Source organism: Amphiprion ocellaris, chromosome 8, assembly GCF_022539595.1.
Source record: "Amphiprion ocellaris isolate individual 3 ecotype Okinawa chromosome 8, ASM2253959v1, whole genome shotgun sequence".
Taxonomy (NCBI): domain Eukaryota; kingdom Metazoa; phylum Chordata; class Actinopteri; family Pomacentridae; genus Amphiprion; species Amphiprion ocellaris.
The window spans coordinates 9,842,243-9,914,331 of record NC_072773.1 but is presented as its reverse complement, the minus strand read 5'-3'; the positions used below and the strand labels follow the sequence as shown (position 1 = coordinate 9,914,331).

The window sequence follows — 72,089 nt, the reverse complement described above, 5'->3', positions numbered from 1 at the left end:
AGTGTAACAGACAATGCTACTGGTGTTACTGAACCTGTTTCAACAATATCAACTGCAACCGCGTGATACAAAAGAAATTAAGCACCACAAATGCTTCAGCCAGCAGAAGTCTCCTGGTACAGGGACCTCAGGGATGGAAAGGGTTACCTATGATGATACATTGCCCTGCTTTGGAAAAAAAAGAAAGAGACGGTAGTACATTTTATAAACAGATTCAGAGCACAATAGATATGATACTCACTAAATGGCCCTGAAAGAAATTATACCATCAGTTCAGAAGCATGTTGCCACAAGAAAAGCATTTTGTTCTGTTCGGACGAAATGGGGATTAACAGGAAGTGTCCTCAACTCCTCATATGTAAAAGGTGTGCTGTATTGTGCTGAACCAGTGTATCACTGGTAATGCAAAGCCACAACATGTTAAAGTTTACTCGAGCTTCACTTGTATTCATAAGTAGGGACAGGTAAAGTGGACTCTAAACAGACCTTACTGACTGTGTACATTGATCAGCTTCTAAGTTTCTGATAACCAGTTTACCACCTATACATGACTAGGTATTGCAGTAATTACCAAGACTGGATGGAACACCAAGACTTAACTTCATGCTGATTATGAGAACTAGGAAAACAAGCAATGGTTTCATCTGTTTTTTGTCACACAGGTTAGTTTGACACAAGGATGGGGTCTGCTCAGTTCACACTGGTAGTTTAATATTTAAAAAAAAAAAAAAAAAAAAAACAATGCTTGACCCATTTCTGTCTAAAATGACCTCACACAGCTTGCATAAAAAATATAAATAGATGACCGATCTATTTTAGTATCACATATGCACCACCTACGCACTGCTCACATACCTGGTGCCACCACTTTAATTAATTATCATGAAAGGGCAGTGTTGCAGCTTTCACTCTGCGAACGGTCTGCACAACTTACATCAACTTACATATTCAGCAACATGGGTTTTGTCATCAGCGTCTGCAACATTCAAATATATGCACTCTACATGGGCTATGATTAAAATGTGCACCATGTGCAGTCTGATAATCCACAGAAGTGCCCTTTTTTGTTTTTACTGAAAGTGAGATATGAAGATGGGTATCAAACACAATCTGTTTTAAGCACTGGAGCAAAATGAGACAAAATGAACAAAAAAACGTGCATATACAGAAACCATGAACAAATTCTCTTATACATGTCAACAGGTGCTTATTGAGGAAAAAACATGTAGTCAAAGTTACATCAGACAAACATATACACAATAGAGAGGGATGTGACAGGATAGAGACCTGTCTGTTTAGATGTAAGGGCTTTAGCTCAAATCACTAATTACCTTTCTGATAGTTGATGACAATGTTACATACATCACAGACAATGAGGCTAATATGCCAAATAAGTGATAGTAAAGGTGCTAGCCCCAGCCACACAGTTTTGCCACCCACAGCTAATTAGAATGGTTGTGTGTAATATACATATTCACTGAGTTGAGCCACCTAGTTGGTCAGTAATGAATCTACAGTTTACTTCCATTTTCCCATGCATGGCAAAGCTGCAAAGACATGAGATTGCGACACAGAAAAATGATCACAGCTGACAGCTCTAGAATATCTCCCGTGACACCACAGCCATCCTGTGCATATGCACAGAGACAAACACACTCCATGCATTATGGACACAGCTGTTTTTCTTGAGCAAACACTAGCTGGTGTAGCTGGTGTGTGACTGCAATGGCAGGATATTGTGTTACTGTCTGAGTGCCGGTGTGTGAGTATGAGGAAGGGGGTGGCAGGATTAAGCCCCATAAGATTTGCAGGGATAGGGGTATCTGGGGGTATCTATGGCAATCGGCTTCCCTGAACCTAAGCCGCTCTTCCTGGGTACACGGCTGCCACACCTGTCCCCACTGACATATGCAGTATCGTTTTCTCTGGCTCACATCAGATACAGGAGAGAGTGTGATGGTGTGTGAATTCTGTTTGAGTCTGTTTAAGTCAGGCTGTATCACGCTGGCCAAAGACAGTGTATATATATATATATATATATATATATATATATATATATATATATATATATATATATATATATATATATATATATATATATATATATAAATATATATATGTATATATATGTATATATATACATATATATATATATATACATATATATATATATATATACATATATATATATATACATATATATATATATATATATATATATATATATATATATATATATATATATATATATATATATATATATATACACTGTCTTTGGCCAGCGTGATACAGCCTGACTTAAACAGACTCAAACAGAATTCACACACCATCTTTAGTCTGCTTTTTATGCTATATATATATATATATATATATATATATATATATACACTGTCTTTGGCCAGCGTGATACAGCCTGACTTAAACAGACTCAAACAGAATTCACACACCATCTTTAGTCTGCTTTTTATGCTCTGAAAAGAGGGAAAGGAAGGAGAGAATTATTGTTGGATGATTCTGTCTGTTATTCCAGCTCACTCTGTTGAAACTGTCCCCCCCTCCCAGGTCCAGCTGGAGAGAAACATATATCTACAGTATGTGATTACACTGTCTGTTCTACCTTTAACTTGTGTGTGCTGACTTCATTTTTGTTGGAAATGAGACATTGTTCTCGAGGGTACAGAGGAATGCTGGGAGAAAAGATGGATATTATGCTTGAAGGAAATAGTACCTGGTCTCACGCTCCTGCCCTCCAGGGCCATTTTCATTGGGTTGCCAGTCAAAAGGACCCCATGCTTGGCCTGAAAAGCAAACAGCTGTAAGAGAAGAGGTGTAAGAAAGAATAAAGGAGATATGATGTGTGGAGGCAGACAGATTTTATTTTATTTTTTTAAAAAGGAGCTTTGTAATTTTTGATGAGAGGTGTGAGTCATTATGCTATACAGTATTTATGTAGCTTTTGTGTTAGTTCGTACAGGCATGGATTCAGGATGTCACAAGGCCCTTTTCTGTCCAGTCATTTTCTACATAAGTCCAGCCCACCCACTTAGCATACTTTATTATGGCTTAAGCCCGCTCCATGCTCACCACATCGCTGCTACACCAGCCTCTACGGATCCGCAAATCATTGCCGCTGTTCATCTTCTCACTGGAGAGCTCTAATGCAGGTTGGAAATTTGTTCTTACCTTCTGACTGTGATTATGTCTGGGTGGGCTGATCCTTTCTCAATGAAGGATCACAGCATTGTCACCAAAGTGGGCCAGCCTTGCAGATGTTGTTGATGACGTGTCCTAAACATCAAGCGTCGGCTGGAGCTGTTACTCAGGGAAATCCATTTCATCCTCTTTGGACAATTTTAAAATCTAGTAAGAAGAATCTAATCAGAACTTTGAGCAGTCTAATCCAACCTCCAAATGGTGTAAGTCATCACAAACCTTTGATTTGCTTTGGCTGCTTTAGTTCTTAACTTCAAATCCACATCAGAATTAGTTCAGTTTCCTCAGCACCTGTTACCTACTATATAGCTTCCGGGTTCAAGTCACTTTGTCTCCGCCCACCAGAGTGGCGCATAGCCGATGCACCAGTGCACTGTGACTCCTGCAGCTCCAGCACCCTCTGCTGGTTGTGGCTCTTTTCTTCCAGCCACAGCCATGTGCCCTCACTTCTGTAGCCACATACTGGCAGGTAATGATATTAATCTAGTTAAATTCTGTTGATTTCATCTGAATCGGGCTGCGGAGGGAAAGTGTTGGTGGTTGTGTTGAAATATCAGTTATTCTCAAATCATGTTTCAAGGCTGTCATAGGTTATTACAATGATTGTGTTTAAGGTAGCTTTCGAAGCTTGTAGATAAAACAAAATTAATCTGGCTCAGTAAAGTTGATCCTCAGCTCCTCTTGACCAGAGGCTTAAAGCAACAACAGTCCCACCCAGGGCTCCAGACTGTGGCCAAATGTTTGAGAGCATGCAAGTTAAAATTTCAAGTGGTCGTATTTGTGTGAGTACATCCTGAAGTTGTTTTGCTGTTACTCCAGCTGGTGTGGGCAGCTACTGTGTTCGATATATATTAGTAAAAAGTAGTACTTTTATAACTCCAGTGGCTCTGTCAGTCTGTCCCTGCCTGGTGTGTCAACAAAGCTGTTTGACTGATGTGTGTTCCAAAGGTAAAGGTGGCTGGTGGAGAACGACAGGTTCCTCGGTCATCTTGGACAATTCTGACATTAGAATGCACTCTTTCACTCTTTTCAAGGTAATTTCAGTCATACACCTATCTGAATAAACTGCAGCCACCAAGCAATAGCTACCACCGCCTGCACGGTGAGGCATTTTGGAAACATCAGTAAATTTAGTGTTCATCAGGAAGCAGATGTCCAGCAAGTGAGGTGTTTCGCATGTGACACAGTAGGAGTACTACCAGTGTGAAAAGTTAGTGAGGAGCCCTGCTCTGTACCGTCTTTCTTCACCTACGCTATTGCAGATCACGTCATGTGCTAATTATATTAGCAGGTACAGGTGGAACAGTGATGCAATGGTTAGCACTTTCACCTCGCAGCTCGAAGATCCTTGGGCCTTTAGAAGTCTTTCTATGTGGAGTTTGCATGTTCTCCCTGTGCCTGCGTAGGTTCTACCGAGTGCTCCGGCTTCCTCCCACACTCCAAAAACATGCAGAGGTTAATTTGTGATTCTAAAATGTCCATAGGTTTGAAAGTGGGTGTGATTGGTTGTCTGTCTCTATGTTTGCCTTTGATGGACTGGTTACCTGTTTAAGTGTATCCTACCTTCACCCAAATTCAGCTTAGATAGGCTCCAGCGCCCCGACGACCCCATAGAGGACTAAGTGGTGTATAGATGCTCAGTTAGGAAAGTGGACTTCATAGAATCTTCTTTCAAGGCTCCGGCACACTTCTATTGGAATCCGTTTGGGGGGGGGGGGGGGCAAGGACCATAAAACACACAATTTGATACATGCATGATAAGACAGTAATTATAGTTTACTGCTATGGTGTACGGCTCTGGCATTAAATATACTACATATATAGCTGGTGGTAAATTCAAAAATATGTAGATGAGCATAGTTTAATTTCCATATGTAAAATAGAACTTAATTTTCACATTTAATAATACATTGGCGATATAAACCAGGTAAATTGATGTCCATAATTAATAACACCATAGGGCCTCAGTTTTCCGATGAATTATGGTTGAGTAAAGAAGTATATGTTCAAGAGGCTTTAACCAATACTTTTGATACCAGAAATTCACACCATAATAACTCTATATGGACCTAAACACAATACTACATGTATATATAGCCTATATATATTATTATGAATGATTTTTTTTTTTTTTTACTGGAGATCGCTTTGGCGCAACAGCTCTTCTTTTAAATGTGTTTTATTATCAGTGACTTGACTTTATCTCTAGGTTACATCGAATGAGTATCTGCCCCATGACAAGTTAGATCAATTTGAGAAGTTTTGCAGATGTATATCATCTTAGTCTATGATAAAGTATGGTCATATGGTCTTTGTTAGGGCACCTTAATCATGATACATTAATTATTTCTCAACCAGCTCTTTTGTGTCCAGTCTTCTCAAACTTTATAAAGCTTAGATAAGTTACTCATCATGTTGACATGAAGACCCACAATGAAATTCACAGTCGGTGTTGTTTCACTATGAGCCTTTGGGGCAGCTCTGCTTCTTGTCAGAAGTTTGCTAAACCTCTGGAACTCACACAGTCATTTTAGCTGTTGTGAAGTTCTGAAAATTACGGCACCCAGAAATGACAGTGCATTTAAGTTTAAAACTGGTCACGTGGAAGTTGTATCATTAAGATGTAGTTCAATTGATGCTGATGCATTTTTAGTTTCTCCACCTTCATCAACCTAATAAGGTGTTTGTAGCCTGCCAACAGTCTCTGTGAAAGCTACAGATGGTATTTAAACATTGGCGTCATTACCTGAATGTCACCCATGGCTGGCTTTGGAACAGGTTTTAAGCCCAGATTCAAACCTGGAGCTTCTGATCACCACCACTGTCCACAGTGGCTCCGTCTCCAGCAGTTTTGCAGGTTGTGTTGAAGTTTTTACCTCGTAGGACATAAAGGATCTACTGTTAAAATCTTGCCACCAGATCAAGCACCTTCATAAATGGAATGCACCCGAGAGGTGCCATGCTTTAACAGGTTGGAACTGTCTCAGCAGCACGCAAAAGACCAACAGCATGTCATGCAGAGGTTGTCACAATGTTTTGACTCATCAATGTAAAGATGCTCTGATTGACCACTTGAAGTATTTGGGGTAACTGGCCATTCTATTGTCATATGTTTTTGATTTGTCTTTTGATCAGTGTATGTTGACATTGCTTATAACACTGCCACATCATATTTTAACATCACTGTTTCTTCTGTATTCCATAACTACCTCGTCTACTTTGAGAACTAACTTGACTGCCTAGCATCACTTTGCATAAAGTAAAGATACATTTGATACTTGATGTAGGTTAAATGCTGCAGTAGTTTTCAGAATGTTACCATACTTGTGAGGGAATTCTTTACATTTTGCTTCACCAGACACATAAACAAGGATGATGATTTCCATCCACACGTTATTCACTTTGTTTTAATGCCCCAGTAGCTTATAAAACATACATTGCAAAGAATTTAGAACTGGAGAGAACACTTCTGTCACATAGTAGAGATGAGTAGTAACCAACACCGTGCTCTGTCCATGGGAATCCAAACAAGTGTGATTGGCTCTTGATTTGTTGTTGCTTAGATTGCGTCAGAAGACATCTTTTCTCAGCGATGCTCTGTGGTGCCACTGGGAGCCTATGGTGTTTCTGAAGCTCAGCAGATGGTACCAGGTCCTATTCACCATCTGCCATTTCTTGGACATTCTTAGTCAACAGCTAAACCACATTACTTCTAATAAGATTATTTGATTTTCAGTTCAGGGTTTTGGTTCTGTGGAAGCATAGAATTCAGTGGTGCTCACAAAAGTAATTAACCATTTAATTATGGTACTGCTCTTAGAGTTCTGCTACACTAAAGCTATTTTGGAATGTCAAACTTTGGGCATGTGTTGCAGTGGAACAAAATGAAATACCATACAGCTTAACTGTCCACTAATAATGACAGGAAAGGTTGTCTTTGCCTCACCAAAACATAAAAGTAGCATGCAACTGGCTAATATACAATCAGCCACGACATTAAAACTACAGAGAGGTGAAGTAAGTAAATCTGATCATCTTACTGTAATTCAATGTTTTGCTGGGAAAACTTGGGTTATGGTTGTCGTACTTCAAGACATAACATCCAGCTCAACATTGTTGCAGATCAAGCACACCCCTCCATGCCACCAGCACTTGCAGATGGCAGCACTCCCCACCAGCACAGTTCATCCTTTCACAGTACTGGAAGAGCTGTTCTGGAATAAAATCATAAAGACCTACTTCAGGTTTTCATTTTATCTTTTTGGAAGCCAAGTGCTGCGTGTTTACTCAGACAAACAAAGAGACAGTAAACATGAAGCGAGAAATGTAATGGGTTAGAGACTGGCACATGTAGTTGATCCTGCAGCCACTACAAAGTTCACATCACATAAACCAAGTCACTAAATCAGTCCTGCATACTATCATCTTTTAATTGAACTTCCATATTTTATGACACTCTTTGAACACTGGCAAATGTGGCATATCCTGGATGTTTCATGTTTTGGGACTAATCAATACAAGCATGATTAAAGCTAATGCATTATATGGAAATCCGGCTTTCAGGGCATTGCAGTCTTGTTATCTCTTACTCTTCCTATACATTCATGCATATGAATTCAGACAGGGATCAAAGAAGTAGAAGACAGGATTATAGTGCCGATGTCCTTGGCAATCTTATCATTAAACTGTCTCCTAATCCTGCTGGGAGTGAAAGGAAACACCCATCCTTTTTACACAACTGTTCCTGCTATCAGATCCATGCTCCTTGTTATGCTAAAAGGAAAGTGAAATGTCTCAGCACAGATGCAGCCCAAAAGGCGTAAAATACAGTAATAAATGCTTTCCAAAGCTCAAAATTATCTCTGAAAAGCATGATCTTTGAAATTCTAACTAGTTACTGAGGAAACATGTTTTAATTCCATGAAATCATAATTACACCGTTATTCTCAGCAAACAAAACAGATAATAGTCTCAGCCAACTGGGAAGGCAGCTCAGCTTTGACCGTAATGTATTTCTAACATGCTTAGTTCTCTCAGGGTGGGACAAAAATTAAGCAATTTGTCTACTTTGTTTTTCTTGCTCAAGAAATGTGTTAAACCAAACTTGAAATGTTAAATTTTAAGGATGCATGAAAACCAACATCATCATACAAACAAATTATTTATTGGACTGAGCCATTTGCGAATCTGTCATTTGGTCCATTTGTTGTTGTTTTATTGTTGTTGTTTTCTGTAAATAGATACCTCAGAATGAAGTGTATGAGGGGCAAGTGGATATTATTGCAGACTACAGCCAGGATCCAGCACGCTGTTTGGCTCTGGGAGGTGGATTCTGGGCAGACTAAGAAAAGGCGTGGGGGAGTTAAAATCATTGCCAACACTGATGTCATCTCGTGTTCTAAAGAGCTTGCGCTGTGGAATTTCTCTGCTTTTTTATTTTTGTTTTTATCTTAAAAGGCTTAAAGGAACATTACCTGAACGTCGAGCAGAGTTTAACAAGAAACTGAAGACATTTAATTAATCATCTATTATATGTGTTATTCAAAAAGCAATTCAGCTACATACCAATTCCTTAAAAACGGAAGTAGGAACGTTACCTGTAAACTCAGCACTATCATTCCTGCCCTCAAACAATTACATCCTCACTGGCTTGTTCATCAGATATGAATGAATACGCTAGATAATTCTGCAAACTATAGTCTGGCATGAAAGCTAGATATGGTACACACTGATCCACCATCACTAACTCCACACCAACTGGACATAAATCGTGAGATGCAGAACTGTCCAATATGAATGTCAATCCATCAAGTGCCATGCTATTCAGCATAGGCGATCATTTCTCTCTATTTAATTCGATCTTTTGCTTTCTGAATTGTTGCTGTTGCCCATTCCATGTGTAGCCATGATGTAAGTCCATCTATCATTTTCAGTCTCTGTCTGCCTCGGCCTCCCTTCCCATTCATCTTTCAGTTGTGACAATATATTCCAGGGTCTCCTTCCTTATGATGTGTCCAAAAAATGTTGCTTTCCGTTTCCTAACTTTGTTCAATAGCGTATAATATGTGTTTAGTAATTTTAAAACATCTTCATTGCTAATTCTGGCCATATAAGATATACGTAGCGTGTGTCTGTAAAACCACATCTCTGCTGCAGTGATTTTGTTTGACATTTTATTATTTATGTTCCAAGATTCACATCCGTACAGCAGAACAAGTAGAATGTAACAGCTGAGAGTCCTCATACGGATACTAATTGCTATTTTCTTATTTGTCAGTATATTTTTCATTTTCATGAATGCTGTTCTTGTCATCGCTACTCTACATCTGATATCTATTTCACACCTCCCATCTGATCTCATCCATGAGACGAGATATTTGAAATGATAAACCTGCTTCAGTATTTCTTGGTCAAACTCTATGTTACAGGTTGGGATGATATTTTTCTTTGAAATTACCATTACTTCTGTTTTTGTTTTTTTTTTTTTGAAGACAGACCAATTAATATGAATGTAATTTCTTATATAATGGGTCATTTTGACTTAGCCAATCTTTTCTGGCTTGTATCTGGAGAGATACAGTTGAAGTTGCTTTGAGTTAAAACTGTTGTAGCTATTTTTATATATACCAGTACATTTCTTGGTAACAGCCACCCATACCCTTCTTTGCTTTACCTTGGCTTGTTTTACATTGACAACATGCACCACTCATTGACCACTGTCACCATACACCCTCACACACCACTGATGCTTACTCGCACACCTCATTGTCATGTTTTTCTTAATAAATCGCCTTTTGTTGCAGTAAAACCCCTCTGTGCATCTGTACCTTTGTTGCAGCCTAAGAGCCAGTCATAACAAATTGGGGGCGATATGTTAACCAGCTTCATTAGGTGGTTACCAGTTAACAGGTGATCCTATTCAACAGTTAACTGGTGGGATATCCTGCCACCAGTTGAATATCGTCAGTTGTGCTATGCCGAGGTATTGTTGTTATGTAGGAAACAGCTTCTGCATATTAAAGCAAGAAGTGCTCAGCTAAGTAAAAGGAAAACAGACAATTATTACTTCAGTACATGATGGCTATTCAGTCTTGAAAATGTCAAGAACTTAAAAGTTTCTTCAAGTGCAGTCTCAAAGACCATGATATGCTGTGATAAAACTGGCTGCCATTGTAACTTTCCTTAGGAAGGAAGACCAAGAGTTCTGTATGCTGCAGAATTACATTACCAGAAATTTGGTAGTTATTACCAGTGCCACTGGAATTCTACAATTCTTCATTGTGATGTAACAGCAACAAAATCTACTAATGAAATAAAAGTATTGAATTATTGCAGCTTTTAAACAATAAAAATTAGTTATTACTGTGTATGGTGGCATAGCATTTCTACTGCATTGCTCATGTGTCTGATATATTTATGCAGATCTGATATTACATACATACATGAAAAAAATGAAGATTACCATAAACAGTGGGCTGTAGCTGTCAAGCTTTTACAGTACATTACTGATTTGATTCAAACATGTTTCAGGCACAAATCATTGAAACATGAAAAACCCCATGTCAGAAGTAGACAGGATTGGTTTTCTTAGATGTTACGCATGAAACCTCTTAACTTATGTTTTTTTTTTTTTGAGATAGTCATCGTTACACAGCACCATCAAGGGGGTAATTGTCTGCCATGGCATTGACTACTAATTTCACTCGTGTCTTCCAGTGTATAATAAACACCATTGAGACATGTTAACAAGGTTTAAAACAAGATAATCACCAGACAGGATCTTGAAAACTGACACTATTGTGTTATGAAACTCATCCAGTTTCCTTGTGAGGACTTTTATGTGAATGTTGTCATATTCTGTGCCTCTGAAAAGCCTTAGATATATCCATAGACTGTAAATAATAGATGGATGTAGCCACTGGGACTGAAAAAATGAAGCCAGTGGTAAAGTGACTTAGGCTTGCATTCTGTCTAATGTCCAGCATGGGGGAAAATCTCTGCAGTCTGATTGTATAGAAGACAAAATGACTATTTCTTCTTTGATCTGCTATCTCAGTAAACATTTTCCTAATATATTTATGGTCTCAACCCCTAGATTCAAGATTTTTGGAGCACAGCATGATCATTTTGTAGATTATGGTCACATTTAGAGGAAAACAGACAAAGCAGGGTATGCATTAGAGCGGGCTTAACTTGTGTTTGACATTTACTGTATCATTGCTCTTGGGTTCCACTTCCGGTTTCACTTATAGCAGAGAAACACACAAACAACATGCTGAAGAAAAATAGACACCAGGAGCTTGGTGCAGCCATTAACTGCATCAGCTTTAAGTGCAGACTTTTTAAACAAGAAAGTTTCAATTCTTGAAATTTGTTCCACAGGAAGGGAGCTTGGTCATCATTGATGAGGGTGGATTTTATTTATTTATTTCATGATTTTATAGGTAGCCAGTGAAGAGAAGCCAATATGATGAAAAGAATATGGTCTCAAATGCTAGTTCCTGTCAGAACTCTGGCTGCAGCATTTTAGATCAGTTGAAGGAGAGGTATTAGGGCATCCTGATAATAAGGAGTTTCAACTGCATTACAAACTACAGCTGTCAAAAAAAATCAGAGCCTCTAAAATATTAAATAAAGATTGTATAATAATCTTAGAAACCTCAAAATATATACATATGAATTATTTTCATATTAAAACATACAGAGGCAGGACTATGTTGCCTGAACTTGCAGTCATGTCAGTCCCTGACTGGTTCTGGAGGGAGAACGATGCTCCCTCCAGAAATAATATGCAAATCATGCACTCCTTGCCCCTCCCTTCACACCCCTCCCCTTTGCGCCAAAACAGAGACAGAAAGCAGTCGTTGAAACATTGTGGAAAAAAAATGTATAAAAAAAAGACTAAAAACCACAGACATGATGTCGCAATCTTAAAATTGTAATTGAAATGATTTCAAAATACAAAAAAACTCATCAAAACAGAAAATAATTTAGAACCTCTGTTTTTTGTTTTTTTTAGAGGTTGTGTTTGGTTTTTTGTTTTTTTTTTTTAAACCTTTTTCAATGTCAAATTTTATTTGCAATGACAAACTTCATTTTCAATGACAAATAATTTTTTCTTGTTTTTTTCTTTTTCTTTGGTCCCACAAATGCCTCCAGAGCCACTGCACCCAAGGCCACTAAAATCCACTTAAATTAAGCCATGGAGCTAATGTTCTCATTTTTTTTAGAGATGCAACAGTTTCAAGAGTTTTATGCAGTGAGGCTGCAGTCCTGTCAACAAGATTATCCATTGGTGTGTGACTAATGCTAAGGGAGCAGTTATCCATTGTGTTGACATATGGCATTGAAGTAAATCTAAAGTAAAAATTTATCACAATAGTTATTGAAACAGGGCTGTTTGCCATTTACCAAAGTTTCCTCAACACAGCAAAATTGAGTATCTCAAATGCATTAAGAAGACAAGAAGTCCCACTTCTACAATTCCACTCCAGGTTTTGACAAGGTTCACCTGTTAACTGAAAACCATTCAATAAGATGACCTAACAAGCTAGTTAAAACATTGCCAACTGTGTGCAAAGCCATTATCAGTATCAAATAATTTCTGATATAACACTGCTTTAGTTCATATTTCCACGTGTTATTTCACATTTTCTTTTCTGTTTATTTAAATCCACCTACTACTTACTAACGTGTCACTCCTTTTGATGAACAATTAATCATTAAAATGCTCAAATCTTTTCTGAGCCCAGCTTTTGTGAAAAGCACAGACATGGAAAGGGTTAAGAGCTGCTTTAGAACCATGGATTACGTGGGTTATCCAAAGTGCTTGAGAGAGGCCTGCTTTTAAATTAGGGGTATCCAGGGTTGGTATGTGTGGGGGTGATTTTTATATATGTAACTGTATTTTTTTTTTTGCCTTTAAAACCCAGTCTCAGAGGCTTTGTGTGACTGTCACATAATGGGGTTTGCTGTCACAAGGCTGTCTGATGCCATTAATTTGCTTCACCCACAATGTTCTCTGGGGCTATACTGCCTATATGCCAGACGCTGAGCTTTTGAGTGCTGCTACATCTCTCTTGCTTGCAGAACCACCATCTTTTCAAAGAGCTGTGGCACGGCTGGAGAGTCTTTTAAGAAACCAAAGCAATGTGGGGGGTGGACGGTGGGTTTCAACCTGCATGATCTTTCCAAACAGACAGGGAGACAGACCCTGAGTGTGAATAAATACAACACAGCCCGAAGTGCTTTCTAAAGAAACTTAGCCCTTAGACGTGTCCTAGGGAGGAAAAGAAAAAAAAATAGAAATTGCAAAGACAAGCAAAGTGGAGCAAGAAAAAGAAAGGAGGTATTAGGAGTGCCCCCCCCCATCAGCCACCTGAAGTTTCTGCAGCCTCCCAATGCATTCCAAGGATCATGGGGGGGTAGAAGAAAGAGTTGTTTTTTGTTTTTTTTTTTTATATAAAAGGAGGAGGCCCAGGAGATACAGTTCCCCCTCCCCGTGCTGGCCCTGCTCTTTTCACTGAATACACAAGACGACAGGGACGGCCTCTCCATCTGAAACAACCCCTGGAGGGCTGTGAAGGAGCTCTCCTCTCTTCTTCACAGGTTCTATTGGACATGTAGGCCCAGAGGAGATTGGGAGGGCAGCTCTACAGACAGGAAGGAACAAAGCAGAGCTCTGACTAAAACAAGATAGGGAGAAAGAGACCAAGACAGTCAAAGAGCTGAGAGGTTTCAAATAAACAGGATATAAGAGGAAGGGGCTTTTCAGGCTGATGAGATGAGTGTGAGCAGAGGGGCAAATGTCACTCATTACACTGGCTTGACCTTTGTCTGCCCCACCATGTCACAGAAGCGCACAATACAGTATATACATACAAAACAGGGGAGTCAGACAGCTTTCACGGCTACACTGAGCAGTGTTTACTGCTCATTATGTCAGAAATAGGAACCATTCTCCAACCCACGCAACTTTGACCTCTCTTGATAGTCCAGAATTGTGGAGGTAATAAATGTAGGTACTGCAGGATGCAGGATTGTTTGACAGCATGCTTGTGAATGGATAGAGAAACACAGATACATCCTGAAATAACATGAATAAAGCAACAAAAATGGGTCAATAAAAATTTTAAAGTAAATTTACCATAGTTGCATTAGTTTGGAGTACATAGGAACTTAATGAGATGGTAAATGTGGTCAATAGCTCTTTTCTGGAGATAGTAGAAGTGTGAACTCAACATATACCAAACTTATGAAAGTACTAGTAGGAGACTTTAGTTTAATCATTTTGTGTATGTTGTCATGCCATCCCCATTCCTTTAGTCAACCAAAGGCTGAAAGAATTTTGTCCCAGTTTTCATAATGCTCTGTGTTTGCTGGGTGTGGAGCAAAAATATTAGTCATAAACTTATACACTAATATATTTCAGACATGTGTTGCTGTTAGATTGTTAGTTTGTTGTTTGTTTTGCCTTGTGGTTTCATTGCCCCCTAGTGGCAAAGCATTGCATAATGCAGCTTTAAAATGGAAACATTTTGGAGCAAAGCTCTACTGTTCCAGGGCTATTATGGAGTGCTGTCAACAGCAATAAAACATGTAAATATGAATTCAGACTGCATCAAATGACATAAAAGCCAGTTTAAGTGATTTCCTCACAGAGTGGCTCAAAAACATTAGGAGACAAGGACAAAAAATAAATAAATTCACTGTCTTTGCTTATCGTGCTTCACACACACACACACACACACACACACACACACACACACACACACACACACCATAGGTCTACAAGGGCTATATTTGTGTTGGCACATATATTCACCCACAAATCGTTTCAAGGACACTAGTGCTCATGCACTGCTGGAGGACCCTCACATGTACTCCACCAGCCTATATAAGAACACTTACTGTTGTCTGAATGGTTGCAGATTTTTACAGTCTCCTTCATATGTTTGCATGGAAGCCTCCTTCAACTGCATTGCACGTGCACGCACACACACACACACACACACACGCGCGCGCGCACACACACACACACACCCTCTTGTACATCAGAGTAGAGATATTCCAGTAGGACCTACAGGGATTAGGAAGTGGAGAAAGCTGAAACTTCTTCAGTGAAATCTCTGTACATCCCAGTTTTGTCTCCAGCTATTTTCACTCCCCTTTCTCTGCCCTGCACCTGCTTCTCTAGTTATTGTCATTCCTTCCTACCCCAAACCAACTCCCCCACCCCACCTCCCCTGTCTACCACTGGGAAGCATAGCCTAGGCTTTTCAAGCTTCCTATTCAGTAGGTGGAGCATTGGAAAAACAGCTTTCTACCACTGCAGCAATGTGAGGCTGGGAACTCATGTCATTGTGTGCTTTTATGTTCTGAGTCAGTCAGGGCTTGGCTGTGAAAGAGACAGCAGAAGCTTTGCTTACTAGTGTACCTCATGGTCTAGATATATGACCTCACTGCAAGAGTCATCTTTGCTTTTGTGAGACCACCTAGAGGAAGAATATCTTTAACTTAACCTCTGGGAATGAAAAGCGAACAACAGGCATACTCAGAATGGTGATTAATCCAACTGTTGCTGCGCTGGAGTAGCTATCAGGTCCATCCTCCTCATAGGTATGTTCAGAAAATGTTAAGTAAGAATTAATTTTTCAAACTTAAGATAAAATAAGCCTTTAATAATCCCAAATTGTGGAAATTTACAGTGCTACAGCAGCAAAGGGGATGGTGCAAAATGTAGGGAACATTAGTAGACTATAAAAATAACCCAAAAAATACACATACATATTTGTGGATATTTAGATATTACAAAAATACATTGAATGTGTAAAATAACAATATTGCACAAATTAATGCTATAGCAAAGATTCTGCCATAAATGCAGTGATGCTGCACAGATTCTTGTATATGCAGAAAGAACTGATATTGCACAGTGTTTTCAAATGTGCAAAATATTCATCATCTACAGGTTGATTGTGCTGATGTTGCACCAGAGTGAAATATATCCGTTTCTCAATGGGCAATTTACTGGGAGTAGAGCCGGTTGTAAAGTCTGACAGCAGTCTCACAATCTGCAGCTGAAGGAGCTGCCCAGTGCTGTCAGAGTGTCTTGCAGAGGGTGGGACATGTTCTCCAGCAGGGATGACAGCTCAGCTACCGACCTCCGGTCTCCCACCACCTCCACTGAGTCAAGTGGGCATCCCAGAACAGAGTTGGCCTTTTCAACCAGCTGGTTAAGTCTTCTGCTGTCTGCAGCAGAAATGCTGCTACACCAGTATATCACTGCATGGAAAATGACTGATGCCACCACTGAAAATGACCTCAGAAGCACTCTTTGCACTTCAAAAGACCTGGATTCCTCAAGAGGTAGAGTTTGCTCTGTCCTTTTTTGTAGAGTGTGTTGTACAGAGTCCACCCCGTGTGCTCCAGCTTGTTCCTCATGAGCCCAGGCTGTATGGTTTTATAAGTACTTGAGAAATCAAAAAAATAAATTATTGTAGTGTCCCCAGCTTTTTCCAGATGAAAGAGTGATCTGTTACAGAGATAGAAGACAGCGTCATCCACTCCAATGTCAGGTTGATAGGTGAACTATGGAGTGAACTTTCAATGAAGTGGGACCCTTCAATTCCATTGAAACTCAATCCTTGTCCAGAAGATGGGCAAGGATGTGGTGTGATGTGAGCTACCAGCCAGTAGCTGTTGAATCCTTGGGATAAAGGATCTTCGGCACTGATGTTTTCCACTGCTGTGGTACTTTCCTCAGCATCAAGGTCATGTTGAACATGTGCTGCTGCACAGCTGGTCACAGCTGATATCATCAGGACCTGCAGCCTTTTTTACCTTGATCCTCCTGAGTTAGCTTTTTACCTGGCCTGTGAAGAGGGACATCTTGGGGCATAGGGGCTGAGTGTTGGCAGCTGAGGGTGGTGGTGATGGGGATAGGCATGAGTCTGAAGATTCAGTAGGAGTTCAGTTTGGCTGTGAGCTGAGTGCTGTAGGAGGTGAGGTTGGGTAGTCTACAGGAGGTATCTACAGATATTTGATCAAATAATTTGAAAAGAATTCTCTTTTTCCCCAACTAGTAGTGGGGCTCTTTGTGGCCAGGGATGGTTTTCAGACCTCTCATGCCCCAGTGATGTTGTTCTGCTGCAGCTGCTCCTCCATTTTCATCTTGAAATTTTTCTTCCTCTCCCTTTCCTCTCCCTCATCTCCCTCTGTGCCTCTTTGTTTCCTAACTGAAATACCCTCTCTTCATCAAGAAGGACCTTTATGTCTGGAGTAATCAAGGGTTTGTTGTTGGAGAAATCATACAGTCCGGGGAGCATGATGTTTTCCAGGAGGTGGTGTGGTCTATAAAACAGTGACTGAGACCTTCAATGTCTTCCCCATGACTACCACAGAGCACCTCCCACACAGCTGTGTCAAGGTCACCTTTAGAGCCTCATCGGACCATTTCTTCACACTGTATAAGAGGTTTGTACACAGGCTGGAGGTGCACCAGGTTGTGGTCAGATCTTTCAATTTTTTTTAATTTTTTTTCAATTCAATTTTATTTATATAGCGCCAATTACAGTCAAATTGTCTCGAGACGCTTTACAGAACCCATATGCCTGACCCCCAGAGCAAGCCAAAAGGCGACAGTGGCAAGGAAAACACCCTTTTAACAGGGAAAAAAACCTCGAGCAGAACCCGGCTCTAATGTGGGGGGACCCATCTGCCTGCTGGCCGGGCGGGTTGAGAGGGACAGAAGAGGTAGGGAGGTAGAGATAGAGGGGTAGAGGTAGAGATAGAGGGATATAGATAGAGGGATAGAGGTAGAGGGGAAGAGGTAGAGGGGTAGAGATAGAGGTGTAGAGGTAGAGATAGAGAGGTGGGGGTGGGACACAAGGACCATAAAACACAGCCACACATCTGAAGCATCCAGCTCTGGGACCAGGGACGCTCGGAGAAAGGACACAGAAAGAAACAGAGTGAATGTAATGCAATAATGGTATATATAGTAAATACATAGGTAGTTAGAGAAGGGCTCAGTGCATCCAGAGAGGTTCCCCAGCAGCCTAGGCCTATAGCAGCATAACTAGGGGCAAACTAAAGGGACGTCAAGAGGGGAAGTCAGTTGTGCAAATGAAAACACCAGCATACCCCGTCAGGGTCCCCCAGTCAGCCCTAACTATAAGCTTTGTCAAAAAGGAAGGTTTTAAGCCTAGTCTTAAAAATAGAGAGGGTGTCCGCCTCCCGAACCCAAACTGGGAGCTGGTTCCACAGGAGAGGTGCCTGATAACTGAAGGCTCTGCCTCCCATTCTACTTTTAGAGATTCTAGGAACAACAAGAAAGCCTGCAGTCTGAGAGCGAAGAGTTCTGCTAGGATAATATGGTACTATCAGGTCTTTAAGATATGATGGAGATTGGTTGTTAAGAGCTTTATATGTCAGAAGAAGGATTTTGAATTCTATTCTAGATTTAACAGGAAGCCAATGAAGAGAAACCAATATAGGAGAAATATGATCTCTCTTGCTAACTCCCGTCAGTACTCTGGCTGCAGCGTTTTGGATCAGCTGTAGATATTTCAGAGAGCTATTGGGACAACCTGATAATAAGGAATTACAGTAGTCAAGCCTAGACGTAACAAATGCATGGACTAGTTTTTCTGCATCACTCTGAGACAGGATGTTCCTGATTTTCACAATATTTCTCAGGTGGAAAAAGGAAGTCCTACAGATTTGTTTTATGTGCGAGTTAAAGGACATGTCCTGGACAAAGATAACTCCGAGGTTCCTCACAGTAGTACTGGAGGCCAATGTAATGCCATCCAGAGTAACTATATGCTTTGAAAGCAATTCTCTAAGATGTTTGGGGCCAAATACAATGACTTCAGTCTTGTCTGAATTTAGTACTAAGAAATTATAGGTCATCCAGGTCTTTATGTCCTTAAGACAATCTTGCAGTCTAGCTAGCTGATTAGTTTCATTTGGCTTCATAGATAAATACAATTCAGTGTCGTCAGCATAACAATGGAAATTAATACAGTGCTTCCTAATAATATTGCCTAAGGGAAGCATGTATAATGTGAACAGTATTGGTCCTAAGACAGAACCCTGAGGAACTCCATGATTAACCCTAGTATGCTCAGAAGAGTCATTGTTGACATGCACAAACTGGAACCTGTCTGATAAGTAGGATTTAAACCAGTCCAGTGCTGTCCCTTTAATGCCAATAGAATGTTCTCGTCGCTGTAATAAAAGTTTGTGGTCGATTGTATCGAATGCTGCACTAAGGCCCAATAAAATAAGTATAGAGACCAGTCCATTATCTGACGCTATGAGAAGGTCATTAGTAACTTTCACCAGAGCTGTTTCTGTGCTATGATGCACTCTGAAGCCTGACTGAAACTCTTCAAACAAGCTATTCCTTTGTAAATGTTCACATAATTGATTTGCAGCTGTTCTTTCCAGAATTTTGGAGAGAAATGGGAGGTTGGAAATTGGTCTATAGTTGGCTAAAACATCTGGATCTAGAGTGGGCTTTTTAAGTAAAGGTTTGATTACAGCAACCTTAAAAGCCTGTGGTACATAACCTGTTACTAGAGAGAGATTAATCAGATCTAACATTGAGGAATTAATTAAAGGTAAAGCCTCCTTGAACAGTCTAGTTGGGATAGGATCTAAAAGACATGTCGATGGTTTGGATGTAGAAACTATTGAAATTAGTTCAGAGAGATGTATGGGAGTGAAAAATTCTAAATATCCATCTGGTCTTACAGCCAATTCTAAAGTATCTGTACTCGATGATACATCTGTGACATTTGCAGGAAGGGCCAGAGTAATTTTTTCTCTAATCGTAGTAATTTTATTTGTAAAGAAGCTCATGAAGTTGTTACTGCTCAAAGCTAAAGGAATACAAGTTTCAACAGAGCTCTGACTCTTTGTCAGCCTGGCTACAGTGCTGAAAAGAAACCTGGGGTTGTTCTTGTTTTCCTCTATTAAAGATGAATAATATGTTGTCCTGGCATTACGAAGAGCTTTTTTATAAATTACTAGACTATTTTTCCAAGCTACATAAACTTCCTCTAAATTAGTGGAATACAACTTCCTTTCCAGCTTTCGGGACGCCTGCTTTAAAGTCCGCAGCTGGGAATTATACCAAGGAGCAGGTCCTCTCTGAGATAGAACTTTCTTTTTTACAGGTGCAACACTATCAAGTGTTGTACGCAGTGAGGCTGCAGCATTATTAACAATATAATCCACTTCTGGGGGGGTAAAATTAAAATATTTCCCTTCCATTATATCAGTAAGTGATGCTGGACTAAATAGAGAGGGTATTATTTCCTTAAATTTAGTCACCGAATTGTGAGACAGACATCTACTGTAATGATATTTATTCTTAACTCCTATACAATCTATTGTTGTAAATTGAAATGTTATCATAAAATGGTCAGAAAGAAGAGGGTTCCGGGGAAATACTGTTAACTGTTTGATTTCTATGCCATAAGTCAGAACGAGGTCAAGGGTATGATTAAAACTATGAGTTGGTTTATTTACATGTTGAGAAAACCCAATTGAGTCTAATATTGAATTAAAAGCAGTCGTAAGGCTGTCACTGTCCACGTCAACATGAATGTTGAAGTCACCCACAATAATGACTTTATCTGAGCTGAGCACTAAATCAGATAAAAAGTCTGAGAATTGAGATAAAAACTCAGAGTAAGGAGCAGGAGGACGATATACAACAACAAATAAAACTGGTTTCTGAGCTTTTAAATCTGGATGAGAGAGACTGAGAGTAAGATTTTCAAATGAACTGTAACTAGGTTTAGGTCTCTGGTTCATTTTTAAGCTAGAGAGGTAAATTGCTGCCACTCCTCCTCCTCGGCCCATGATTCGAGGAACATGACAGTTAGTATGACTAGTAGGAGCTGATTCATTTAGACTAACATATTCTTCCTGCTGCAACCATGTTTCAGTCAAACAGAACAAATCAATCTGGTTATCAGTTATCAAATCATTTACTAACAGAGATTTAGACAAGAGAGATCTAATATTTAACAGACCACATTTAATTGTCCTGTTTCTTCGCTCAGTTGAAACAGTGGTATTAATTTTAATTAGATTTTTATGGTTACTATGTCTTTTGTTTATTTTTGATTTGCTCAATTTATTGAATTTTGGTGATCGGGGGACAGACACAGTCTCAATAAAGCTAACTGAATTACTGGAGGGTGACAGCTGAGAGGAAACTGCAGAGAGGTGTGGAAGACTACAACTCTGCATCCTGGTCTGAACTCTGGGTTGTCATGCTTTAGGAGTACTAATAAAATCAACCATATTTCTAGAAATGAGAGCTGCACCAGCCAAAGTGGGATGGATGCCGTCTCTCCTAATCAGACCAGGTTTTCCCCAGAAAGAGCTCCAATTGTCTATAAAGCCAACGTCGTTTGCAGTACACCACGTAGACGACCAGCGGCGAAACGATGCCATACGGCTAAACATATCATCGCTTGTCAGATCAGGCAGGGGTCCAGAGAAAACTACGGAGTCCAACATGGTTTTGGCAAAGTTACACACCGATGCCACACTAACTTTGGTGACCTCCGATTGGCGTAACCGGGTGTCATTACTAGGGCTGGGTTTAAAAAATCGATTAATCGATTTTGAATCGATTCTCCTTTTAATAGCCCAATATCGATTCATAAAACCCTTGAATCGATCTATTTAATACGTCTTTTTCCCCCATAGTGTCATGTGACACGAGATCTCGCGCGCGAGTAGCGTCCGTAGCGGCACAAAACATCATGGCGGAGGCACTGAAGGCACCAACAAAAAACTTGAAGGCAGATGTCTGGAAATATTTTGGATTTAAAAACCACAAAGACGGCAAAGAACTGGAAAAGAGCAAAGCCGTATGCAAGATTTGCAGCGTGGAGGTGAAGTATTGCAGAAACACAACGAATCTTCGAAACCATTTAACAAGGCACCACCCAGAAACTCAGACGGCCCCGAAACAAATGCAGCTCGACAAGGCATTTGAAGTTAAGTTACCAGCAAACTCTCCGCGAGCCCAGAAAATAACAAAGGCTGTCGCTACATACATCTGCAAGAGCATTCAACCATACTGCGCAGTCGAAAACGACGGTTTCCGCTGCCTTATGAAGACACTGGAGCCACGCTACGTCATACCCACACGCAAACAGTTCAGTGAAGTTACAATTCCAAACATGTATGCAGATGTGAAAAATGACATTGCAACATCACTTACATCAGCAGAGAGAGTCGCCCTTACCTGTGACTGTTGGACATCCAGAGCAACGGAATCATACTTAACCATTACTGCTCACTACATCGACAATGACTGGAATCTAATGTGGCACGTCCTACAGACTAGATCAGTTGAAACCAGCCACACCGCGAGTAATTTACGTGACATTTTGTGTGAAGCAATTAGAGAATGGGAGCTGACAAACAAAGAACCAGTCATCGTAACGGACAATGCTGCGAATATTGTCCGTGCGGTGGAAATGATGGACCTGTTGCACGTTGGCTGTTTCGCACACATACTTAATTTAGCTTCACAAGCAGCGCTCAAAATCCCAGCTGTGGCGCGCCTGCTCGGTAGAGTTCGGCGCATCGCATCTTTTTTTCATCGTAGCACTACATAAGCCACAAGCTTAAAGAGAAGCAAACGTTACTGGGCCTGCCACTACATAAGCTGGTGATTGACGTGGTCACTCGCTGGAACAGCTCGTTGGAAATGCTGGACCGTTTTCTGGAGCAGCAACCAGCCGTCTCAGCAGCTCTGCTGTCACCTGAAGTACGCAGGAACGAAAAAGATCTCTGCACCCTGACAGAGGCTGACGTAACAGTTGCTGAAGATGTGGTGAAAGCTCTGCAGCCACTGAAAGCAGCCACACTGGTCATGTCTGAGGAAAAGTCGCCAACTCTATCAGTTATTGCACCTCTGCATGCACAGCTCCTGGACCAGATGACCTGCACCCCCAGTGACTCCACAGTGATAAAAGAACTCAAGACTGCTGCATATGACAACTTAAATTCAAGGTATGCCTAGGTGTCTTTCTTTTTGTGTATGTATGTATGTATGTAATGTAATTATACATTAATATATTAACAATATCCATGCCATTATGAATGTAATTTAAATATGTGTGATCTCTTTAAGATATGCAGCCCTGAAGGACAAGCTGTATTTATCGTCAGCATTAGATCCTCGCTTCAAGGCCCTCCCTTTCTTGTCCGATGTTGCCCGAGACCACACATTCAACAGGCTGAAGGCTGAAGCTGCTGTTGGGGAGCAAGTGGAGGCAGAGGCATCGAATGTAAGTTACATGACAAGTACAGAAGTATACATAACTGATTACACCTGAGTACTGACAGCTCTTGTACACAGCAGTATTTTATTTTAGATTAAAAAGCCTATTTTTTTGTACTGGCAATAATTTTTAGCAGTTGACTTCCACAGTGAGTGCCTAATGGATTTTACAATCAAGTTAATTCCTGGATGTTTTATCTTTGAACAGGAAAAATCTGCTGTCGATACAGCTGAGGAAACCGCTCCTGTACAGCAGAGTGACAGTTCTCTTGAGCCTGTTGAGGAGGAGCCTTGCCCGCAAAAGAAGCAGAAAAAATCTTCTGCACTGATGTTTCTTCTTGGATCAGTTTACAAGCAAAATGACGCTGCATCACTCAAAACTCTCGCTGACAAGGCACAGGAAGAAGTGAATAGATACAGGGAAGAAACACACATTCCACTTTCTGAAAATCCATTGCACTGGTGGAAGGTGCATGGTGGGGCGTTTCCCCTCTTGGCTCGTCAAGCAAAGCGGTACCTATGTGTACCTGGCACCAGTGTCCCATCCGAAAGAGTGTTCTCAGCTGCTGGCGATATTGTTACAGCAAAAAGGAGCTACCTCACTTCGCAACATGTAGATCAGCTTCTGTTCTTGCAGAAAAATTTACAAGTTGACATTTGAGTGAGAAAACACACATATGTCAAGTTTCATGGACAGTTTGAGTTTCAGGTCCCAAGGTTTACAAGGTTTTATGTTCCAAAAATATGATTACTCTATTGCCATTTTGTAATGCCCTTTTCAAGTGTTTTTTGCACAATGTTTTTTGATTCTGTAAATGCAGTGACCAAAATAAGACACAAGGGAGAGTTCAGAGTTCTGGATGAAAATGCTTCAAAAACAAAATAGAATTTTACTTAGCATTTTGTTAAAGGCTTAAAGGCTTTTTCTGCATCTTGCTTTTTTCTTGGAGTTTACTGTTCACAGGAATTTAAAGATATTTTCTTATATTTCCCAAAGAACTGATTTATTGCAGTATAAGATAATTCAGAATAGTTTTATTTTCTGGTTGTTTTTATTTACAATTATTTATTTACTTTTATGGTTGTGTCTCTTATGATACAGTTAGATTTGTTTTGAAGCCACTAAAACATTAGCACAAAACCTTTGTAAGAGTCAAAGGAATGTGAATGTCTTAAGTTTACAGTGTGTCTGTTGCCACTTTATTCACACAGCCAGCCCTGTCGTTTGAATGAAGTTATTGCATTTTTGTTCTGCTCTGGTCATGTTAAGTAAAACATGATTAATATAACTGCATTAGGTTCAATTCTTAATGTAAATATTCATATTTTTTACTAATGCACCAGATAAAGCTGTAGTTTCTACTGTTTGCAGCATTGAATGTCTTCCATATCCAAGTAAAATTGGTACTGTGTGATATCCTTAACTGAAAAAAATAAATCAAAAGTGAATTGAATAGAGAATATCGAATCGAAAATCGTGAATCGCAAATCGAATCGAGAATCGTGAATCGAATCGAATCGGGCCCTTGTGAATCGAATCGAATCGTTTTGGGAAATTCAAATCGATACCCAGCCCTAGTCATTACCGCCGACATGAATAACAATCTTACTGTATTTACAATTATCTTTAGCCAGCAGTTTCAAATTTGCCTCTATGTCGCCCGCTCTGGCTCCTGGGAGGCATTTTACTACGGTCGCTGGTGTCGCTAGCTTCACGTTTCTGACTACGGAGCTGCCAATGATCAGAGTTGGTTTCTCAGCGGGTGTGTCATTGAGTGGGGAAAAACGATTAGAAACGTGAAGCGGTTTGTGGTGTGCCGGGACAGCGGGCTTGAGCTTAGGACTACGTTTCCTATGAACTGTCACCCAGCTACCCTGACTTCCCGGCTGCTCGGGAGCTGCTAGGGGACGGCTAGCAGAAGCTACACTAGCAGCTATATTATTGAGGTCCGCACCGGCTAAGGGAGCCTGGCTAACAGCTAGCGGGGTGTTTTCCATGGTGTGGAGCTGCGCTTCCAATTCAGAGAGCCTCGCCTCCAAAGCTACAAACAGACTGCATTTATTACAGGTATCGTTATCACTAAAGGAGGCAGAGGAGTAATTAAACATGTGACACACTGAGCAGGAAAGAGAAGGAGAGGAAGAGGGAGAAGCCATGCTAACTGCTAAGTGCTAGGCTAGCGGACAGAGATAACAGATTAACTTAGAATTAAGTACTGAGAGGGTGCGTGAAGAAAATGAGTGTATGTTACGATTCAAATATTACCACTACACACAGATTTAATGAATATCAAATTAGATGGAGTGGATAAGCTACAACAGTCACAGAACACAACACAGCGCTACAACAGGAAGTGACGCAATACGCTCACCGTAACGTCAGACGTCAGCAGATCTGTCCATATAAGCTTTCAAGGGAAAAGATGAGCTGTATGCCTCTTTGGTGGTGGCACAGAACAAGTCCAGCGTTCTATTGTCTCTGGTGTGGCATGTAACATACTGAGTGAAAGTGGGCAGAGAGAAGGGCAGATAGGCATGGCTAAAGTTCCAGAAATAAAAAGGACAAACATGTGTTGTGTCTGCAGTCTACTTGCAGCAGAATGGATAACATCACAGGCAAAGTCAGCCTTTGCAGAGGGGGGAATGTACACAGCTATCGGGATAATGTGTGAAAATTCCCTCAGTAGATGGAATGGCCAAATGCTAACAGCTCAATGTCTTTAATTTAGAGCTGTTCTGTAATAGTGATGTGCCTGGGGTTATGCCATGTATCATGAACAATCACAGTTACTCCTCCTTCCTCTTACCACTCTCCCTTGCCCCATCTGCCCGCATCACCTATAAGCCATCAGAGCAATGTTAGTGTACGATATTTGTCCCATTAACCATGTCTCCATAAACAGCTACACTGCCAGTAGTTGCTATGGTGCCAAGTCAGTGCCACTAACTCATCCATACTGTTAGGAAGGGATCTTCCATTTCCCATGGTTATGGAAGAGAAGACGGGTTTGTAACTTCTCCTCCTAGCACGTCGTTCAGCCCCAGCATGGCATTCCCGTCTTTTCCTTCTTAGCTGCCAAGGTACACTGGGTCTCTCGTTGAGTAGCCCTGCCATGTTAGGGAGCACCAACAAACAACATAGTGAAAAGTAGTAGGATTACCGACGCAAGCTTGACAAATCTGCTGTTTGTGTTGTACATTCTGAATTGACTGTGAGTGTGATTGTGCATGGTTGTCTGTTTGTGCGACCCTGTGATGAACTGGGGACCTGTACAGGGTGTAGTCTGTCTTTCGCCCTGTGTCAGCTGCGATAGACTCCAGCCCCCTCTCATTAACCGGCCAGCGATTCCATGAACCTTTTAACCGAGATGAGGCAGCCTACGCCCTCTCGCATGCCTGGGGCTCCATACTACAGAGACCATTGGACAGCGGGGGGCGTGGTCGGTCTGATAGGTTCCAATGGATCTGTCACATCACACGTCGGATGACGCTCTGAGGAAGACAGCAGACCTAGTCGAAACATGTCAGCAAGGTAAAACGATCACCCTTAATAACTTTGTTGGATAAAAGAATTGCTAATCAAATATAAGTAATCAATCTAGACTGTTGACCTGTCCAGGGTGTCACCTGTCTTCACCTTAAGTCAACTGGGATAGACTCCAGCCCCTACGTGACCCTAATGAGGACTGAGCAGTGTATAGATAATGGATGGATGGATATTGAACTTGAACATGTCATACTGTGTAAATGTAGGGAAATCAAATAGTGAGTAAGGAGTAAGTCAGGTAGTCCACAAAACAGAAAGCTACTTGTCTCACTTCTCTCAACAACTTTTTAATCAACCTTAAGAATTTCATACTCAACAGATGCACTCTTCACAGAGTTGAGTTGCCATGGAAATGATCACCATTGACCATGGGGTCATGAAGGTACACATCATGGTGCTGAGCCAATATTCATTCACAAAGGCTGATCATAGTGGTCAAATCTTGAAATTGCAAACCAATCAAATTAAAACTGAACTCCTTCGCAACATTTCATATTCAGTCATCCTCCATGCTGCATGATTTCATTCTTGCATACTGATTTGTTTGCTCTGTTGCAGAACTATTCTTGTTGTTGAACCATTTTGGCAGCAACATTGATTAGGTTTATATACTGAGATCAAAGGTAATCTTCAAAAGTTGTTATATTTTACATTTAAACTCTTACTTGTACTGAATAAATTCCAGAGAAAACAGTACAAAAGCCTATTGACTATTTTGTAAACCTTGTCTTTGACCAAAAAACACAGCAGTTAAATTATTTGCATTTCAGTGTCACGAGGACAGCAATTCACATCTATTTTGTGTCACAATCACATGTCTTTGTTACTAGTTCAACAAGCTAGAGCTTAGTCCCTATATGAAACTCAAGTCGTATACATAAAAAAAATGCTTTTCACCGCTTAATGCCAAGTAAAGAATATCACAATTCAGCTTCTCTTTGCAAATTAATATTGCCAAGCAACATGAGTCAATCAAAACTTTCTCTCTGGTCACGCCAGGCTAATTTAAGTCTGGACCTCCTTGAAGACCTCACACCGATAGGCCTCTCTCCCTTTCTTCTGCCCTCTATTCTTCATTATCTAATTCAAGTGTCAATTTTCAGCCGGCGCCTGCGTTGACCCTTTCTTCTGCGATTGTGTCTGCTCGGTGGGGCGGGAATGCCTCCCACTTAATCGTTGATCCAATTAATTTGGGAAACCTTTCTCTGCTTCTTTACAAGAATGATGGCCACTGAATTAAAATGTGCAACAAAAGAGGTAAGTTAACACAGAGCTGTGTCAGTGATTGACACCGGTGCCAAAATGCCTGTGTGTTGCCATTATGCCAGATCGAGTTATGGAACCTTAGCAGAGAAAGGTGGCCTTGATGAAAGAGATGAACATGTCTAATTAACTTGTGTCAAATAAAAGTTTCCAGCTCCACACAAGTGACTCAGCCACCCCACAGCTTTTTATGGTTTTGCCTCCTGGTAGGGCTTTTAAAATAGCAGGAGCTTATTAAACTGATGTCATTTTATCTTTTTTTTCTTTTTTTTGCAGCACACACCTGGCATCTCTATGCACCATTCTGTATTAGACACACAAGGGAAACACTGAGCTGTGCTACACAAGGCTTCAAACTGCCACACACTATAGGGGGGTAGTTGTAAAATTCTGCAAGAGAAGGCATTCCAACAATTGTCAGACTGTAACTGTGCACTTCTTTGTTAAACTTTGGTTGACTTAACCTTTTTGCCTAATTGGTCATATTCCCAATGGTTCATAAAATGTGCACACTGTGAATGGTTGTTGTGAAAAGAAAAATCCATAATAATTAGGATAAGCCCATAATTAGCTGCCTGTAAAGTTACACAGCTGTATACACAGAATGGTGGAGTGGAGAATCACAGACGGAGCATTCTCTCTGTAATTCCTGGCTTCATTATTTGATAGAGCCGGCTAATTGGGCGCCAGAGTTGAATTACTCACAGGGACAGAAACATATATGAGCAGACTAGACTGAATCAATTGAGGGCCACATCTTTCAGTTCTTCTAAGGGATTAACAAATTGTGTGTGTTTTAATAAATCATGTGTCTGGACATGAATAAATCATCTGGTGTTCAGCCTCTAGGGAGATGGCTTCAATCAGTCAGAGAGACTAGGATTGCGACGACATGGTGCTGGGTGTATGTGACTCCAGTGGGAAGGGAGAAATGCATATATAATGAAGTGATAGTAAATGTGACTCTGAATGTGCATGATGCAAAATCAGAATTGATGTTATTCTGCTGTCCTTTTCATTTGCACTACCTGGCATTCATGGTAAAAATCAAGATCAAAACATCCCAGTGTTTTTCTAAGTATCTAATGCAAAAATACTACATGTTCTTGCATGTGTGAAGAACTACTGTAGGAATGCACTGTATAATGTTACATTAGCTTGTGAGGGTCCCATACCATACCATAGGTCCCATATTTTAAGATGTTTGGAGGGCAAAAATTATATAACAGCAGCTTTAAAACCATGCCAGTAGGTAGCAACATAAACTATCTGTCAGGCAGTAATTGCACAAGAGTTGGATTCAATTCTACAATCTCGAAATACAATCCTCTTCCTCTTCCTTCAACATTACATTCTTTCTGTTCATATCTTTCCCCATCCTCTTCTACTCTTTGTTTTCTCTCTCCCTCTGTATTCATTGCCTATACTTTTCTCTGTGACACACCTGTCTCTCCTGCCAAAATGTCGAAAAATTCATTCAGTAAATTTATATACACCTTCTTCAGTTAAGTACAGTAGTCCCTCACTATATCGCGGTTCACTTCTCACGGTCTCACTATATCGTGGAATTTTGGATTGGGTTTGGTTCTGCAGATGTTTCGTTGTATTGCTGAATTTTTCAGTACAGATTTTTTTCTGTCATTCTTACTGTGGCAAGTTCCACTAAAAGGTAACACTAGACAACATGTACCTACTCTTTAGGAACATTACAATTGCCTAGAGTTTTTATTTTGAAACACTACAGTATAAATGTGGCAGGAAGTCATCAAACACACTACACTTCACACTCACGGTCCTGACAACATAACACTTAACCAAACTAACTAAGATGACTAAACCACAAAAACACAATAAAACATAAATACTACTAACACTGGAAAACTAACATAAACCACAATAATGACATTTAAACCCCCACCACCCCAAACTCCCATGGTGCATTGCAGCACAACAGTTCAGTCATAGCGACCAGCGTACAGCGCTGGGCTCTGATTGGCTCAGCGACCGTAGTCAGTCTCCTCCGTCTCCCCTGAGTATAGTGCATTCAGTATCTGGCCTGTCCGTCTCACACAGACGTCTGATTGCTGCATAGTGTTGCTCTGTGGTGATGTGAGGTGTGTGGGGAGGATTTATAAGCCTTAAAATATATATCAACAAGAAAAACACTCAGAGAGCGCAATACTCCGCCAAGACTGTTCATTCTCTGACCTGGTGCTGAACACAGGCGTGTGTTATGCATGTGTGCCTAAAACGTCTGACCTAAATATGTAGCGGGACACATGTGATGGGACTCAAACACCCCCACAATTTAATCAATCAATCGTTCCTTGTATCAATTCCGATAAGTCGGCAACGGCAGATTTGTAGTAGGATCACATGATCATCAGCAGGGAGCTGAAGCAGCGTTCACTTGTTGTCATGGTTACAGTGACGCCGTGCCGGCCTCTATATCTCGCAATGGGAAATCTTTAACAAATCCGTGGATCCAGACTATAAGCCGCATCACTGCCAAAATCTAACCACTTGGTCCTTGTGTCATTTCTGACCTTCCTTGAAAATTTCATCCAAATCCGTTGGTCTGTTTTGAGTAATGTTGCACAGGACAGACAGATTCACAGAGAAACGTACACTGATTGTCACATAACTCCGCCGCGTTCCTTGGCGGAGTTATAATGAAATGAATACTCTAGTATCGGATTTATGTATGATTGTGTTCATTTGCATTTGCTTTATTTTGTTTATTATTTTTGTGTTTATTTATGTTGTGCCGGTAAGAGCGGTCCATGTTTGTTGTGCTGAGCGGTGAATAAAACCTGCAGAAAACTGTCCTGTCATGCTGGGGATGTTTAGCATGGAAGACAGCAAATGACATGAGCATAAAAACGCAAAATAACTGTAACCAGCCTGACCTACAGCCCTGGAAATGGGTGAGTGGACCAATATTTAAGGGTTACAATATGGTCCCTATATCGCAGATTTTCGTCTATCGTGGGAGGGTCTGGAACGTAACCCCTGCGATATACGAGGGACCACTGTATTTAGATTTCAGTTTGGTTTTGTAATATAGAAATGTGCCTCATGCAGCACATAAACAAAGGCAAAATTTATACAATATATTGATATTATAATACTAAATTTAAACTATAAATATGCTAAATTTGGTCTGTCCATTGCATACTGCATAGGTGCATAATACAAATTCTATCCTTCCTCTTTCTTGTCTTGTTTCAATCACATTCTGTCTTTTTTTTTCTCAGTCTGTCTCTCATCTTGTCCCATATGTCTGGGCAAAGCTGGGCTTTGATTGGTGCAGTCTTTTAATTTTTGTATTAAAATAAAAAGATTTCCAAGACGGATACAGTAAACTCAAAGTCAGAACACATAATCAGGCTAATTGTAAACAAGTTCAAGCTGGGCTTTGATTGGTGCAGTCTTTTAATTTTTGTATTAAAATAAAAAGATTTCCAAGACGGATACAGTAAACTCAAAGTCAAAACACATAATCAGGCTAATTGTAAACAAGTTCAAGTAGTAGAGAGAATTACATGTGTGGGCCTTTGTGAAGCAGCCCGAGATGTCAGATACAGATCAAATTGATCCACCATAGTAAACAGCTGTGGTACAGAGAGAACAGGGGGGTTCACAGCCACTGAGCAGCACCTACTGTTAAAAACATACAGAAAATTCAAACATTTAACCAAAAAATGGTTCTCGGCCGCACTGGGAAACAAGGGGTGGAACACCCATTTTGTTGCATATTACAAAGCTTTATATCACTGCCCATGAAAACACTAGTACCGTAATTTCTGGACTATAAGCCGCTACTTTTTTCTCACGCTTTGAACCCTGCGGCTTATACAACGATGTGGCTAATGTATAGGTTTTTACGGGCGAGCTTCATGCCGTCAATACGTTTAGCCTCATCACATCAGACCAATGAAATTACCGAACAGGTCACAGTGAACCAATGAAACTGTTCGAATTCAATCAAATGCACTCACACAAAATTCTTCACATCAGTCATTTTGGCTTCATGCACAGACCCTCATCACGGAAAACACACAAAGAAATGCGTATGTGCTGTCTTTAAAGTTAAGTGTATAAGTTAAAAGTTGATTTTCAGTTGGGTTTTTAAAACAGCGTCAGAGTGAGTGCTTTCGTTCTAGTTTGGTGTCAGAAATGACGACAGTGTGAGCGCTCTCACTGCTCTGCGCTCTGACTTATCTTGGAAGGTGCTTCGTTTTTCCTCTTAGCTACGTCTCTCATGTGGAGTGCCGACAGCTGCAACAGACAGAGCTAATTCACCTTTTTTGCTAATGTTTCACTACGCTTCTGCCTTGGAGATTATGTCTTTTTATACTATTGGTCCAAGTCAAGCTGAAGTAAAGCACAAAAAAAGCAAGCCCTGTGTGATTATTTAAAGACTTGAGAATGTTAGCTAGCTGTCTAGCTACGCGCTGTAAAGGCAGTATAGCGTATAATGCAGCTTCTAAGTTAAAGGTAATCGATGTGCCTGTCGAAGAAAATAGAGCTGCTGCACGTAAGCTTGGCATCAATGAATCAATGGTGAGACGGAGTCGGCAGAGTGAAGAACCGACTCAGTGCGTTTTACTGCCGTGTTACAGGCACTGTTCGGAAAAAAGCATTTATTTCATTAAAAATTAAAAAATCTTTCTGTGTAAGTATTTCATGTTACAATGTGGACAGCTGCGGCTTACAGACAGGTGCGGCTTATATATGTACAAAAGTGTTTTTCTTTTTAAATTTAGTGGGTGCAGCTTATATTCAGGTGTGCCCAATAGTCCGGAAATTACGGTATTTGTCATTATTTCATTGCGAGGAGAGGAAAGCTTTGAGCGACTGTGCTGTTGCTCCAGGACAATGCTTCTGTCCACACGAGACAGATGGCAGAAACAGACAAATTCTGGCTTTGAACTTTTGCTCTGTGCAACCTAAGCTGAAATCTCACTTCCGTGGTCACCATTTTTAAGATGATGATGAAGCTGTCCACATTGTTGAGGCTTTGTGCTGTCTGCAAAGGGATGGCGAAACTTGAACATCAGTGGACCAAGAGCACTTAAGTGAAAAGAGACTGTGTTATAAAAGAATAAAATAATGCAAGAGCAATTTTTCACCTGTAATATTTTCTGGTGAAGCAGAAAACTTTTTAAAATGACCCTTATATGTAGTGCAAATCCTCATATTACACATTATGTATTCATTGCTTCATTGTTTTATTTACATTATGTGTTGAATCTGTTTGTAACCATGTGGTTTAAACGATAGCAATGGTGCTTGTGTGATTGGTTGGTCCCCCACATTGGTCTCTTGTGAAATATTTCCACAAATACTGGGTGAATTACCATTGTGTTTTGTACAAAGATTCATAATCCTAGGACAACTCACAGTGATTTTAGACATTTCTTCAGGGTCCATGAAGTTGAATCACTCTGGAAACCTAGTGGCCTTTCATCTTACACCACCATCATGTCCAATACTTCACACGTACAAATGATGACATTACCAATGTCTCTGTGGTAGACCTTTGCCACCACCCATGTATGAACCTCGTGGATGGGGTGGTGGCAACTGGTTTTTCAAGAAATGGCTTTTCATCTATGTTATTGCCTTGCTATATTTTTCTTCTTTTTTTTCGAGTCGTAAAATTCATTTCTATTTATGTGTACCAGCATCTGTTCAGGGGTCTTTGCTCTTGCATTTGTGGGAAAATACTGTTTCACTTGAAACTGTGGGTGATTCACAGCAACAACCTGTAAACATTCAGTTTTGTTGTTACAGATCTGTATTCTGAGCAGCATGCAAAAATTATGCTAATGTCAAAGCACTAAGATGGACATAATTAGAGAAAACCAAAAATGTGTGTCGATTTTAATGTGAGTTAAGCAGTGTAAAAGTAGTAAATTTAGTAAGTCTACAATCTGTTGTAGACATCAGTAAGTAAATGGATGCGACTGTCAACGGGTTCGCTCCAGCTGAGATGGAGGGGAAAGCAACAACATTTTTCAAAGACTGCCGCTGGGTGTCTATAAGCACTTCTGATTCTGTCAACAACAATGAATGAAGCCACTGACACCCACATTCATGAAAACCCTTTTGTATGTCACCCGCAGGAGACCAGCTAATTTGAATTTGGGTGTTAAAGGGCATTCTTCATTCCAAGTTCATTTACTAGTCGCCATTTTGACTATACATGCATATTTGGCAACTTCTGCACACATTAAATATGGCGTTGCTCGCGCCTCTCAGTGAGGTCGAGAAGCATTGTGGTTTTCAGCCAGCCAATCAGCGAAGATCACTCTACACTGTAGCACACTACATCGTGGCATTTGACCAATCAGTAGAGGCCTGAAACGTATCAAACTTTCTCTTTTCTCCAAAGTTGGAAAAAGATGGACTTGCAGCTCAGCCCTCTTCCATATTTGCAGTCAAAATGTCAAAACTTACCATGGTTAGTTGACGAAACTCACACATTTTACAGCTGAGTAGTTGTGCTGAGTGATGATGTATACATTTTGTTGGAATGTTTTTTTGTTTTTCCCCATTAACAGGCAAGGATTCATATAGGGTAACTTCACTGACCTTGAATTTCAACATGAAAATTAAAAAAATTTGAAAAATGTAACAAAAGTAAAAAAAAAAAAAAAAAGAAAGTCTCCTCGAATCACACTCTAGGCTGGAAATTCAGAATTTCAAAGTATTTCAATGAGTGCCCTGTAAAGGGTTAACTGATGTGTGGTACTCTATGCTGCGAGAAAGTCAAAGCAGTAGAAATAACTAGTGGCTGTATATCCAAAGCATAAAACTGGCAGTAAAATTAACCTTCCTGTTTTCATTATTTAGTTCCTACTTTGACCAAAAATAACACTAGAACAATTTAGCGGTTTTATTCTCACATTTTAGTTCACACTTGTCCTTACTGGTACTAAAACATCACCCATGACAATTCAAAGTAGCAATACAATAGATAAAGCAAGTGTGGGGCACTTCTGCTCCAAAGTCAAACAGTCTGCACAACATCTGGGTGGGAATAATTTCCTAGTTTAGTGAAAGTAGAAATGAGCCTCACTGGCTTATTTAATGGTTTTACTTATTCATACTATTCTTAACATAGTGGAGCAAAACTGTGTGTTTTGCATGTCTATCCGTTATTGTGATGGCTCAGTTCAGACTTGTGCCATGTTAAAAGTGCTGTTACGGGTTCAGTGAGGCTCAGGTGCAGGAATAAGGAAGGAGACCAGATGAGTCTTCAAAACAAGGTTTATTCACAAATCCTGGGAGCACAAAAAAACCTACAAACATGTCCGGTAGACCAAACCGGAAATGACGCCAGATAGAGCGCGAACAAGACTACTGCAAAGAGGGTTCCCCTAGTGGGCTCGCGGAGTACAAACTACGAACTAAAGGGCTGACTCACGTTGGGTAACACCTAAATAGGAAAGCTAAACAGAACTCTAAAGCGAAAAACGGAAGAACTAGATTCTACATAAACAAGAGCCAGACTATAACTGGCGACTTATAATCTACGCTGGAATTAACAGCGGACACAACAGTAATTCAAGCTCAATAAGAATCCAAAAGCTATTATAGCAAACGAGAGTTATACAATTCTCAGACACAAGGACTATCACTAAACAATACTGACTCACTAGTCTGGAATGCCCGTGCCCTGGGACAGCATGAGTGGACAGGGAAACGGAGGGGAGGACTGGTGTGCGGCTGGTAGGGGAAGTTGAACACGGAGGAGGGTTCCGGTGGCGGACAGGTGTACCAAAGGCACGTGGTGGTGTGGCATCTGAAGGTGGCGGAGACTGATCAGGTGGGTTCCGAACAGGAGTGGTTGGAATAGTTTGCAGCCAGGGTTTCTTGATCCAGATGCAGCGGGAACAGGTGGCACGAACTGGCAGAATCCAGACTAGGAAGAGCAAAGAGAAGAATTACCAATGGATTATGGACTTTGGAGACAGAATATGCAGTGTAGTGACTGACTGTCGATCCTTCACGGTCCCGCACAGAATGATGAGTAGAGTTAGGCTTTATTGTAGAGAAGATGGCTTCTGATTGGCCCTGTTCCAACTGTTCCCGCTCTGCCGCTGCTGATTACAAACATTCACACCTGCCACTGCAGCCTTCATGCCAGCACACCTGTAGAGCACAGAAAGGGAGGGGAAAATGGCAAGCCCTATCTAATGCCTACTTGGGGCAGGCCTGACAAGTGCTACAGAAATGTTACCAGGTCAAACCTAGTAACATTGCTGGTATGACTTTTGAGGAAACCTGGCCAAGGTCTGTGTTCAGGCAAGAAATTAACATAATGGCGTATATGTCTGAAAGGGGCTATAGACTACCAGAGCAGAAGAAGCACAGCGGGCTCATATCACAGAATCAGCATCTAGACAGGTAAGTACCAGGTAAACAATCATGTCTGCCATATCCTTTTTGAGGTTCTCTGTGACCAACTCTCCTTAGTCAATATGAATGTATTCTATTTCAAATAAGATAATTTAGAATGAATCTCAACACTATCCCAGCTGACTAAGTGTAGCCCATCTGGCCTTACAGTGCCATTTCATAAGTTCTGTGTTGTGTGTGAAGAATGAAATGAAGACAAATCTGTTGCCCACTGGAAGTGGGTTTATTTCCACGGGAGCACTGTTCAAAAATAGAAACATCAGCACAGCAACTTTTCATGACCTGGTTACTTCATGCACACCCTCTCCTCAGTGGGGCCTTGAATAATTACATCATCAAACTGCGTCTTGAAGCATGTAAACAAGTGCATGGCTTAAAGTATTCCAGCACCATGCCAGATTTTTGCCGTGCAGTGCCGGCTTTTAGCTCGAAAAAAAAAAGGACTACATTGCCAATCGAATTCATCTACCAATGGAATGAGGGAAACACAGCTTTTTCTCTCAACCAAACTAATATCACTAACCAATGGGAAGTAGACTAGGGGCGGGTCTTAAGATGCGAGCCAGCTGCAGGAGAGTCCATATTGGAGTTTCATGCAGTTTCATGGAGTTCTGTAAGCTGAAATCTGAAGCATGGAGAACCGATTTTTGAAGCCACGGGAAGACATCCTCATAGATAAAGGACTTAACAAGAAAAGCACTCAGAGCTCGCAGTATTTCGCTAAGGCTGCTCAGTTGTTGTACAATTTGCGACTGATAAGTCTGCAGTGGTGGATTTGTAGTAGGATCGCAATCATGTGATCATCAGCAGGCAGCTGACGTAGTGTTCACTTGTCATAGTTATGGTGACGCCGTGGTGCTATCTTGCAATGATACAAAAATGTTTAACAAATCCATGGATCCAGACTATAAGCCGCATCACTGCCAAAATCGAATCAATTGGTCCTTATGTCATTTCTGACCTTCCCTGAAAATTTCATCCAAATCTGTTTTTCCACTTTTTAAAGTAATGTTGTGAAAATAAATCGTGCTGGGTGTGGTTGGAAGAGTTAAACAGAGACGGCAAGGTCTTTGGTTGCTGGTCCAAAAAATTGAAGGAGCTTGCTTCTGTACCATGTGCTCAAAAAAAATTCATGTACGTAACTAACAGCAAAAAAGTTCTGTCATGTCACAATTTTTACATTTTATGACAGAAATTATTACATTTTAACAAGTGGACATTAACACACAAATTTCTAGTTGTTAGAGTTAGAAAAACATTTTAAAGAAACAAATATGTACAACAAAAATGTTGAAGCTCACATACCTGTTCAAAAATTGGGTCATAATTTTGGAATCCATGACCATATTCATGTACCTACCTTTTTTTCTCGATGGATTTGACAAACAGGGACATTTTAGAATAAAAAGCTCCTATGTACCTTTGGGAAGTAACAGCTAACTCTGCTAGAGCCCATTTTTCACAAAGGACCGCAGACACCATCTTGAAGAATAAGCTAGGGGAGGATTCCAGAGGCTGTTAGTACTTGCTTGAAGTGAGAGAGGAACTAGGGTTCATATATGCATATATAATATATGCACAATACAGTGTGGACATCCACATTTATGATACATCTGACATCCGTGCTGTATCATGCATATATATGTATGATAAAGCGCTGATGTCTGTCTGTGTTCAGTGCTCCGCCCAGACAGTTATTTCTGTTGCATAGCATGCTCACCTCCGCTTTTGATGCCATAACGTGCTTAGACGAGACGATTCATTGATTCGATAGTTGCAGCCCTAGCAAATACACCATATGTGAATATTAATAATATTCACCCAATTTGAGCGAACATTTACCCTACATTTTCTGTATTGGTGGAGAAACATTTTAACATCTACACTTCTGACCAGAGTGAAAATACATGTCGTGAATTATGCTAACTTGACTGAGTGCTTCATTTACCCTTTAATCCTCTGGCCTTGTTCAGTAACATCAATTCAGCTTGTTCGTGGCCATTTTTGGCCACCCACATACTGAGTCTGTAATTTTTTAGATTTTTTATGTTTTTTGCTACTTTTACTGCATAAAGTTTTTAACTAACATCAGTTCGTATCATACATATAAAATATTCATTCCTTTTAAATTTTTTAACCCTTCAAATGCCAGTTTGTTTGTACAATGCGCTTGTTGAAAAACAACCTCAAAAATGACCATTATCTATATTCCCAGTGCTACTTATTTTTCTTGTTTAATTAATAGCACAGTCACAGTCTGTAACTGATTAACAGCAACACTGTTTATGATGCATTATTATTTTTGAGCAGAGAGGGCAAAAACAAAAAAACTCCCTCTCAGCTTGTTCGTGGCCAAAAATGGCCACCCCCTGTTTACAGTCTCAAAATGCTTTAAAATTAATATATATTAAAATATTTTTCCACTTTCATCAACTTGATTTTTAAAATTTGCATCAGTTCTGTCCATTAAAACCAAAATTTCATTCAAATTCAGAATTTTAACCCTTTAAATGCCTGTTAGATAACATAATGCTAATGATTTATAAAGGGAGAAAAGCACAAAATCACTTTTTTAATAAAAATAATACATGCTGCCTGATCAATTTTCTAATCATAATTGAAGCTAAATGTTTGTCAATAATTAGCAGTATCAATGATTTTTATGCATCATTAATTTTTTTGTGCAGTGACAAAAAAAGAAGAAAAACTCCCACTCAGCATGTTCGTGGCCAAAAATGGCCACCTGCTGTTTTTTACAAAATGCTGTAAAAAAAACACATATTAAAATTATTTTCTACTTTCAACAGTTAAGTTTTTAAAATTAGAATCAGTCCTGACCATGAAATCCAAAATTTCATTCAGCTTCAGAATTGTAACTCTTTAAAATTGATTTGAGAAAAAAATGCACAATACTTGTTTACTTTGAAAAACAACATTTATTTTTATAGACAAGAGAACAACAGCAGTGTGTGTGTGTGTGTGTGTGTGTGTGTGTGTGTGTGTGTGTGTGTGTGTGTGTGAGAGAGAGAGAGACATAGAGAGAGAGAGAAAATGTCATAGTGTGAACAACAGCGAGAACAAGAGCAAGAGAACAACAGCAGTGTGTGTGTGTGAGACAGAGAGAGAGAGAGAAAATGTCATAGTGTGAACAACAGCAGTGTAGCAGTGTGTGTGTGTGTGTGTGTGTGTGTGTGTGTGTGTGTGTGTGTGTGTGTGTGTGTGTGTGTGTGTGTGTACACGTGCATGCGTGCGTGTGTGTATGCTCAAGGGCAGCAGGATGTGCAAACCACCGTAGAGTGGTCTTTGCAGACACATTTTCCACAGCTTGAGCAAGTGGATGCTGTTCTTCTCCTGGAGGTGCACAGTTCACACCTTCTCCTCATTTTGCTGGTGGGCTGTGGGTCAAGCTCTGTTTCAGGCTGCTGTATTCCAGAAACAATGGCAGCAGCAGCTGTTGAGCGTGGGGGACAAGGCCGTCTTGCAATTTCTGGGGACACCAGCATGTGCCCCAGCTCTTCCAGGAACACTCTCCTTTGGTAGGTTTTAGAGAACTCCCACTCAGGATGGACTGCTTTCCACAGGACAAAGGCATTGTATGCTGAGACATCCAGGAGATTGTAGAAGAGAGCCAGTGGCCAGTGGCTGGTTTTCCTTCGACAACTGTAGGTGCCAACAACCTTGTCTAAATTGTCCACACCACCTTTGCACCTACTGTAGTCCAAGATTGCTGCAGGCTTCCTCTTTTCCCCGTCACTGACTGATGGTTCTCTGTGCTTTGTGCTGAAAAGAAGCACATTCTTCCCTCGCTTGGGCATGTAGGACACCACCATGGCAGTTTTGGTGAAGGCGAAGACAGATGACAGAATTTTCCTCTGCCGCAGCTGGAGGAGCTGGGGAGGTAGCTCTGGCTTGTTTCTCCTGATTGTGCCAACCAGAACCAGTTTTCTTCTCAGGAGTTCCTCTGCCAAGGCGAATGAAGAGAAGAAGTTGTCACAAGTGACAGTGTGTCCTTGGAGCCCCTCTGTCAGTTGGAGTGTGACCCTCATTCCCTGGTTAACTTCCTGGGAACTACTGTGGGGTTTTCCTGTGTAAATTTGCATCCTCCAGGCATATGAGGTTGCCACATCACAGGTGACCCATATTTTAATGCCGTACTTTGCAGGCTTGTTGGGCATATATTGGCGAAATCCACAACGCCCTTTGAATCCAACAAGCTGCTCGTCAACACACACATCAACCCCTGGTTGAACAAGAGGGGGAGGCGAGCAAACCATTTTTCCCACAGGACGCGAAATGCGGCGAGCTTATCATCCCTGAAGCGTCCCAGGCGGGTCAGCTTGTCATCAAAGCGGATGTTAGAGCTGATCTGAGTATATCGGTAGAGGGGCATTGTAGCACGGAATATGGCCCGTCCTGTCTTGTCATTCCACATGCCACATGTTGCTTCATGTCTTGAGCGGTAGATGCCAGCCAGAATCAAGATCCCGATGTAGGCTCTCATCTCCACTTCATCCACATCCCTCCAGTCCTCACACCTCCTCCTCCCATGTAGGTTTGTATGGGTGCACAGCAGCTGAATCATCTCCTCTGTTATAAACAGGTCAAAAGCAGACCTCAGGTTGCTGATGCGGGCAACTGCATACAGGGTGGGCCCCGGGGTGATAACAGTGGGTACTGGATTGAAATGCTGGGTCTCTTTATTAGTAGGAAACCACAGAATTTTCCCATTACGAGATGTCCATTCAGCCGCCAGCTCCTCTTTATCTGTCATTACCTGCTCGGCCTCCTTGTCTGTATTGTCCTCACCCCCTGAGGAAGAAGAATCAGGTACTGGCTGGTACTCCTCATCATTAGTGGTGCTGTCATCCTCTGAGGAGGATGTGTCCTCATCTTCACGAGAGGATGTGTCCTCATCTTCACGAGACGATGTGTCGTCATCTTTGGTAGATGTCGTCTCTTCTTCAGGTGCAGCAGATTTCTCCTCATCTTTGCTCTCTGACTGCATCACATATTCAAGTGCTTGAAGCAGTGAATATGACCTTCTCGCCATCTTGCCAGAGTGAAAATGATCTGGGAGCTGTTGGGCTACTGATAACATTAGTACTGACTGCACCTGCATAAAGTCTAGGACAGATTTCTAAACAGTGCCGGAGTTTGTTTTTGTTTCCCCTGCAGCTGCATCTTTGATCTCTGCAAGATGTCCTGTGTTTTTTCTTTTGGAGACTAGATATTTGGGTGTCTGAGGTCTATTCTGTAGTTGTGTGTGGCATTTTTTATGAAAACAACAAAGCTACAGTTGCTTTCAACATGTGCATCAAAGTCAAGTTTGCCTGGGACACTCAACGCTCAACAGCCTGCATCAGCAGAAATTCACTGCAACTTGGATGTAAGATGCAATAATTTATTTCTCTCTCTTTCAAATACATTTTTTGTGCTGCAATTTCATGTACAGGCACAATTTTCATTATCTGACATCCTTAAGATCACACCTCTGTCAAAATTGTGTCATTCATTTACTCTATTACAGGGCAGTAAGCCATCATATGCCCCTATTGGAAACTAAGAATATTACATGAAATTGTTCCTTTGGCCAAAAATAGACAAATGACACAATCTGGTAGAAAACATTAAAAACTACAATTTTGAAGTGTTGAGAACTTGTATGATTTAGTACTGTGAATAACAAGGAATGAAAAAATGTAGTTTACATGGGTTTCAATTGGCCAAAAGTGGCCACGATAGAGCCAAGAGGAACTATTGTGAGTATACAGTATATTTTTGACATATTTAAAGACATGAAGTTAAAAATTAAAAGATCTGAAGAGAATCTAGACCCTAGGAAAATTTCATTCCATTTGCATTAACAGCTGAAATGGTCAAAAAAAAAGAAAGCGAAGTGGACACAAATGGCCACCATAGAGACCAGAGGGTTAAACAAGCACCAATATGGTGCATTTGCACATATCATCATGCAGCAGAGTTGAAGAAATGATTGCAAGTATTTTAGTCTAAGACCTGTAGTAGTAAAATCGAGAGGAAAACACAAGATTTACCTAATAACGGGTGCAACCTCTCTCCCAGCCATGTGTCCCTGTGGCTTTCCTCTAAGTGGCTGCAGGTGAACGTGCACAATTACTCCCGTCTTTGCCATTTTGGGGTGAGTGGGCAGATAAACAAGCAGTGTATGGAGCGACTAATTGTCCCATTATATGAAATGGAAAGTGCAGGAGGGGTAATCAAGCGGCTTTGTTGCAACCAACATGCCATGGAAATGTCTCTGTTCAGGCTGTTGTTTTTTGCATTTTATTGACAGTCTACCACCACACTGACACTTCACCTGTGTTCTTTGGGAGGAATAGAAAATAAGAGATGACATTTTTGCTGATAGGGACTGTGTACATAAATGCAGCACATTATTTGACTTTGCAGGTCAAATCAGTATAAATCTGCATGCATTTTTACTGCCATGCAAATTACTCTGCTTGCTAGATAATTTTTTTTTTGTTTTTTGTTTCAGCTTATACTACAAGGTACTGTGACATGAAACGTCATTGATACATTTTACAGACTAGTTTCTGAAGCATGAACCACATGTTTAGTGATTTTTAAATCACAAATTCTGTGATGTATTTTATCAGCCAGCACCTACCCTGCCAATTACTGACAAGCTTGCTCAAGCCCAGATGCTAAAAAGGTTTACTTAGGCACAAGGCAGAGGGGCATCAACATTTAAGTATTATTTGTAGTCATTACATTTATTAAGTTAAAGGATGAGGCAGGTGCTATACTACCTTCAGAGAGAAAACAATCGCATATGGGGAGTCACTCTACCACTTTGCTGTAGAAATATCTTTTATTGGGTGGACAGTCATGCAATTTGTTATAGATATTCATGGTTCTCACAGGATGAATGTTTCAGTGCTTTATCCTGTGACTTTTCCCCCAGCATCACCACAGGCTGGCATTTTTGTTTCAAAGTGGATTGGATTGCCATGAAAAGTGATTCTGAAATTCATGTTTCCCTTCAGGATGAAACATTCAATTTCGCCTCTATGTACATTCTGCAAGCTAACATAACCTGTGACACATGCTCGCTGTTGATGGACAAGTGCAGACTTCCCAATAATAACTACTGAACTAACTAAACTAAAACTGTGAACATGGTAAACTACAAGCCAAATATTAACATATTTGGACTGTATGTTAGCATGTAGATGTTAACCTTAGCTGAAAATATTACAGCACTATACAAACTGAAGAACCCAATGTAGAGCAACTGAGTTGTGGCAGAGTGAAAATGATGAAGCACCTGCTTTTCTGGAGAAGGTTGTGTGTTAATGCTGGGGGGAAAAATGTACCCTGATGTATGGTATCAATATGTAATAATGAACTGCAAGACTCCTGAGTGTGAAGGCTTACTGTATGTGATATTTCTAGAATTTCTGAATGTTTAGGTCATGATAAGTTGGCACCTGCAAGTTGATAGTTGCCAGTTTGGCTTGGTTTTCTGTTATGCTAACTTTTCACTTGTAAAGCACTTTCAAGTCTTATCACTCTTGCACATCCATTTTTAGCTTTTCTGTATTGTTCAAACCAGTATCAATAGTGATATATACACACGTGGAAAAAATTGTTGGTACCCCTCGGTTAATGAAAGAAAAACCCACAATGGTCACAGAAATCATTTGAATCTGACAAAAGTAATAATAAATAAAAATTCTATGAAAATTAATCAATGAAAATCAAGACATTGCTTGAAACGTGATTTAACAGAATTATTTTAAAAAATAAACTCACGAGACAGGCCTGGACAAAAATGATGGTACCCTTAACTTAATATTTTGTTGCATAATCTTTTGAGGCAATCACTGCAATCAAACGATTTCTGTAACTGTCAGTGAGACTTCTGCACCTCTCAGCAGGTATTCTGGTCCACTCCTCATGAGCAGACTGCTCCAGTTGTCTCAGGTTTGAAGGGTTCCTTCTCCAGGCGGCATGTTTCAGCTCCTTCCACAGATGTTCAATAGGATTTAGATCAGGGCTCCGAGAAGGCCACTTCAGAATAGTCCAATGTTTTCCTCTTAGCCATTCTTGGCTGTTTTTAGTTGTGTGTTTTGGGTCATTATCATGTTGCAAGACCCATGACCTGCGACTGAGACCAAGCTTTCTGACACTGGGCAGCACATTTCTCTCTAGAATACCTTGATAGTCATGAGATTTCATTGTACCCTGCACAGATTCAAGACACCCTGTGCCAGATGCAGCAAAGCAGCCCCAGAACATAACAGAGCCTCCTCCATGTTTCACAGTAGGGACAGTGTTCTTTTCTTGATATGCTTCATTTTTGCATCTGTGAACATAGAGCTGATATGCCTTCCAAAAAGTTCCAGTTTTGTCTCGTCTGTCCATAGGACATTCTCCCAGAAGCTTTATGGCTTGTCAACATGCAGTTTGACAAATTCCAGTCTGGCTTTTCTATGATTTGTTTTCAACAGTGGTGTCCTCCTTGGTCGTCTCCCATGAAGTCCACTTTGACTCAAACAACGACGGATGGTACGATCTGACACTGATGTACCTTGACCTTGGAGTTCACCTTTAATGTCTTTAGAGGTTGTTCTGGGCTCTTTTGTTACCATTCGTATTATCCGTCTCTTCCATTTGTCATCAATTTTCCTCCTGCGGCCACGTCCAGGGAGGTTGGCTACAGTCCCATGGATCTTAAATTTCTGAATAATATGTGCAATTGTAGTCACAGGAACATCAAGCTGCTTGGAGATGGTCTTATAGCCTTTACCTTTAACATGCTTGTCTATAATTTTCTTTCTAATCTCCTGAGACAACTCTCTCCTTGGCTTCCTCTGGTCCATGTTTAGTGTGGTACACACCATGTCACCAAACAGCACAGTGACTACTGGAACCCTATAAATAGGCCAACTGACTGATTACAAGTTTGTAGACACCTGTGATGCTAATTAGAGGACACACCTTGATTGAACATGTCATATTGTCATAATATTTTTGCTCATCAGTGTAAAGTAAGTCCATCGCTTTATATTCAGTTATTAAAATGTAGTAATGAAGTATTATTTTGGGCCATTTGACCATACTATATTGCCTGTTTTTTGACTGCTGATGTGGTTTTTGCCCAAAACATTTGGCTATCACCAAGCATCAACTTCAGACCCAAGTGCCTGTATGGCACAACATTAAAATTGGTTAAGAAAATAAAATTTAGACATGAGTGAACTCTAAAGTCCCATGCGAAAGTTAAATACCTGTTGGAATGACATGATATACAGAGTTTGCCTGGACATATTGTGGCAGTATGGTCTACAGTAACTATGTGCTAATTTAACTTCAGCAACATGTATCAGCTGCATGCATTAGATTCCAGCACCATGGTTTGCATTTCTGTTTGCAAGTGCCATGAGAAAGAGGACTGGATGCTTTACCTGAGTCTGTGTAGAGGTTCATTTTGTCCAGGTCACTGAGCTGAAAGGGCATGAACGCAACACATCCTGGAACTTGGCTCCTGTTTCCACACCTATTAAATGTGGAGCTTTAAGCCTGTTTTATGCGTTCCACGTCCGCGAGGTCCATGCAGCTCCGTGCGGAAAAATTGCATCATTTTAGCAGCTACGCCCCCTCGAGCGGCCCTTCTCGTGGAAAATTTCCGCATCGTGCACCTCCACTTTTTTCTGACGCCGATGGAGCCGCGTGGAAAAACATGGCAGAGGACCAGGACCTACTCGTAGCTGAAGTCCAGAAATACGGGAACTTATACAATTCATCACACAGAGATCACCGTGACAACCGAGTTATGAACAATTCACGGTGTGAAATGAAAACTAACTTCTGAAATGCTTTTATTCAGTAAAATGCCATGTTGTAAGTGGTGTAAACAATGGCAAACTTCTTCGTCTCTAGTTTATTACTAGAGTAGACCAGGTAAACGTGTGTTTGAGATACACTGCCCCCTGCAGTTTGGGAGCAGACGTCACACGGAGTATAAATGCACACACGTTCTCTCGCGTGGATTTCCGTGCGGCTCATTTCCGCATGGCTCGTTCGTGCGGAAAGCATAATCCAGCCTTTAGTCCCACTCCTTCATTTAAGAAAAATCACAATGGAGTATCGTCAATGACATGAGCAGGCACAGGGCAAATTCACTGAATCTAAATGTGTCTCTTACAAGAGCACCTGTATTAATATTTCTCATAATGCTGTACTTATCTCCAATCTTTCCTAGCATTGGGTTTCCTGCAGTGACACTGTGTGAGATTGTTAAGAGGTTGGTCGAGCCCTGGCACACAGGGCCCTCTCACTGAGTATAGCACCTCATTTACTTAATGCACACCCTTGGAAAGTGTGATTACATTAACCTACTGTAGTGCAGGCATTGTACTGTAGGTGTACCTCTGCAACAAGGCAGAAAATAGAGAGAATCAGATCCTAAGTGCAATTTGGAAATTATGGATTTCAATGAAGGCCCTGGGAGGTGGGCTGTGTGGGTGCAGCTTATAAGAAGGGTGCAGTAGAAAAATAAAGCCATGCTACTGACTGTTCTTAGTTTTTACTCTCTCAAATACACAGTAAAAGTTTGAAGAAAGATTTTCTAGGACATTTCTAGGACATTTTAAGTGATGTAAGACTGATATAGAATGAGAATTTTTTATAATGACATCTCAATATATTTTAATCTATCACACAATACCATCAAGGAGACATCTGATCTCTGATGGTATTGTCTCTTGGTCCTAGATACATTAGGCAGCAGGACAACAAACCCAAACAAACAGCCAGAGTCATAAATATCGACTGTATCTTCAGCTACAAAGAACATGGAGTCCAATAGTCTGAATCACATGCAGCCCTGATCGCAACATCATGAAGTTAAGTCTGGGATCACATTAAGAGACAGAAAATACTGATGCAGAAAAATTGTGGAAGGGTCTTTAGGTTGATTGCAACAGTGTACCTCCTCAGTATCTTGAATAACTGTATGCACAATGGCGGTCAAACCAAACATTGCTTTATTTTACTTTATTCTGCAGTATGTAAAAATTCACTTAAATAAAAAATACTCAACACAACTTTGAATTTGCTACCCCCTTTGCACAGTACTATACAAACCAGGTTTCATGGCAATCTGGCCAATTGAGTTTTGGACAGATGAACAAGGTGGCAGAGAAATAAAATTGCTGATGATGGGCCATAGTATACTGAGCTGTTTACTGTACCCATTCCATTATAACAAAGTAGACTGTCATGGCAGTCAACAACAGAAGGACAACAGGACGGAGTCAATTGGCTGTGGAGACAGGAAAAATGTCTCCTAACCCTTTAGGGATGCCCATTACTACTCAGCATGATGAGTAGTGGCAATGATGGGTGGGGTAAATGTGCAGATAGAGAAAGGTTAGAGATCATCCTTCCTTGAGACCACAGAACAGCTGGAGTGAAGCATTACATCTCTCTGTCTTCCCTTCCCCTTCACCAAGCTGAGACGTAGCTCAGATCATTTTACCTCCCAGCATGGACTAAGCAGCGCCTAATTAGCAGCAGTCTCTCTTTGAATCCCACTCAAATGAGGCACACCTTGAATTAAAATGAGCAATGACTGATCATATTTGTATTTACACAGTCTAAATGCACCCAAAATGAATTATAATCAGATGTAATCTGACCTTTGTAGCAATGTATTTCGTGCTAAACCTCTCACCTATCTCATTCTGTGCTGGAGAACAGCAACTTCATACCTATCTCACAAAGCGAGATATCATTGTTTTAATTACACTCCTCTCCAAAAGTATTGAAACAGTAAGGCCAATTCCTTTATTTTTGTTGTAGACTAAAAACATTTGGGCTTGACATCAAAACATGAATATGAGACATGAGATCAACATTTCAGCTTTTCTTTCCAGGTATTTACATCTAGGTATTACTTATGTCTTTATGTCAACCACTCATTACAAAAACAACCTTTTAATGTGATTTTTTTCTTCGTGACTTCAACTCCAGGTTTGCACTACATGTTTCAAGAAAAATGACACATTCTCTGAAAGTGGTAAATTCAGTTCAATTCAATTTAATTTTATTTATATAGCACCAATTACAATTCAGATTGTCTCAAGACGCTTTACAAAACCCATATGCCTGAACCCTTAGAGCAAACCCTAAGGTGACAGTGGCAAGAAAAAACTCCCTTTTAATGTGAAGAAACCTTGAGCAGAATCTGGCTCATATGGGGGGACCCACCTGCTGCTGGCTTGTGGGTTAAGAGGGACAGAAAACGCAGAGGTTGTAAGGAAGTGGGAGGGAGAGGGCAGGGAGAAGACAGGGGTGGGAGACAAAGACACATAAAACACACATTGGGATACATGCATGATAAGATAGATGATACATACAAAGTACAAGCCAACATTGAAACTGATTCATATGTTTATCGTTATGGTGCAAGACTGGCATTAAATATACTACATATACAGCTGGTAGTAAGATGCAAACAGTGTGTAGATGAGCATATCAAGTATAGTAAGGAAGATGCAAAGTAGATTGGTGGAAATGGGCAGCTGGAAGCAGTGGACTGGAGGAAAGACAGCAGCAGCATCCCACAGTGAACATGATGGAGACTAAGCCAGTTGGTGGGACAGCAACCACAGATCAGAAGCATCCTGCTCCGGGACAAGGGACACTCAGAGAAATGACACAGGTTGACACAAAGTGAATGCAATGCAATAATGGTATATACAGTAAATACATAGGTAATGACAGAAGGGTTCAGTGCATTGAGAACTGACCCCCTCAGGGTCACCCGACTCAGCCTGAACTATAAGCTTTGTCCTACTCTCTCCCCCTCCAATGCTGAGAAGCTGGTTCATGCCTTTGTCTCCTCCAGGCTGGACTACTGCAATGCCCTCCTCATCGGGATCCCAGCAAAAAGCCTCCAAAAGCTTCAACATGTGCAAAAGACTGCCGCTAGGATCCTGATGAGGACGCCCAAACACGCCCACATTACACCTGTTCTCCGTAACCTCCACCGGCTTCCATTCTCAAAACGCATCCAATACAAAGTCTGTTTGCTAACCTACCAGTGCATTCATGGACATGCCCACGGACTGTCTCTGAGAACTCGTAACCCTTCGCTCCATTCCCAGACAACTTTAATCCACCAATACCAACCTTCTGTTCACTCCAAGATCAAACCTGAGAACAATGGGCGACAGAGCGTTCCAGACAGCTGCTCCTGAACTGTGGAACGCATTACCAGCACCCCTCAAGGCCCCACAGTTCCTAGAGTCAATTAGGAAACGGCTAAAGACGTTTTTATTCAAGTTCTAACATGTTGCTATTGTTTTGAAAGGTTTTATAAATGTATTTTGTACTTTCCCTATTGTAGCACTTTGAGATTCTGTATGTAAAGTGCATTATAAATTAAAGGAATTATTATTATTATTATTATTATTATTATTATTATTATTATTATTATTATTATTATTATTATTATTATTATTATTATTATAAGCTTTTTCGTGGTTCTCCTGCTAATTTTTACAACCAGGGAGTCACACAGAGAAGAGTGGGACCATTGTTTACGCTCGTGAACAGCTGATAGTATACTGTGAGTGTAACGTGTTTTGTTTCACAGAGACATAGCTGCATTCACTCATTTTGAACCACAATGTGACCGTACCTGGCTTCAATACAGTTAGGGCGGACAGAAACATTATTCAGAGTGGTAAGAAGAAAGGGCCGGAATTGCACTGCTTGTGACCGAGAGGTGGTGTAATCCTTGTCATGTACATGTGAAGGAATGTTTCTATGGCCCGGACATTGAACTGTTGGAATGCACCTATTTTATCTACCCAGAGAGTTCACTTCTGCCATTGTTGTTGCTGTTTACATCCCTCCATCAACTGACATGGATGTGGCTTGTAACACTATTCACTCCACTGTGGTTAAACTTCAAAACCAACACCCAAATGGGGATTACAATCATGTCACACTGGATAAGACTTTACCAACTTTTTACCAGTATGTTGACTGCCACACAAGATACAATAGAACAGTGGACCTCCTGTATGCTAATGCTAAGGAAGCATACAGTGTCACTGCGCTGCCCCTGCTGGGCACAGCAGATCATAGCCTTGTCTTGTGTTCCCCAAAGTATGTCCCCCTTGTTCAACACCAGCCTGTTTGCACAAGGACTGTGAGGAGGTGGACTCATGGTGCGAAGGACACACTGCAGGACTGCTTTGAGTCTACTGATAGGGGCTTTCGACCGGGGTGGAGCCCGTTCGGAGTCGGAGCCAGTGCCCGACTTGGCGCCGGTTTTTTGTCTTTCCACCACCGGAGCTGCGGCTCCGGGCTCCAAAAACTGGGGCTTTTTCGGGCACCAACTCGTTGCTGGGCCAGACTTGGCCAGAGTTGAGAGCCGAGCATGTCACGGGCAGGGGGCGGGGTGACAGCTAAAAACATCTAAAAAGATAAACATAGATATGATCATCAACTTATTGCGCATGTTTAACTGCTAAGTAATCAATACAAGCGTAGTTGAAGCTAAGTAGCTAAGCTAATGCTAGCACGTTTACTGTTAAGTATCCAAACGTCTTTGATAATTACCTTTCTTCTCAAACGTGATCGCCGGGCATTGGAACGGCGACGCCGATGGGTAACCCCTAACAGAAGGTTTTGCTGTTCAGCGATGGCGAGACTCACTAGCAAAGCCATGTACACCACTCCAATGAAGTCTTCCATTGTTGTTGTGTGGGTTTCCGTACGGCGCGAACGCTGTTGAACGGCTACGTACGCAGTGACGTACACACGTTTTGTGGTGGCGCAATGACGCAGCTCCAACTTTGCTCCTTCCGAATGGAAACACAAACCCATTCTGGGGTGGCATGAGATTTGAACCAAAAAAGCACTGGCTCTCAACTTTGAACCAACCTAGCACCTGGTGCCAGGGCTGGACTGGGACCAAAATACGGCCCTGGCATTTTTGGTCATGGCGGCCCACCATGATTATTTATACAATATGCCAAGGCATACGACATACCAGAGGATATATGTGCACATTGTATTGTTTCAAAAATTAAAATAAAACGCAGCAGCCTACGTGGAAGAGAGTAACCATGTTTAAAAAAAAAAGATACACTCTATCACTTCTCACAGAGACTTTATTTAAAATTTTATTTCAAAGTGTCAAAATTACCAACTTGAATTAAAAGTGGAGCTCTTCACCAAAATGGAACCTTAAAGTATGAAGAGAGAGATTGAGAGAGAGAAAGAGAGAGAGATGCATAGATGATAAAGAAAAGAAAGAGAGCTGGAATCAGTTAAGGTATAGTTTTAATAATGTTTAGGTGAACAGAGAGATAATATTTTGTACTTACATATGCTGAGACAAAAGGCTGCATGGACCTTGCTGCTCTGATGTAGACAGAAAGCAGAGGTGACGTCAGATATGCTAGATTCATCTGATACTGTCTCTTCTAATTAAAACTGGAATTAAATATTATTAAAATAAGAACTGTTTAGTAAACTCACAATGATAGAAAAGGAAAACATGTAAACTCCACATCAGGGAAAGGTAGACCTTCACTCCAAATATGCCCTAAGTGGAGAGAAAGAGAGGCTACATGGGTCAAGAGAATAGTGAGGATGAGACCAAAAAATTTACACTGACAGTATTGTTGTCTTTAAAATAATGCAATAATAGATGGTTGCATTCATTACAATCACTCTCTAAAAGTAGTAGGCTTAATGACCATCCAGGTGGATGTCAGCAAGAACACATAACAGTATACAGTATAGTAAACTTTGGGACACAGCTACAGTCTCTCTCTCACACACAAGCTCTCTCCTTATATGATACTTGTTACCGGGCTAACAGGAGCTAATCTGACCTCCTCGATCTGTCCCTGCTGTGTCACGTCTCTCCCTCTGTCCTCCTCCTCCTCCTCCTGCTCCTTTTCCTCAGACTCCCCCTGAACTTCGGCTTCTTTTTCTATCCTGGCAGCAGCACTCACTGCCGCAGGTGAACTAGTGGAAGCAACGGCAAACATGTCACTTATTTTGCTGCATTTTGCTGCATCGACTTGCAGGCTTTTAAGCCTTTTTTCGCGCAATTTTTCAGCGCCCCCCTTTCGTTTGGGCCGTTTCTCCATCTTTGCTCCTCTCCACTTCCGGCCAACTCAAACGGCAAAATTTGATAACTTTGGTCAAGAGGCCGGGGAGGGGCGGGCCTGGGAGGGGCGGGCCGAGGAGGGCTGAGAGATTTCATTGGATTATCTCAATGTCCTTCAAGAAGATCAACCAATGGGCCGTCGCGATTGACAAAAAGGATTTATAATACACTTTCTTGGTTAAATTATGACACCCCCTGGGCCGGCCCAAAAATGTGCGTCGGCCCAACGGGCATCGCCCGGTATGCCAGATGGCCAGTCCACCCCTGCCTGGTGCTCTTTGGTCGAAAGCCCCTATGACTGGAATGTGCTTTTGAACCACATGAGGAGAACATCAGTACCATGACAGACTGCATCCCAGAATACATCAAATTGTGTGAACACAACACCTTGCCAGCCTGGACTGTACGCTGCTTCCCGAACAACAAGCCCTGGATTACCAGTGATCTGAAGACACTTCCAAACCACAAGAAGAAAGCTTTCAGGGCTGGGGACAGAGAGGAGTTAAAGAGGGTGCAGCTTGAACTCAAGGTGAAGCTGAGGGAGTGCAGGGACTCCTCCAGGAGGAAGCTGGAGGCTAAGTTCCAGCAGAACAACTCAAGGGAGGTGTGGACTAGTATTAGGGAAATCACTGGGTTCAAGGTGATGGACATAGTACCAGCCGGCAGCATGGAAAGGGGTAACGAACTGAACTGTTTCTTTAACAGGTTTAGTTCACAGCCTGCTGCCTCCCCCTCCTCACACAATGGCTTCCATTCACCCTCACTACTCTTAATGCTTCCCCCCTACCATCCCCCCTGCTGAGCTCCACAGACCCACCCGCCCTTCACAGACGACCCTCCCCCGTTTGGTTGTGACTATTGACCAGGTGAGAAGACAGCTTGAGAGACTCCAACTTGGCAAGGCTGCGGGCCCTGACGGCATCAACCCCAGGATTCTCAAGACTTGTGCCAGCCAGTTGTCTCCAGTCTTGTGTCACCTCTTCAACCTGAACCTGGACCAAGAGAAAGTACCAATGCTGTGGAAGACCTCCTGCCTGGTTTAAGTGCCCAGGAAGTCATCTCCATCGGACCTACATGACTACCGACCCATTGCCTCGCCTCTCATGTGATGAAGATGTTGGATAAGATAAGATAAGATAAAGTTCTTTATTTCTCCCCACTCCAGGGGAAATTTACATTGTTACAGCAGCTTTATTTACAATATATACAAGGGTGGCAAAATTTTTTAACAGAAAAAATTAAAATAAAAATAAAGTTTAAAAGTGCAGAGATGTGCAGTGCAAGAATGTCAGTGCAAATTTTATGGTTTGGGGTGGTAATGATGTAGTCCAGTTTATGTTAACATCAGCCAGTGATGCTGATGTTGTAAAGTCTTATAGCAGATGGGATGAAGGACCTGCGATAGCGCTCTTTCTTGCAGGGTGGATGTCTCAGTCTGCTGCTGAAGGAGCTGCTTAAAGACCCCACAGTGTCATGCAGTGGGTGAGAGGGATTGTCCATGATGGATGTGATCTTTGACAACATCCTCCTCTCACCCACCTCCTCTATGGAGTCCAGGGAACAGTCCAGGACAGAACCAGCCCTCCTGACCAGTCTGTTTAGTCTCTTTCTGTCCCTTTCAGTGCTCCCTGCTCCCCAGCAGACCACTGCATAGAAAATAGCAGACGCTACCACAGAGTCATAAAATGTCCTAAGCAGAGTCCTGCACACTCCAAAGGACCTCAGTCTCCTCAGCAGGTGGAGACGACTTTGGCCCTTCTTGTACAGGACCTCTGTATTGTGTGTCCAGTCCAGTTTATTATTGAGGTGAACACCCAGGTATTTGTATGTGTCCACCATGTCAATGTCCAAACCCTGGATGTTCACCGGTGCAGTCCGGGGTGTCCTCCTCCTGCGGAAGTCCACGATCATCTCCTTCGTCTTACTGGCGTTGAGCTGCAGATGGTTTCGCTCACACCAGTCCACAAAGTCAGAGATGACCATCCTGTACTCCCGCTCGTCCCCTTCAGATACGCACCCAACAATGCCTGTATCATCGGAGAACTTCTGGAGGTGACAGCTCCCAGAGTTGTAGTGGAAGTCCGATGTGTACAGGGTGAAGAGAAAGGGGGAGAGCACTGTCCCCTGTGGGGCCCCCATGCTGCTGACTACCACATCAGACACACAGTCCTGAAGCCTCACGTACTGTGGTCTGTTGGTGAGGTAGTCGATGGTCCATGCAGCCAGGTGACAGTCTACTCCCGCTCCTTCAAGCTTCACCCTAAGCAGAGAAGGCTGGATGGTGTTGAAAGCACTGGAGAAGTCAAAGAACATGACCCTCACAGTGCTGCTGGGTTTCTCCAGGTGAGTCAGTGATCTGTGCAGCAGGTAGACCACTGCATCATCCACTCCAATGTTCGGTTGGTAGGCGAACTGCAGTGGATCCAGATACTGGCTCACCTGGGGACGGAGGTTCTTGAGGACGATCCTCTCCATGGTCTTCATCAGGTGAGAAGTGAGGGCCACAGGTCTGAAGTGGTTAGGCTCCCTGGGGTTCCTGGTCTTAGAGACAGGAACCAGGCAGGAAGTCTTCCATAACAGAGGAACCCTCTCCAGACTCAGGCTCAGGTTAAAGATGTGCAGCAGCACCTGACAGAGTTGGTCTGCACAGTCTCTAAGGAGTCTGGAGCTGATTCCATCAGGACCTGCAGCTTTCCTGGTCTTGATCTTTTTAAGTTCACTTCTCACCTGATCAGCTGTTATGGAGAGGCAGGGGGAGGGTGGCAGGGGGAGGGGTGATGGTGGTGGTGGGGGGTGAGACGAGGAGGGGTGATGGGGCTGTATGCGGAGTCCGGAGGTGGTAGAAGACGGGGATGGGAGGAGAGGCTAGTCTTGACCCTCTTGGGACCAAAAGTGAAACCATCTCTGGACCTGCTGCAGTTTGCCTACCAATCCCATCTCGGTGTGGATAATGCAGTCATCTACCTGCTCAGTGTGCTCTCTCACATCTGGATGGTGTTGGGTGCCCAGTGAGAATCACATTCTTTGATTTCTCCAGTGCATTCAACACCATCCAGCCATTTCTGCTGAGGGAGAAACTGCGAGTGATGAGTGTAAACACGTTCACCACCTCCTGGATCACTGATTACCTGACAGACAGACCACAGTTTGTCCATCTGGGCAATGCTTTGTCTGGTGTGGTGGTTGGTGATACAGGAGCTCCTCAGTGAACTGTATTATCTCCTTTTCTGTTCACCTTATATACCTCTGACTTTCAGTGCAACTCTGGATCATGCCACTTGCAAAGGTTCTCTGATGACACTGCAGTTGTGGGGTGTATAATAGATGGACTGGAAGAGGAGTACAGGGCTCTAATGGGTGATTTTGTAGAGTGGTCTAGTAGGAATCATGTGCATCTCAATGTGGCCAAGACCAAGGAGATGGTGATCGATTTTTAGAAGAAAAGGACTGCTACACAACTACTTCACATCCTCGGTGAGGACTTCGCCAAAGTGGAGGACTGTTAGTACCTGGGTGTCTACCTTGACAGCGGAGTGAACTGGAGGACCAACACTGACACTATGTGCAAGAAGGGGATGAGCCACTTCTATTTTCTGAGGAAAGTAAGATTCTTTAACATGTGCGTAGGAAGTTGAAGGTCTTTTACCAGTCAATTGTGGCCAGCACTCTGTACTTTGCAGTGGTCTGCTGGGAGAGCAGCCTCACAACTGGCGATAAGAACAGATTGATTAAACTGACCAGGAAAGCAGGCTCTATGATTGACTGCAAACTGAACTATTTAGAAGCTGTTGTGGAAAGGAGGACTTAAAATAAACTGTTGTCCTTCCTGGATAACCCTGACCACACACTTCACCCCCTGCTGAACAGGCAGTGGAGTAGTTTTTCCATCAGGCTGGTCCAGCTCAGCTGCCACAAAGATAGATACAAGAAAGCTTTCCTGGAGTTTGATACAAAGATTAACATAACTGTTTATAATGCATTCTTGATTCTTTTCTGATTGACTTTTAATGATGTAAATAATAAGCTGGCTCCTGCAACAAAAACTACACACCACTACAAGAAGGGATCCATCTGCCATAGCTCAGCAAACAGCTTCTTTCTGCTGAATCAAATTACATAAACACTTTCTCCTGGAACAAGGGCTGTGCATTTTGTCATGTTTCTTAAAATTGACCTTTGTACAAAGAAGTTAGCATGTTCACTGCCAGTATTCTGCTTCGGTTTGATTGCTGAAAAGCAGAACAAAGTCTTAGATATTTCTTTTTTATTTTACATGTCCATTTCTTGAGTTTTTAAATGTTTCTATATCCTCAAACTTATTGATTATGTCCATGTGTTATGGTGAGGGGAGTCAGAACCCAGAGTGCAGGCATACAGTACAGACACAGGCCAGTTTCAACGAGGGAGATTTATTTTAACAGAATAAGTAATATGCAAATAAACCAAAGCCAACTAGGAACAATTGATAAACCAAAGTCCAGGAAAATTACTAAGGATAGAACAGGATTAAGCAAACTCAAGACTAAGAACTGAAAACGACTAAAGGATAGTGACCGGACCTAAAAAAACAACTAACAACCAAATCCGGTGAACTCACAAGCCAGAGCAACAAAGCAGGGAGGGCAAGGGCTGACTATTCAATTCAGTTCAATTTTATTTATATAGCGCCAATTACAGTCAAATTGTCTCGAGACGCTTTACAGAACCCATATGCCCTGACCCCCAGAGCAAGCCAAAAGGCGACAGTGGCAAGGAAAACACCCTTTTAACAGGGAAAAAAACCTCGAGCAGAACCCGGCTCTAATGTGGGGGGACCCATCTGCCTGCTGGCCGGGCGGGTTGAGAGGGACAGAAGAGGTAGAAAGGTAGAGATAGAGGGGTAGAGATAGAGGGATATAGATAGAGGGATAGAGGTAGAGGGGAAGAGGTAGAGGGGTAGAGATAGAGGTGTAGAGGTAGAGATAGAGAGGTGGGGGTGGGACACAAGGACCATAAAACACAGCCACACATCTGAAGCATCCAGCTCTGGGACCAGGGACACTCGGAGAAAGGACACAGAAAGAAACAGAGTGAATGTAATGCAATAATGGTATATATAGTAAATACATAGATAGTTAGAGAAGGGCTCAGTGCATCAAGAGAGGTTCCCCAGCAGCCTAGGCCTATAGCAGCATAACTAGGGGCAAACTAAAGGGACGTCAAGAGGGGAAGTCAGTTTTGCAAATGAAAACACCAGCTCACCCCGTCAGGGTCCCCCAGTCAGCCCTAACTATAAGCTTTGTCAAAAAGGAAGGTTTTAAGCCTGGTCTTAAAAATAGAGAGGGTGTCCGCCTCCCGAACCCAAACTGGGAGCTGGTTCCACAGGAGAGGCGCCTGATAACTGAAGGCTCTGCCTCCCATTCTACTTTTAAAGATTCTAGGAACAACAAGAAAGCCTGCAGTCTGAGAGCGAAGAGTTCTGCTAGGATAATATGGTACTATCAGGTCTTTAAGATATGATGGAGATTGGTTGTTAAGAGGGCTGCACAGTGGCGTAGTGGTTAGCACTTTTGCCTTGAAGCGAGAAGATCCCTGGTTCGCGTCCCGGCTTTCCCGGGATCTTTCTGCATGGAGTTTGCATGTTCTGCCTGTGCATGCATTGGTTTTCTCCGGGTACTCCGGCTTCCTCCCACAGTCCAAAAATATGCTGAGGTTAATTGATTACTCTAAATTGCCCGTAGGTGTGAATGTGTGAGTGCTTGTTTGTCTATATATGTAGCCCTGCAACAGACTGGTGACCTGTCTAGGGTGTCCCCTGCCTTCGCCCGAGTCAGCTGGGATAGGCTCCAGCCCACCCACCCACTCCCACCCACCCCACCCCACCCCCCACCCCCCCGCGACCCTAGTGAGGATTAAGCGGTGTATAGATAATGGATGGATGGATGGTTGTTAAGAGCTTTATATGTCAGAAGAAGGATTTTGAATTCTATTCTAGATTTAACAGGAAGCCAATGAAGAGAAACCAATATAGGAGAAATATGATCTCTCTTGCTAACTCCCGTCAGTACTCTGGCTGCAGCGTTTTGGATCAGCTGTAGATGTTTCAGAGAGCTATTGGGATAACCCGATAATAAGGAATTACAGTAGTCAAGCCTAGAAGTAACAAATGCATGGACTAGTTTTTCTGCATCACTCTGAGACAGGATGTTCCTGATTTTCACAATATTTCTCAGATGGAAAAAGGAAGTCCTACAGATTTGTTTTATGTGCGAGTTAAAGGACATGTCCTGGTCAAAGATAACACCGAGGTTCCTCACAGTAGTACTGGAGGCCAATGTAATGCCATCCAGAGTAACTATATGCTTTGAAAGCAATTCTCTAAGATGTTTGGGGCCAAATACAATGACTTCAGTCGTTTCTGAATTTAGTAGTAAGAAATTATAGGTCATCCAGGTCTTTATGTCCTTAAGACAATCTTGCAGTCTAGCTAGCTGATTAGTTTCATTTGGCTTCATAGATAAATACAATTGAGTGTCGTCAGCATAACAATGGAAATTAACACAGTGCTTCCTAATAATATTGCCTAAGGGAAGCATGTATAATGTGAACAGTATTGGTCCTAAGACAGAACCCTGAGGAACTCCATGATTAACCCTAGTATGCTCAGAAGAGTCATTGTTGACATGCACAAACTGGAACCTGTCTGATAAGTAGGATTTAAACCAGTCCAGTGCTGTCCCTTTAATGCCAATAGAATGTTCTCGTCGCTGTAATAAAAGTTTGTGGTCGATTGTATCGAATGCTGCACTAAGGTCCAATAAAATAAGTATAGAGACCAGTCCATTATCTGACGCTATGAGAAGGTCATTAGTAACTTTCACCAGAGCTGTTTCTGTGCTATGATGCACTCTGAAGCCTGACTGAAACTCTTCAAACAAGCTATTCCTTTGTAAATGTTCACATAATTGATTTGCAGCTGTTCTTTCCAGAATTTTGGAGAGAAATGGGAGGTTGGAAATTGGTCTATAGTTGGCTAAAACATCTGGATCTAGAGTGGGCTTTTTAAGTAAAGGTTTGATTACAGCAACCTTAAAAGCCTGTGGTACATAGCCTGTTACTAGAGAGAGATTAATCAGATCTAACATTGAGGAATTAATTAAAGGTAAAGCCTCCTTGAACAGTCTAGTTGGGATAGGATCTAAAAGACATGTCGATGGTTTGGATGTAGAAACTATTGAAATTAGTTCAGAGAGATGTATGGGAGTGAAAAATTCTAAATATCCATCTGGTCTTACAGCCAATTCTAAAGTATCTGTACTCGATGATACATCTGTGACATTTGCAGGAAGGGCCAGATTAATTTTTTCTCTAATCGTAATAATTTTATTTGTAAAGAAGCTCATGAAGTTGTTACTGCTCAAAGCTAAAGGAATACAAGTTTCAACAGAGCTCTGACTCTTTGTCAGCCTGGCTACAGTGCTGAAGAGAAACCTGGGGTTGTTCTTGTTTTCCTCTATTAAAGATGAATAATATGTTGTCCTGGCATTACGAAGAGCTTTTTTATAAATTACTAGACTATTTTTCCAAGCAACATAAACTTCCTCTAAATTAGTGGAGTACCACTTCCTTTCCAGCTTTCGGGACGCCTGCTTTAAAGTCCGCAGCTGGGAATTATACCAAGGAGCAGGTCCTCTCTGAGATAGAACTTTCTTTTTTACAGGTGCAACACTATCAAGTGTTGTACGCAGTGAGGCTGCAGCATTATTAACAATATAATCCACTTCTGTGGGGGTAAAATTAAAATATTTCCCTTCCATTATATCAGTAAGTGGTGCTGGACTAAATAGAGAGGGTATTATTTCCTTAAATTTAGTCACCGAATTGTGAGACAGACATCTACTGTAATGATATTTATTCTTAACTCCTATACAATCTATTGTTGTAAATTGAAATGTTATCATAAAATGGTCAGAAAGAAGAGGGTTCCGGGGAAATACTGTTAACTGTTTGATTTCTATGCCATAAGTCAGAACGAGGTCAAGGGTATGATTAAAACTATGAGTTGGTTTATTTACATGTTGAGAAAACCCAGTTGAGTCTAATATTGAATTAAAAGCAGTCGTAAGGCTGTCACTGTCCACGTCAACATGAATGTTGAAGTCACCCACAATAATGACTTTATCTGAGCTGAGCACTAAATCAGATAAAAAGTCTGAGAATTGAGATAAAAACTCAGAGTAAGGAGCAGGAGGACGATATACAACAACAAATAAAACTGGTTTCTGAGCTTTTAAATCTGGATGAGACTGAGAGTAAGATTTTCAAATGAGCTGTAACTAGGTTTAGGTCTCTGGTTCATTTTTAAGCTAGAGAGGTAAATTGCTGCCACTCCTCCTCCTCGGCCTGTGATTCGAGGAACATGACAGTTAGTATGACTAGTAGGAGTTGATTCATTTAGACTAACATATTCTTCCTGCTGCAACCAGGTTTCAGTCAAACAGAACAAATCAATCTGGTTATCAGTTATCAAATCATTTACTAACAGAGATTTAGACGAGAGAGATCTAATATTTAACAGACCACATTTAATTGTCCTGTTTCTTCGCTCAGTTGAAATAGTGGTATTAATTTTAATTAGATTTTTATGGTTACTATGTCTTTTGTTTATTTTTGATTTGCTTAATTTATTGAATTTTGGTGGTCGGGGGACAGACACAGTCTCAATAAAGCTAACTGAATTACTGGAGGAATTACAGGAGCTGTGAGGAAACTGCAGAGAGGTGTGGAAGACTACAACTCTGCATCCTGGTCTGAACTCTGGGTTGTCATGCTTTAGGAGTTCTAATAAAATCAGCCATATTTCTAGAAATGAGAGCTGCACCAGCCAAAGTGGGATGGATGCCGTCTCTCCTAATCAGACCAGGTTTTCCCCAGAAAGAGCTCCAATTGTCTATAAAGCCAATGTCGTTTGCAGTACACCACGTAGACATCCAGCGGCGAAACGATGCCATACGGCTAAACATATCATCGCTGGTCAGATCAGGCAGGGGTCCAGAGAAAACTACGGAGTCCGACATGGTTTTGGCAAAGTTACACACCGATGCCACACTAATTTTGGTGACCTCCGATTGGCGTAACCGGGTGTCATTACCGCCGACATGAATAACAATCTTACTGTAAGCAAGGAGTGACCAGTGATCCGGGAAACGCGTTGGGTTGACTGGGCAATGGCAGAATCGACACCGGCTGCGGAAGACAGGGAGCAGCGGCCCGGTAGACAGGCTCGAGCTGAGAGTGGACGGGCCGGCAGGAATGTCATTGAAGCTTTGGCTATGACCCGGCAGAGACTGGTGTGATGAGCTGGCTTTTAAAGGGAGCTGATGGCTGATCTGGAGCAGCTGTGCTTCCTGCACAGCTGTATCCACCGTGCTGGAATCAGCAGTGTGACCAAGTGCGTAGCGTAGAGTGGGGAGGTAACGAGGCCGAGGAGAAGACAGGCAGGTAGAAAAAAGGGAGAGGAGGAAAAGAGAGGAAGAGAGAGACGAGGAGGAGAAAAGGAGGGATTGAGCGAGGAGAAGGCAGACAGGGGGCCACGCTGGGTCTCTGACACCATGTTTCCATTTTTTTTTTGGCATTTCGATGTTTCCATGGAAATACAACAGTTTTAGTATGCTCTCAGACTTTTGTATCTCACTGAATTACAATCCGTCATTCAAAAAATATCAACTACAGAGCATTTAGCAATATTCAGTCTTTTGCAATTTTAATGACAGTAGTTGAGAATTATTAGAATTCATTTCAAACCAACATCAACTCTAAAGCCTAAAACAAAGCTGACAAACTGAATGATTAAATGAATGTTGAGCACATCCTCCAGTGTTCCCAGTTTGCCTGCAAGTAGGTACATTTGTCTCAAGTCCTATGTAGCACCAGTGAATGATGTGTTGATGTTGCTCTTTATGCACTCTGTACTACATGGGCCTATTCACTTCGGCTCATGCAGTCTCTTGCCATGGATGTTGTTCATCATCAGAGCCTCTTTATCTAAGGAGAATTTTTGTTGTTTTTAAAATATCTATTTTCATAGTGACCTTATTATTTACTTTTGGAAAAGACTTTCTTCAACCTGACATGGGTGACTATATGATGAGGTGGAGGCCACTGCTCAGCTTGTACAGCTCATCCAGAATGTGACCGGGCACCTCTCTGTCTGGCAAGCAGCAAGGACACAGCAGTGTTTAATCAAGTTAACTGTGCATTTACTGCATCCTATACAGAGGTCTTGTCATAAAACCAAGGCATGAGAGAGGGCATGGTGGAGGTAACCACACTGGGGCTGCAAAATGACTTAAGTGGTAGAAAAAATCCCATGGCCCATTAATTTTCAAATTAAGCACTGCCTGCCAGCACCCATTTTGTCCTTAGTCATAAAGGGATTGACATGGAGGTTACTGCCGCTGTCTTTATGTGTCCAACTCTTCCAGGCTTGTCTCATTTTGCTCCCTTGGGCTGTTTTATCTCTGTGTTTCTTGGTGCTCCAGCCAATTAGCAGGCCATGTTAGCAAGCATACACCACGCAGAGCTGAATATGCCCAAACCTGCCTCCCTGATTTCCACAATTGCACCATGGCCTCATTATCTCATCTAGCTAAGCAAGTGCTTGTGCGAAGTGTGTGCATGCTTGTTTTTGCTTATGCTGTACATTTAATTACATCATCTGGTGAAGTCACGGCTGATGCTCTGTGGGGAGTACAGTTTCCCAATAACTACTCTGACCTTCTGTCCAGTAAAAACTGAAAGTTGGTTTGCAGTGCTGAGTGCAAACTAGCTGGCAGCAGCATACTTATGATTCATTCTGGTTGCAGAGAGGTGGGCAAATAGCACTGATTGTCTCTTAGCGGTTCATTAAGCAGCAATAAGGTCGAACATTAGCCCATAGCCATATGATATTCACGGCTGCTGATACCACTTTAGCCCAGCATCTGCTTCTCCAGCTCATGTCAGAGTCGATCTTTAAACAAGTCAAATCAATATGCCAAAGATAATCACACAGGACTAGAATCATCGTCTGACATGAGGCTGAGGGCCTTACACACACAGAGGCTAATTCAAAGCTTCCTCTTAGTAAATGTTAGGCTTGCTGTATCCACATATAGGTCGAAATGTCAAAGGAAGATCCAGACCACATGCTATCATTAAATGATTAGAGGAACAGCCCAAGAAAAATAAAGAAGGACAGATGAGTAAGAAGAGCAGATACATCTAGAGGGCCAACCAGATTAACCTTGATTTATTTGATCAGCACAACTCCATCCTGCAAACCACTAACCTCATTAATCCAAGGCCATGTCGGCACACAATTTTCTTTGGTTTGTTTAAAAAAATATATTAAAGCATTATTTTTGTAGAACTGTACAATGGCTTGGTGGTTAGCACTGTCACCTTGTAGCTAGAAGATTCCCGGTTTGCCTCCCAGCCTTCTGTATGGAGTTTGCATGTTCTCCCTGTGCGTGTGTGGGTTTTCTCCAGGTTCTCTGGCTTCCTCCCACAGTCCAAAAACATGCTGAGGTTAATTGGTGATTCGAAATTATCCGTAGGTTGTGACTGTGAGTGTGCTTGTTTGTCTCTCTGTGTAACCTTGTGATAGTCTGGTGACCTGTCCAGGGTGTCCCATGCCTTCACCCTAAGTCAGTTGGGATAGACTCCAGCCCCCCATGACTCAAATGTGGATTAAGTGGTGTATAGATGATGGATGGATTATTTTTGTATGTTCTCATTTGACATAGTTTTTTTTTTTTTTTTTTAAAGGTGCAACTATGCAAAAAGACCCAAAATGAGTTTCTAGAACACTGAAATGTCTTATGTTGAAACAGTGTAATATTGAATGTTGTCAGTGGTAAAATGAGTGGTAAAAACATGCAACTAAATTACACAAAGACTGTTTTTGATGTTAATGACAGATTTATTGAAAGACAGACAGCAACCACAGATTCTGACTTTGCTCTTCACAAAGACTTTTAGCTGGACCAAGGAGCACTTGTCTCATAATGGAATAAACACATCAGTCCAAACCCTGAAAGTCAAATTTTTACTGGACAAATGCACTCATTACAGGATTATTTATCTTTAGAAATGTTCATAGAAAACATATCAGATATGAGAGACCTTTTGTTTGTCACAATCTCATCAGACAGTAGGCAGCACTTCTGTAATTTTTTTCTGTTCAAGTTTAGAAAATGGGATTTTATGGCAGCATTTTTTTTTTAAATATTTTTTTGGTGAGGTGAACAAAACACTGTAAATATTTACAGAATGGATTTAAAAATGTTCCATCATCTGGCCATTTGATCTTCTTAAACTGTACTTTAAGGATTCCAGATTTTGGCAAAAAGTGAAAACTGAATATCAGCATTTTATATCTCACCAATGTTTTAAACATTTATACACATACGTTGGGGTCTGGGGCCACATCCAATCTGTTGTACTTCAAAGTCATATTCCATGAAAATCAGGGAAAAAAATCTGAAAGTTTGAAGGCTTAGAAATATTTAAAAACACAAGAAGTGAAGAAGTATAAATATTTCAGACTGTTCTATTTGTAAATCAGCAGTCAGACTTAAGCAGATTAGTGTCAGTGACAATGTTACCTCCTTTATACAACATGTTAGGTTGTCAGTTCTAATTTTAGAAGTTTCCAGAAAATTCTCTCATTCAACTTTAACAAAGTTAAACTGTCATTTGGGGGGAAACATTTACTATTTAAATCAAAACTAGTGCAAAAGAGCAGACCTTTGGACCCCAATATATCTTTGACTTTGCTGTTTGACTGTCCTTAATGTGTTGATATTCACAGTCAAAAATTAGAAACATAATTGGATGTGGCCATGATAGTACAAGAAAAGAAAAACTGACTGAAGCATTCCTTTTGGATTGCAGGGCTGTGTCACTTCATTGACTCTGAAATTGAATCTTAAAGTCTGATGGGAGAAAAATGTGCTCTTAAAGCAGGGGAGCAAGAAGAGAAGTGAGACAGAGCCGTAGAGAGAAAGAACACACTCCATTAAATCAATTAAGTCTGCATGCTGCAGGAGCCTGGGCAGCGGGATAATTACTTAGGGAGAGTGATCAGAGACTAATCTAATGATGATGCCCTTTGCTACCCAGTACCAGACTTGATGAAGCAGCACTCCTGTGGGACTGGGCCCTGGCTGAGAAACTGAGGAAACACACACATGCAGATGGAAGACATGCAAGTCTTTGTGTATTAGGTTTCTCTCCATGTAAAGGAGTGTTTTTGAAGGTGACACAAATATTCTGTGACTGGCTGTGATTGAGCTAATCATTTTTAGCTAAATTCAGGAGCAGGACCACACCTCAAACACTCCCTTTCCTGTCATATGTCTATTAATATCGAGTCACCCTGCTCACCCATTTGTTCTTTGATCAACCTACCACTTGATGGTGTGCCCTTTGCTAGTATATTGATATTTGTGGATTTTAAGGATTATAAACAGTCGTATATTTAAATGCACTGCCATTCAAAAGTTTGGGGTCACCCAGACAATTTCATGTTTTCCATGAAAACTCACACTTTTATTCATGTGCTAACATCATCACACAAGGGTTTTCTAATCATCAGTTAGTCGCTCAACACAATTAGCTAACATAATGTAGCATTAGGACACAGGAGTGATGGTTGCTGGAAATGAGTCTCTGTACCCGTATGTAGATATTCCATTGAAAAATCAGCTGTTTCCAGCTAGAATAGACGTTTACCACATTAACAATGTCTAGACTGTATTCCTGATTCATTTAATGTTGTCTTTGTTGAAAAAAACTGCCTTTCTTTAAAAATAAAGACATAAGAGACTCCAAATTTTGAACGGTGGTGTGTGTATCTCTCTCTCTCTCTCTCTGTATATATATATATATATATATATATATATATATATATATACATATAAAAATTTTATCTTCTGTTAACACTGAGTAGGTAAGAAATTTTGATGTTCTCAATTCTTCCAAGAAGCTCCTCTAACATAGTGAATCTGACACCTAGAACAATGTTCCGTTTTTTCCCCATTTGTCTCCTTTCAATGACTTTTCCTGTCTGTGAGCTGCCTTGCTGTTTATTCTCCTCCTGTCTTGGTGAGAGGCTAATACACCATCTCTCCTCTATCTTCTGTCAGTCTGCTCCTCTCTCCGTCTCTTTCTATTGGTATGGAGAAGGCACGGATTATCCCTCCAGTGGATTTCCACTTCACAGAGAGTGGGCTGCTTTTGCTTTTGAACTTCCATTGACTGAAGGCGCTTTTCATTCGTAGGCTGTTCATGAGGCACTAGAGTCTCAGACATAAGGGACAAGCTACAAAGAGAGTGATGTCAGAGATTTTTTTTAAATGAAAGAAGTGAATGGATATAATCAAGATTTAATCACCAGGCAGGACAAATAAACTAAAAGATAACAGAAATCATGATTTTAAAAAAATCTAATTAGTCTTTGCATATTTGCTTGATTTCAGATTTTTAATTTTTTTTTTCTGATTGAATTATTTTTTTTACAGATATAATGAACCCCCATCACTTTCATAGGTGTGTACTATGTTTTATTTGGTTGAAATCTGTTAACAAACCCTCATCTTATCATGTATTAGTTTTTTTTCACAAGTAGCCAATCCAAATTATTTGTACAAGCCTGAACATGAAAACTGTCTATTTCACAAAATCAGGGAAAAAAGGGTTTAATTTAGCAGTAGTAGTAAATATTTACTAAAAAAAAAAAAAAAAAAGAAGTAGAGATTTCTATAATTTCAACCTGGTATATCTCCTTTGGGACTGCATGGCGATGTAGCTGATTGGTTTATTACATAGTCCAAATTCCATGATTCTTGTAATACAGTTAACATCAGGATACTTTTTAAAAATATTTTTTGATTCCTGCAGCAGATTGTCTGTCCTCCACAAAGCTGTGACCCTAACATCATAGAACTAGTCTTACATAGAGACTGAATACAGAATTATAGAAAAAATGAGCAGCAGCAGGACAAGAAAGATTTTTTCCTTGGAAAACAAAGTAATTACTAAAAGACACTCACAGAAGCTGTCGGACATTGTTGGACAAAATCAAAGTTTCAGGTTCAGCAGATTTTACAATCTGAGGTGAAACACAGCCTGACCCACCTCTCTATTAGGGGCTTTCGACCAAAGAGCACCAGGTGCTAGGTTGGTTCAAAGTTGAGAGCCAGTGCTTTTTTGGTTCAAATCTCATGCCGCCCCAGAACGGGTTTGTGTTTCCATTCAGAAGGAGCAAAGTTGGAGCTGCGTCATTGCGCCACCACAAAACGTGTGTACGTCACTGCATACGTAGCCGTTCAACAGCGTTTGTGCCGTACGGAAACCCACACAACAACAATGGAGGACTTCGTTGGAGTGGTGTACATGGCTTTGCTAGTGTGTCTCGCCATCGTTGAGCAGCAAAACCTTCTGTTAGGGGTTACCCATCGGCGTCGCCGTTCCAATGCCCGGCGATCACGTTTGAGAAGAAAGGTAATTATCAAAGACGTTTGGATACTTAACAGTAAACGTGCTAGCGTTAGCTTAGCTACTTAGCTTCGACTATGCTTGCATTGATTACTTAGCGGTTAAACACGCGCAATAAGTTGATGATCATATCTATGTTTATCTTTTTAGATGTTTTTAAATGTCACCCCGCCCCCTGCCCGTGACGTGCTCGGCTCTCAACTCTGGCCAACTCTGGCCCAGCAACGAGTTGGTGCCCGAAAAAGCCCCAGTTTTTGGAGGCCGGAGCCGCAGCTCCGGTGGTGGAAAGACAAAAAACCGGCGCCAAGTCGGGCACCGGCTCCGACTCCGAACGGGCTCCACCCCGGTCGAAAGCCCCTATATGACACTCTGCACTGCTTGCCCACCCAGCATTTTACCTTCAGGGCCATTTTGTGCTTTCAGTGCCCATGTGCACAGGCCGATAAGTGAATGTGGCCCTGTTCAAACTACAATGGGGCTGCAACAAGTTGCATTCCACCTTGTATCAAATACAGACAAAACAGCAGCAGCTACAAATTATGCTGTAGCAATGTGTCACTGATAATTCCTGATGTGTGTGCGAACATAGAACAGGATTTCTGGAGAAATGAAGACTTTCTGTGTTTTAACTCTGTCAGTGGAAAGCATATACAAGTCAAAGCTCCTCCAAGTCTGGCAGCGACTTTTCAATTACAATTCTGTCGATGATGAATGGTAAAGGTGTGGATGGTTGAGACTCTCCCCATACATTCTCGACTAATGACAGACAATTGCTTTAAGCATCACTGGTTTGCTTGATACATGCACAGTTCGCATGCTTGCAGTGCGCACAGTCCACACATCACAAAAGTTTGGATCCTCGCAGACATCAGTTACCTGTGTTGATGCATTCATACCAACCCCCATAAGAGCGAAGGATTAGTGAAACCTCTTATAGTCAACTTAGCTAACAATTCAAATGTAAACATAGTAATAACATCCATTTTAACAAGACCATTGACTCATACAAATTAAATTAAATACATAATAAACTAATTTCGTACCAAACGAAAGCCAAACTAAAATAACCCTCCTCTACCTACTGATCTCTGTACTATGAGATTAGTGGGTTAGCATGTATGTTGAGCATAAAGCCAAAGTTTTTAATGACACGAAGGTGGCCCTGCTAGATCACCATGGTAATTGTTGTTGCAAAGCTAACCTGGTCTGTAGATTCTGTTCAGAATTTTCTAATTTAAATGGGCTGTAATAATGCCACCCTTCCACGAGTCCGTTTGCTGACCATATTCTCATGGAGAGACACAGTTTCTTAGCTAAGAGAATACATCACATCTGCAAACCTGTTAAGCTGTATGTTAACAGATGCCGTGAAGCTACAGTAGTGCAAGCTGTATGTGCTGTGTTGCCAGGGAAACTAGATGTATTAACTAGTGATGCAGAAAATGAAGAAATATGTGTTTAAGTGTGATCCTGATTTGATGCGATGTCTGTTTTACAATGCTAGCATTGCAACTCATAGAACAGAAAATAAAAGATTGATTAGGCAATTTGTGCTTATCACAGAGATTATTCATTTAATAACATTAATCTTTCTTTGCTTTGGCCAGAAAGTGATTTCCAATATGGGACTATGTCAGCCATAAATGCTGTCTTGAATTTCATGTTTAAATGTAAAGAATTAGAGGGAGCTCTTACTTGCAGCCGTTAGAAATAAGTAGCTGCATTTAGACGGCACTGAGTGGAGCAAATATGTATATTAACTATATGTATTATAACTTAAACCATCAACAGATTTTTCCCCTTTTGTATCTGCCTTATTGGCAGTAACAGCAGCTGTTACCATTACTATTTTTTTTTTGTATTTCTGATAACTCTATTTTAACAACCTGTTCTTCTTGACTGAAGTTTGTGTGGAAGAAAACTCAAATGACATAGCAAACCCCCTCTTTTATGGAAGCATGCACAGAACCTGGTGAAGAAAACTTGCTAAACAAAAGACGCTGATATCTTCCACCATGATACCAGTCATCTCAGCTTAGGGTCTGAGGTTTTATCAAGCCAGCTAATACAAACAAAGCCTGGTCGTGTACTGCTTCATTCTGCAACCATCAGAGAATCCACATAGACTCAAGATAAATCAGATGAGGATCACAACACACCCAAAACTCTACAAGCAACCGTGTTATACAGGAATGCTGTACTGCATGATTTCAAGGTTTGATCATTCAGTCTCAATACAATATTTCTACACTAATCTGGTTTTACCATAAACAACAAACAAATCTATTTAAATACAGCACTGCTTTAAATAGCTACATTAAACACAAGTTTTACATGCATATTATAAAGTCAATGGCTGTCTTGTGAAGCTTCATGAAATTTAAAAAGCTCAAAAATCCCCTCAGAACTTTAACTATTAACCTTTTAGCTTACTTCATTAGCTTCTACTTGTCTCGCCAAATAGAGGTTCATTTAAAGACAGAAGAGACTGCTTCTCTTTATCTCCTGTGAGTTCAGAGAAGCTGAACCTCCTGCTTTTGAAAATGTTTATGATTATCCTTTCTTTCTTCTCCTCTCTGCTTCAGTTGCTGTTTCTGCCTGTTGTGTATATTGACTTCATGTCTGTGTAAGTGCTGTTGTGTGTGGATGCATCTGTGAAGCACTAACAAAGTACCAAGAGCGTATCATATAGTTTGTTGCTTGCAGCCAAGCAAATAAGGATTTCATTCTTATGTTTTATTTTCTTTCATGCCCTCCCTGTTTTATGCGATGGTAATCAGATGAAGGGCCACTTCCAACTCATATATATATATATATATATATATATATATATATATATATATATATATATATATATATATATATATATATATATATATATATATATATATAAGAAGTGGTTAAGGCTGATGACCAAGGAGTTATGGGTAAAATATCACTAATCCCTAACCTGTCAGCAGATAAGCAGAAATAGAGTTAAAAGTTGTCATATGTTTATAAATGCTGGCCCGCCATACACACCCGTTCATTCTTGTCTGCCGTGAGTTCTCACTTCTTGTGCACAGAGCAACAAGCATTGTTGCTAAGCCTGGTCGCAGTCTGAAAGTTTTAGAAAAATCTTTGACATAACCGACCTCCCGCAAAGATGACTACAATCAGAATTCCTGTTTCAGCCCTCTTCAGCTGCCCCGGCACTTCTCATCTGATTGCTCCAAAACAGTTTGTGAGAACTGGATAAGTTGTCTCCAAAACAGGATCATGCAGACCCAAAATGAGCTCACCATCAGAAGATCAACACATCAGGTTTTGTTCACTGAATAATACAAATGAAATGCCATCAGATGTTGCCAGTCTAAAGTTCTACATATACAGTGAATTGACCCTGACCACAGAGAAGCAGTGTTCTGTTCTTCAGAGACATGCTTCATCCTCTAATTTGCACCTTTGTGTACAGGGATTGATACCTCAGCAGGACAGGGAGCCCAAACACACCTCAAAGCAGGAGGGAGGACGCTGAAATTAGTGAAATGAGATGAGCCTCATGTCGGCAAGGACGACAAATGTGTATTTTATGATATTCAATATTAATATACTGTATGTCACTCCAT

General features: G+C 41.2%; 1 pseudogene; it reads right to left on the bottom strand.

Moving 5' to 3' along the window:
* Positions 1 to 40,018: 40,018 nt before the first annotated feature.
* LOC111580279 (piggyBac transposable element-derived protein 3-like) lies at positions 40,019 to 41,826 on the bottom strand (annotated as a pseudogene).
* Between the last annotated feature and the right edge of the window lie 30,263 nt (positions 41,827 to 72,089).